The sequence below is a fragment of the Raphanus sativus genome, chromosome 2 (genome assembly GCF_000801105.2).
Source record: "Raphanus sativus cultivar WK10039 chromosome 2, ASM80110v3, whole genome shotgun sequence".
NCBI lineage: Eukaryota > Viridiplantae > Streptophyta > Magnoliopsida > Brassicales > Brassicaceae > Raphanus > Raphanus sativus.
In genome coordinates, this window is record NC_079512.1 from 15,710,065 (window position 1) to 15,782,153 (window position 72,089).

The window sequence follows — 72,089 nt, forward strand, 5'->3', positions numbered from 1 at the left end:
ATATTGCAACCGCATCCGCAATCCGCAATCGCTGGTTTCAACATGCCAGACCCTTAATCTTTAGATATAAGAACACTTCCAACAAAGGTTCTTAAATGGATTTCTCTGACATTAAAAATTAAAAATAAAAAAATAAGGAAAGAGAAATCTGAAAATTCTCAAACAAACACCTACCAAAAAACAATATGAATTAAACCCCATATGTTTATTAGTCAATGGTCAATTGTTCTTTTAAATTTTAAATTTAAATACATGATTAATTTAAATTACAAATACTAATACTTTATTAATAAGAACCTCGCATTAGAACATCTCAAAAAACAACTTTAAAACTTTAAATATTGAAATTTTGTATAATAAAACTGTATATTGAAGTTCTTTACTTTCAAGTCCTTATAAAATTACATGTTTTCAAATCATCTTTTCTAACTCTTATAGTTATCTAGTCCTTATAATTTTTTTTTTCTTTTTCGTCGTCGACTTTTACAAACTCATATAGACTATGTAAACCATGTTTGTGGCTCATCATCCATGTGCACAATAAAAGACGTTTGAGTTCTAGCTCCTCGTGCTAGTCCATCGGCCTTCCTGTTTTGTGTGCATGGTACATAAATGATCTCTGAACTGTGGAAATTTTCTTGTAAGGTCTTGATTTCTGCCAAATAATTATCAAAATCAGACAATTCTTCTGGTTCGATAGTCCTTATAATTTTTTATCTTATGCAAAATACAAATATATTAATTACATTAAAGTGAAATATTATACAAAACAATATTACAATCCGCCTTTAATAAAAAATATAAAGAGAAAATACAAAAATATAAAATTATATGTAAGCAAAATTATTACATCAACTAAATAAATTACACGATTATAACAACTTTAGCATGTAATATGCAAATCAAAATAAAAGACTCAGTTATTATTTTGAAAAGCATGTAAGATGTTATTAAAATGTATTATCTTACTAATTAATAATGTGTTTAATATTTTATTGTTAAGTAAAAGTTTTATGATTTTTATTAACTTTTATCAATAAAATATATAATTAAAATATAATATATATAATAAAACTTTAAAAATGAAATTCGAATTTTTTTTTCCTAGAGAAGAGCATTTTCTCAAACTTTAAATTTGAAGTTTTGCCAAATTTAAAAAAAATATTTTTGGAAATGCTCTAAAGAGTAAAGATCTTGGTTGGAGGTGCGGAGATAATGATGAGGTTTACGGTTCTAAAGCCTCTTCCATTATTATTTCTGGTATCTGGATATTTGACCCTTGTGATATAAATCAACTTTTGTCAACCATTTATCCTCCAGGGCCTCCACAGCTTATTATCATTTAAGAATAACAGAGAAAAACAAAACTGTTTGTCTGAAATTGCTAACTACTACAGTTTATATATTGACATAAAATCACAACGAGAATCTGAAAACAAACTTTGTTCCAAAAGAGATATTATTATTATACTCACCAAACCTAGAAACAGAAACGGAGTGACTCTACCAATACTGATACTAACAACGTGTATGTAAAAGGACTGTACCATTCATTGATATCAATCTCTAAACCAAGGAACAACCATCTTGAGGGCATATGTTATCTGCACGTTAACCAAAATCTGCTGTGCGACAAAACAGATGCATAGACATAATCCTACAAGCAATGGTGTACAAAGTTTACAAATTCAAAGCGCACCTGATGGAATACAACTAAAGAGGAAAATGCTCCATATCCATCGAAGGAAAAGCTGTTTGCGCCATTATGATCCCTCTCAGTAAGCTCTTTGCCTTTTCTTTCTCCTGTAAACAATGAATGCCAACTCGTCACCACTCAAGTGTAATAATAATAACTAATGGAGCCAAAAGAAAAAAAAAACACTTACAGGGCCATTGTCATCGAGAAGACGAATGCAATACACTTCTGCCTCGTCAAAATTCTTGTTGGTCTTCAAATGTGTAGCAAAGAAAATCAAAGCCTCATACATGTTTGGTCCTTCTAAACCCTTCAGCATCCATTCTCTCTAAATCCTTCTCGAAGTAAAACACAGCTTCTTCATTCCGTCCAAGCTTCTGGTGTAGCTTCGCCAACAAGTTAAGAGCTATTCCTTCCGTGTCACCACAGTTCACAGCTATCTTGTAACACTTGATGGCATCTTCTAGCAAGTGAATCTGTTCGCTTTGGTAACATTTAGCCATCGCTATCCACAGCCTAGAATCGTTGGGAAGAAAGAATATGGATTTGCGTAAATAGTGAAGCGCATAGAAATGCACCCCCATCATCTCATACGCTTGTCCTAAGTTCCTCACCCATACCAAGCTCGATAATCACAAGGCTTTTATATCAACAGCTCGTTATTATGCATCAACGGCAGCAGTAGTGTTCTTCATCTCAACGTATTCATGGCCCATAAGAGTCCACGCAGCTAAGTACTTCTTGTTCAGCTTCAGAGCTCTCCGGAAGTACATCACCGCTTTCTCATGCTCCCCCTTTTAAACTGAATTGCCGACGATACAGCAAGACTCAGGTCTGTAGTTATCAGTCAAGAACACCTTGTGCGCAAGGTAACTCAGTGCAGCGCATGCCTCTTTTGCATACAGAACATTTGGAATACAAGTCCATATCTTCCACACCTTGTGAAGCACGTCTGTGAAGCATGCCTCTTGCTAATTTGATCACGCAGGACATGTGAAGCACGTCTGTGCTCTCAGTAGGACTTTGCTAAAAGGGTACAGGTCGACTATCAATCACTTGGTCTTCTTCGGGTAGAGGAGTAGCTGGTGGTGGTTGGGAGAAGCCAACGGAAGGTGTAAAGTTAGATGGGTCTTGCTCTATCCCCACAAAGCTGCTCTCCTATCCTGCAGTGTTGTAAACAAAGGAACTGTCAGATATGGTGGATCTGCCTAACAGTAACACTTTCATCACCAATGAATTGCAATTTGAGTAGTAAAGATTGAAACTTTAACTCACAATTTGCAAATGAGATTGAACAAAGACAATAAGAAATAGTTTTTTTTTTTTTTTTAAGCACACATCTCCAAACAATATCAGAAGACCAAAAACCTCATGTCAAATTAGCGATAGGAGTTGAATCTGAATCAGTCAATTCTACTTAGCTGGCATTGGAATCAGATCATTACAGAGACGCAGTAGTGAGCTAAGGAATATGTAAGATTAGGGTTTTGAAGAAATGAACCATTTAGCGGCGGAGTATAGACAACGCTCGCTAAGCTGTCGAATAGCGGCACGGATCTCGCTGCAACAACTCTCTTTCGAGATCATAGTGGAAGCTGTGTCGGTTGTAAGTGTTGGAAAAAGAAACAATGGTCTTCTATGTCGTCGTTGTGGAGCCCAAATTTGAATGGGCTTTCAATTTTGAAGCCCAAATTTGAATCAATTGGGCCAGTAAATATGCGTTTTCTCTCCCATTAGGTGAAGTAAACACGAAAGTAACATACTGTAATTTTTTTAAACGTTGATTTATTATCATACTATTGATTTCCGGCGTATGTTATACTTTTACATAAATTTATAAATTATTATATGGTCTTAACAAATAAAATATGTTAAATATGAAAATAAAAATATATTAAAAATGATATTTTCTAATATTTTTTTTATAGTGATTAGTGACCGTAATGCATTACTTTGTTTGAAGTTGTTTAGTTCAAAGTGTAATAGCATAAGTGGTTGTTACTAATCAATTTAATAAATATAGAATAAAAAACCGATAGTCATAACAAAATTAATTTAGTTGGAATTTAAACATAAAACAAAATTGATGTTTTATATAGAGAACATACTTATATTATTAATTATTAAAATAACTATATATGAACTATAAAACTTTTACTAATATATTTAGTTCAAATAATAGAAAGATGAAGTACGTTTCAAATTTTATAAATTTTATAAAAAATAAGGGTGAAGTGTCAATTTTTGGTAAAATAATTGGTGAGTATCTAATATATATTTTTAAAATTACCATGTTGACTTTTAAAATATAGAGGTGCGAGTTGTATGTGTTACTTTGGTTTCAAGGTCTCTCAAAAAGATGTATCCTAAAATAAGAAACATAAATTTATTTTCTATATTAGTTTTGTTATAATGGAAGATTTTGTGTGTGCTCATAACGAAATTCTTGTTTGTCCACCCTTATTTAGAATATCAACGAATCTTAATATGAATCTAAATATGTTTTTATCTAAAAACTATAAATGGTTTCTAAACTCCTCTATTTAATTGGACAATTTCTATTTTAACCAAAATGGAACAATTTCACCAAATCTTCCTAGTAAAAAGTCAAATTGTTAATTGGTAAATGAAATATTAGCATCTATAACGATTATGAGAAATACAATTTCTAACTATCTGTGACATTCAGGTTTGCTGACTTGTTGCATTTAGTAATGGTTTTGACAATAAATGATTAGTGTGGTGCAATGCAAATGATTAATGGCGAGGGTGGTGTGTGGTTTACATCAATTTTAAATAACTTTGGCAACCAGACAACGTTTTTAAATTTCTCTCAGATTGGAAGTAATGATTCTTTTTTTTCCTAAGTTGGGTTTTTTTGCTTAATAACCAAAAAAAATAATTAGATTTTGGGAGAGAGAGTAGAAAGAGATAGGAAGAGAAAGTAGGAGAGAGGGGGTGTTTTTAGTTAGTTAGTAAATTTTGTTTTTTCTATGTGTATATTTCACCCAATTTCCCTAAGTTTTAAGAATATATTAATCATGTTCACGGTTTTTAAAATGTAAACACGGATAGCATGCATCAGGGAAGTTATTGGTTTCCTTGCACAGTGTAACATGGAAAGATACCATAGAGTTTATGTGTCAATACCAGTAGACCCAATGTTAGTCTTTTGGACTTGAATCGCCATCAATTACTAAACATTATTAGAATGGGATGAGTGGAATTTCTAGATTGATTATATGACGGTTACGTCGATTCCATTATAGAAGGAGAATCGTAGAGGCTCAATTCTCCATCGTCAACATCAAATACAAAGAAACCCTATAAACCAGTGTTTTGACACCGACCCGGATATTGAAACGGACGATTTACCGGGTCTCTCGATCATGGGGTCAACCGTGGATGAACCGCGGTTTAGTAAATGAATTAGTTTTATTATATATATAAAATAATATATTAGCTATGAAAATAAATATATAAAACTAAATTTAATATTTTAAATGTTTTCAAACATAAAGTAATAGTTTGGATATGTATCTATTTTATGTTTAATTTTTTTTGAAAATACTTAACTTTAGTTTCCATTTTTGTATTTTTATGTGACATACAAAATATTAAGAAATAGTTTAAATTATTTTAAAAAATATGTAACATAAGAGTTATGAAATCTAAAAAAAAATAAGACATAAAATTCACAATAAATTAAAATTGCAATCCAAAATTAAAACATCATTGCAATAAATTGTCAATAACATAAATAAACTAACACCTAATCACAATTAACACCAAAACACATTAAATGAAGTTGAGAAAAGATTTTAATTATTAAAATGAGAATGTCACATGGCATTTTCCCCCTCAAGGAGATAAAAAACTCAATTTTATTAGTATATGAAAATAAATATATAAAACTAAAGTTAATATTTTAAATGTTTTCAAACATAAAGTAATAGTTTGGATATGTATCTATTTTATGTTTAAAATAATTTTAAAATACTTAACTTTACTTTCCATTTTTTATTTTTATGTGACATACAAAATATTAATAAATAGTTTAAAGTATTTAAAAAAATATGTAACATAAGAGTTATGAAATCTAAAGGAATCAAGACATAAAATTCATAATAAATTAAAATTCCAATCCAAAATTAAAACATCATTGCAATAAATTGTCAGTAACAAAAATAAACTAACACTTAATCACAATTAAATGAGGGAAAATGGAAAGATTTTAATTAAATGAAGTTGAGAAAAAATTTTAATTATTAAAATGAGAATGCCACATGACATTCCCCCCCCCCCAAGGAGATAAAAAACTCAACTTTATTAGTATAGATTACAATTATGATATGAAAAAGATTACATAGACGATTCGACAACCGGAAATACTAACTGTCTTATAAGATTTACGCCTAACTGCATTACTTGAGCCGTCCTATGAAGATCCACGCCTGACCATATTAACTTGCACCATGTTGTAAATTCTTTGTAAGTCTTTCTTCTGTAATCTGCATAATTGTGTAATAAACCGTTCTCTCCGGGAAACCTAAATTTATCTGTAAGAAATTGCATAGCATGGGGTTCGAACACCAGACTTGGGTGTAAAAGCCTTTAAAAATAATTTATTGACATAGTTAATTGTTCAGTATATCTATATGTTTAATTAATTGATATCCACCACACCACATCTTTGTCAATATTACATTAGTTTTACTTTGGTAACACTGCATTATTGGAAAAGTGTTAAAAATAAATGTACAAATATTAAACAAGAAAAGCTCAACTTAGCTAATGAACAATAATTTATTTTGGGAGGTAGTCACTAGAACTAAGGCGCAGGGAGGCCTAGGAATAAAGGATTTACTAACTTGGAATCGAGCATTTTGCCTAAAGCTCATCTGGTTACTCTTTTTCCAATCGGGTTCGTATGGGTTGCTTGGTATAAGAGTGAGATACAAGAGGTAACTTGAGTAACTTTTGGACTGCTAAGGTGAACCCTAGGAACTCTTGGCTAGCAAACAAATTAATAGAGATGAGAGATGAAGTTTTTACCTGGATTAAAATGCGGGTGGGTAATGGTCAGACGTGTCGGTTTTGGACAGAAAATTGGTCGCCATATGGTTCCTTGGAGACCTTCTTACTTGGAAACTCTCAGTCAAGACTAGGAATCGCCAGAGATGCAACTCTTGCAGACCTTAATTTGGAGGGGAATTGGATGCTACCGCCTGCCAGAACTCAAGAGCAACTACAAGTTCAGATTTATTTAACAACTGTCCTTCTCACCGAAGACAATGACTGCTATGAATGGTTACTAGAAGATCAGCCTACTCAGAGGTACAACACAAGTGCTGTCTATAGTTTCCTTGTCTGGCTCTTCACTCTTAATAGATGCCCTACTCGTGACCGCTTGTTAGGATGGGGACTGCAAACTGACGCGACTTGTCTTCTCTGCAATTCTGCTGATGAGTCTAGAGATCACCTTCTATTTCAGTGTTCCTACTCTTGGGATCTTTGGTCTGTAGTTGCATCAAAATGTGAGTTACAACCACAGAGACAATGGGATGCTACTTTATTGCAATTGCAGAATCTAACTGGAAGTAGGAACATGAAGCAACTAACGTTATTGGGATGTCAAGCGGTGGTCTACTGGATTTGAACGGAGAGAAATAACCGACTTCATCGCCATCAATTCCGATCCCCTGATGCTCTCTTTCGGTTGCTTGATAGACATATAAATGATAAGATACTGGGTCTTAGATTCACTACGCCGGCCACTTCTTCAAGACTCATGAAACTTTGGGTGTGATCATCTTTCTGGTCGTCGATTCCAAGCTACTGAACGCTCTCTACTTTCCTCTCTTCTGTCAATTGGGTTTCTACATCGTTGGTTCCATCAAAGTTTTATATTTGGGCTTTTGGTTCACTTGATCTTTAATTAGGGGGTTCTATGGGTTGAGTTGTATTAAAAATGGCTTTGGACCGACAGACTATAACTCTATAGGGCTTGTAACTCTTTTTTTTTCTTTTGCATTTTAATATGAAAGCCTTAAGTAAAAAAAAAACAATTTATTTGTCTTTACTTTAGACATTTTTAGAGTAATGGTAATACTATAATTAATCTAAGACCGTGAGTATGCAAATAGTGAAAACTATATGATCCTACCATATTAAGAGAATTTGATCCCAGTTACTGTCTATAATAAATTGCCAATAAAAAATCTTAGAAAAATCAATACCATTAAAAGAGGATCATTCCCATATTATACCTTAATGAAATATTTAATTTTTCCCAAAATATCCTTAATTTTATGAATAATCAATAAAAATCATTAATGATATTTTAGTCTTTTGGTTTTGGGCCTGCAGATATATAGTTAAATGGATCAATAAATAATGAGTTTACACATACTTATAAATCTGCTACTTTTATTTAATATAAATATTTTATCTTTAAATATTAGACATATTTATTCTGAAACTAAATTAATCAAAAAACATAATGACATCAATATTATTATTTTCGTAAATCTATGTATCATAAAATTAAAAATTTCGATCTAAAAAAAATAAAAATAAATTTGTAATAGGTTATTAATAACAAAATAAATTAATGCTGTCATATTAATATATTTTTTAAATTATCATTTTTATTTGGATGACATAATAAAAATATCATCAAAGTTTAAAGATCACAAGTTTATATAATATTAAAAATTATATGATTAATTTAATAAAGAAATTTAAAAATACTATCAGATATTTTTGATGTTTACCGGATCATTGGAATCTGATCACGGGTTAATAAAGAGTTTTCATATTTTTACCGGGTTCTATCAGATTTTTAGTTAACAAATTTTTTATTAAATCTGAATCGGATTATATACAAGGTATGAGTTTACTGGTTCAGCGGATCTAGGTCATTTATGAAAACACTTCTTGAAATTCATCAATATTATTTTCAAAAAACTTCTAAATTGTATGTTCTCTGATAAAAACTTATAAATTCATTCAAATCACTTTTGACCAAATATTTGTTTTATTTTTTTTTATTTTGAAAATAAAAAAATAATAAAGACATAAAAACTCAATTGTTATGATCTGAAATAAAAATAATGATAATTTTTAAATCAATTTTGGATCGATAAATGAAACCAACCCCGCGCTTTTTAAGCGCATATCAAAATATAGTCTGCATTTAAATCGACTGAATACAATAAAATCACTAGTCTCTTCAACCATTTCTTGTATATGATCAAATGTATATTTTTCGGAACTTAAATTTACGTAAAAGCTTAACCGAAAATAATGGTTAAGAAGATTTCGAAACCGAGAAACCAATAAAAGTCGGTAGTTCCGACCAGAACCGACGACAGGACCGTGTGTGTGCGCGCGCACGTGTGAAGGAGGAGCCTGAAAAAAAATAAAAAGAGGAGAGAATTCAAATTGGCGCTCAAGATTTTAAGTTTTAACGTATGTTCCCCCCAAAAATTTCGAATCCAATTATCTTAAATCCCTCCCAAAAATCATCAAACCATCGACTCGACTCTTGTCTGAAAAACAAAATGTCAGATCTGCCGCCGGAAAAACCGAACATGGAGCTCTCATCATCGTGTTCCATGCCGGGATCTTCTTCCTCCTCTCTACACCATTCCTACAGTCGGAAGCAGAAATCTCTGGGCCTTCTTTGTACCAAGTCAGTTTCCTTTTTACCCCTCTAATCCCATTTTCTCTTCTTTCATTATCTATCAATCTCTCCTTCTTCCTTTTTACAGTTTCTTAGCTCTGTACAATCGGCATGGAATCGAAACGATTGGACTCGATGACGCCTCCTCAAAATTAGGTTTTTCCCTCCTCCCCATTCTATTGTGATTTTTTTGTTTTCGTTTCCGTTTGGATCTGAATTGGATTGGAGTTTTGTCTGCAGGAGTTGAGAGACGGAGAATCTATGATATCGTTAATGTTCTCGAGAGTGTTGGGGTGAGTTCTGTTTTCTTTTAATATCTCATCTCTTTATGTTTTAATTGAGGAGTCTGAGATGAGTTTTTTTTTTTTAATTAGGTTTTAACAAGAAGAGCCAAGAATCAGTATACATGGAAAGGGTTTTCCGCTATTCCAGCAGCGTTAAAGGAGCTCCAAGTGAGTCTTCTTTTCCTTCTTCTTCTTAATAATAATTCAACATGTACCGATTGGATTCTCATAGATAGATTGTTCCTTGTTGATTGCAGGAAGAAGGTGCCAAAGACACTTTTCACCGTTTTTATACCAATGAGAATGTCAAAGTAGGTTAAATTTGGATTCTTTTTTTTTTTTGGGTTTGTTTTGTTCTCTTCTTTATGAATATTGGTCTGCTGAATTTCAGGGATCTGATGATGAGGATGACGAAGAAGAGTCGTCTTCTCAGCCTCTTTCTAGTAGTCAGACTGATACCTCAAAACCTGCCTCCTCTCCTCTTCCCGATTCCTCCAAAATAGGTACTTTTTTGTGTTTGGAGTTTTACTTCTTGTTCCATTGCAAAGTAGATTCAGTGATGCATGTACCAAAGTTCTAAGTTAGACCGACCTTTAATGCCAAATAACAGATAGGATTCATCATGATATAATGTTGACCTTTTTCCCTTGGTTATGCATGTGTGACAGATAATCGTCGAGAGAAATCTTTAGGACTTCTTACTCAGAACTTCATCAAGCTCTTTATTTGCTCTCAAGTAAGTGACAAAGCTAAGCTAGAGATTTGCGTTTTTATGAACTAAGATTTTTCCATTAAGTTTATTTTTGAATGTCTAGGCTACGATCATCTCCCTGGATGAGGCTGCAAAATTACTGCTTGGAGATGCCCACAATACATCTATAATGAGAAGTAACGATCTTAGTTTTTTATGGCTTTTAGAATACTTTTTCGTTTATGTTTTGCATACTCACTTGAGATATTGATTACTCTCTTCTGTAGCCAAAGTGAGGCGGCTTTATGACATTGCAAATGTCTTGTCATCAATGAATCTCATTGAGAAGGTATGACCATATCAATGATCTGTACTGCTTGTAAAAGTTACCCTTATCATCTGTTTCTTTTGGCGACAGACTCACACCTTAGATTCCAGAAAACCAGCTTTCAAATGGTTAGGATACAATGGTGAGCCTACTTTCACTCTCAGCAGCGATTTGATGATGCAAGCCGAATCAAAGAAAAGAGTTTTCGGTACTGATCTTTCTAACGTCAGTGTCAAGAGAAGCAAAACCCATGACAGTGCTACAGAGAGGAGTCTGAAGATGAAACAACACGCAATAGCAGAGAGCTCTTATAACAGAATCTTTGATGCTCTGGGATCAAGAGGTTATGAGTTTGGTCCTTTTGCACCAGCCACTGGTACATATCCAACTGCTCCTCTGGAGGATAACTCCAAGAGAGCTTTTGATGTTCAGAATCTGGTTTCGGATTACCGGCCCTCTTACCAAAACCAAGGTTAGCATAGCATATTCATTCACATCCATTTTGATAGTTTGACAAATATTAAATTAACTAAATTTTCTGAACAAAAACTTCAGTTTTGAAAGACCTCTTTGGACATTACATGGACGCTTGGAAGTCATGGTACACCGAAGTCACCCAGAAGAATCCATTACCAGATACCTCACAACACCATTAGAGCATCTTCTTTTACCTGTCAACATTTTATTTTGGTTAAAATGTTTTGTCTATTTTAATTTAATATAGAAGAAATTACGTCTCACATCTTCATTGGGACACTTGTTATTTTCTTTTTCAATTCCAATATAAACGCTCACATCCCTTATACAGTCAATAACCCTAATTCCAAAAGATCCCAAGGTGCGGCTCTCATCTCTCTTTGCTTGCTGTTTACTCAAAGATGTCTTCCCGGGAAGAGAATATATACATGGCCAAATTAGCCGACGAGGCTGAGAATTATGATGACATGGTTGAATTCACGGACAAAGTTGCAGAGACAGTGGACACTGCTGCTGAGCTTACTCTTGAAGAGAGGAACCTCTTGTCTATTGCCTACAAGAATCTGATTGCTGGTAGGAGGGCTTCGTTGAAGCGCATCCGCTTCGTTGAGAAGAAGAAACGAAAAACGGAAACACTGACCACGTCTCTGTTATCAAGGATCAGAGTCAAGATTGAGAGTGAGATCACCATGATTTGTGATCAAATTATCAACCTTATTGACTCTCCTTCTTCCTAATGCATCAACGGCTGACTCCAAAGTATTCTACCTCAAAATGAAGGGAGACTATCACTGTTACCTCTCTGATTCCAAGACTGGAGCTGAAAAGATAAAAGCTGTCAAGCGCACTCTTGAGGTGTACAAGTCAGCTCAGGTTAACTTCCTTGCTCTTAACTTAGCTTGTAGAGTGATTAAGAGAACATCTTGTCTGACTTATGCTTAGTTCTTTGTTATGTTAGGCTATTGCTCTTAATGATCTGCCTTCCACTAACGTACCGAGACTGGGGCTTGCTTTTAACTTATCACTTTTCTACTATGAAACTCTCATATCAATTAAGACTGCGCATAAGATTGCAAAGGCGGTATGTGTTGCTTTCTCTCAACTGCTCTGTTTCATAAAACTTACCACATAAGAGGTTCTTTTTTTTTGTTGTTCTGACAATATTTATCTAGTAATGGTTTGAAGATTGCTTATCATTTTGGAAGATAGATATTGTAGTTGATTATGATGATGATGTGCATAATTTTGAAAGTAGAGCCTACAATCGTTCCCTTAGACTAATAAAATTATATATATATATATATATAGAGAGAGAGAGAGAGATGATTTGTAATTTTGAGTTTTTAAAATATGATGATGATGGTAGGCTTTCGAAGCGGCAATAACAGAAATGCACGCACTGAGAGAGGAATCATACGAGGAAACTACATTGATCATGAATCTTATCTTTGAGCGTATCACCCTCTGGACTGATGAACTCAAATGGTCCTGAAACTCTCTTTTGCTTCTCCTTTTTTTTGGTTGATTCGTTGGCGGTTCTTTTTTTGTTGTTCTGGAAATATGTACTGTGCATTGTATTCATAGTGGCACAAACGTGTAATGGTTTGAAGATTGCTTATCATCGTGTTTGGAAGATAGATATTGTAGTTGATTATGATGATAATGTGCATAATTTGGAAAGTAGAGCCTACAGTTGTTCCCTTACACTAATGGAATTATATATATATGATTTCTGATTTGTAGTTGTGATTTTTAAAAATATGATGATGATAGGCTTTTGAAGCGGCAATAACTGAAACACACGCAGTGAGAGAGGAATCACATACGAGGAAACTGCATTGATCATGAATCTTACCCTCGACCGTATCACTCTCTGGACTGATGAATTCAAATGGTCCTGAAACTCTATTTTGCTTTCCTCTTATTTTGTTGGTTGATTCACTATATGATAAATATAAGGACTTTATTCTACATTACCCTACTATCTATAACAAAAATTCTATTTTTCTCCACTTTCAAAATGAATTTATTTTCTATTTTCTTTTAATTCGAAAATGTAGCTAAACTCTTTTGGCCTTAATGAATTAAAGTATCTACAAACCCAACCTAAATCTATCCAACCCGCCCAGATCAACTGGGTCTAACCCGCTTATCTATCTCCCTCCTAAACAACGCGTCTCTCTCTCTCTCTCTCTCTCTCTCTCTCTCTCCTCTCTCTCTCTCCTCTCTCTCTCTCTCTCTCTCTCTCTCTCTCTCTCTCTGTTGAGTTTTGGAAACCATGGCGGACACAGAGAAAAACATCAATGATAGCTTGCTGTTAACAGTAGACAGAGTCGAGAAAGGGACATGGCCAGTTCTGCGCTTCGGATCATACACCGAAGAGCTCAAAACGGATCATCTTCGTCGATTCTCCCACGGCGGTTGTGGTCACAGATCAATTCACTTTATAGAATTGAAGATTTGATGTGTAACACCAATTAAAACCCATAAACGCTAAGGTTCTTTGAAGAAAATTCATGGTGGCCGCAGAAAAAAAATTGTAGAATCGGCAAAACCCTTAAAAATGAAGAGATAATTACAAAACTGTCATTCATTATAAAACAAAAAAACAAAATGACACAGGTTGAGCATCGAACCCAGGCTGGTTTGTTTAGAAACGAGGACTATACCACTAGAGCAAATGTTTCTTTGGTATAGGTCATATAAACTATAATTAATACTACTATGCTATTTAATATAAAATACGCAAAACTATCAATACTAAGATTCGAACCGCGGCTCTCTTACTTGATCAAAGAATATACGACCAAACCAAGTGCGTCCCACATTTAAATTTATATGCTACATTAAATAAACATTTAATTTTAAAAAGACATAAAAGCCTGAATTAGGTAATATAATATATAATTCAATTTTTTGAAACATTTAATAATTAATTCAATATTTTTTTATTTTAATAAAATATACTTAAAATAAACTTGAAATATGACTAAATCTATAATTATGCAGAGCATAAATATGACTAAATCTATAATTATGCAGAGCATAAAAAATAAACAAATTCACTTCTCAAATAATAGTATTTATAGATTGTTTTATATCTTATTTTAACTTTTATAATAAACAATTATTTTAAGATAACAACACAATATATAAAAATTATCTTATTTAAAAATTAATAGTATTAAAATAAATTCCTTTTTCACTATATAATAAATTCACAAATAATAATATAGATATAGATAAATTTTTATATCTTTTTAAAAAAATATAACAGAAAAAATTATTTTAAGATAACAACACAATATATAACAATTATCATTTTTATTTAAACAAACATGTTTGAATATTAAAGTGATATTTATCTTACTCTTAGTAGTACTCAATGTAGTAGTAATACTTCACTCTTCATAGTAATATTTTTGCAAATTATAACATTTTTTAGTAATACAACGTCATTAAACTAAATTAATTAGTAATACCAATATATTTAGACAGTTTTAGACTGTATATTACACATTGGAAGAAAAAAATTTCAGAAAATATGTGTTTTCTGAAATTCATCTCATGATGGTCTTCCCATCAAGACTGTAACTAGGAAGTATAAGAGTGTTTTCTATTGAAATGAGAAATTTTCTACCAACTTGAGATTTTAAGAGTATTTTATGTCTATTTTGACAAATAAACACATGCATGGACATATAATCACGTAATATACGAGATTCATCTTTTAAAAATAAATAATAAGAAGAAAATTAAGGTTCTTAGAAACATGCATAAGAAATAGTAATACGGAGTAGTTTTTTGGTAGTTTAGGGTAGTACAAAATAGTTCCTAGTTGTTCATATTACACATAGTAGTTCTAGCAGTACTAGTAGTTCACATTACACATAGTATATCTTTATCAGTATCCTCTCCATTAGAAATACCAACATAGCTATCATCAGTTTCATCATCAGTTCCATCATCGTCTCCTGAAAGCAGCAGACCACCATATGTAGCCTCCATGGTGGTCTGATGCTTTCAGGATAACCCAAAACGTCTTCATCAGTCCTAATATATGATGGTATGCTCGAATACAACACAATTGGAAAGTAACTAATATTCAGCATCCCATCTCCATTTGCTTTAATCTTTCTGCATATACTATCAACCAATTCAGAATATGTAACCTCTTACACAGATGTTTTCATCACTAGAATGTGAATTTGATCTTCTCCTGAAATCCACTTTATCTCAGCCCCATCCTTGATATAACTTCCTCCATAGTCAAAACATATGATTGTAATAGGAGAAGCCATATAATTCTCTGAAAAAAATAAAATTATGATTAGTTAACCATTTAAAGAATCTTAGTTGTCCAAGATATTTGGCACATAATCGTTCCAGTAATACAAGTAATACACATTTCACTTAGTAGTACCAGTAGTTCTAGTAGTTCTTATAAATTTTTACTTTTGTTGATTTAACACTTTTAACTGACCAAAAGGGTGTTATACAACCCAAAATATCGTCTACCACTACTTTAATGCATTACTTTGCTTTAAAACAGTGGAAAATAGGAAGAAATATAGAAAATCACCCTTAAACATCCATTTTCATAACAATATACCTAAAACTTCCATTTTTACCTAAACCTTTAGTTTTTCATCGGTTAAAGTCTTTTTAATCAACTAACAACGTCTTAAACAACCCAGATTATCGTCCCCAGCAATTTTCATGTTTTTTCCTTTCAAAATCGTGTTAAAAATAGAGGAAAATACATAATCTTTTTCAAACATTATTTTCATTTTTCTTTGAAAACTCTCACGAATTTTACATAAATACATTCATATTTTTCGTTACTCATAATGCATATAACATAAGTAGTATATTATTATGAAAATTTCGTGAAAAAGAAGTATGAATTTACCTAAAAAAAGCCTCCCAAATCGCCAAACTCAAGCTGTAGGAAGAGGAAGTGGTTCGATGATGGTTGGGGAAAAGGAAGCAAGATGAAAAAAAGGAGACAGGAGGGACGGGTGTAGGAAGGAGATAGGTGGAGAGAGGTGGGGTCGGCTGTTAGGTTTTGGACTTTATGGTCCGACTTTATGAGGGGAAAGCAGATCTGTTTTTTTTTTTTGTCGGGTTTATTATGCTATTAGAAACAACGAGAAACATTACATAGACGATATTACAGCTGACCATTCTACCTGCCTTATGAGAATCCATGTCTGACTGCATCACCCTGAGCCGCCCTATGAGATCCATTCCTGACGGTATTCCTTGCGCCATGCTGAAGATCCCTTGTAAAACTTGTCTCCAATATTCTGCATAATTCGCCTTCTCCGGGAATTGAAACCCAGACCTCTTGGTGTAGAAATTGCGTCGCCTGGGATTCGAACCCCAGACTTGGATGTAGAAGCCTTTAAACCTTGACCACTAGACCACGGTGCTTCCACAAAGATCTGGGGGGACCATCTGTTTTTAATATTTAAGAAAAAAAAGAGAAACGTGGGGGGACTGCAACATATTTTTAATGTTTTAAAAATAGGAAAGAGAAACGTGGGGAGGACCACAACAATATCATAATAATATAATAGTGAGGGTAAAAAAAAGAAGAGTAAAATGAGAAAAAAGTGTGGCAATTAGAATTTTGGTGTGGCAAAGAGTAGTATTTTTTAAGGTGTGGCAATGTAGAATACTTTCCTAAATATAAGGGGTTATTTGTGAAATAACCAAAAAAAAAAGGTTAGGATAATTGTAAGGAGGATAACTATTCATAATCTGCTCAACTCCTACACCAATGGAGTATGATTTTATATGTAAATAAATAAAACTAAATTTCAAATATACTTCAATCTTCACAAAATCAAACAATTCACACCATTAATCATAAAAAAAGATTACACGAACCCAAAGCAATGATAATGTGACAAAAAGAGATGAATATCAGTTCTTGTTGTTGGTGGTTTTGTAATACTTGCCTTTGACCCAATTGAGACCCAACGAGGTTCTTGTCTTGACTTTCTTCAACCCGGAACTCGCCACCGCTTTCGTCTTCCCCAATCCAGCCTCCACCTTCTCATTCTATTTTCTCGACGTGCCACCGCCGCTTTTACCGTCGTCTGTCGTATTCCCCGAAGCTTGATTGCTGCTGTCCCATTGATCGGCCCATGAATTTGTCTCCATGTTGTTGTCTGGTACGACAGAGATAGAGATTTGATTTTACTTGATTAGGTGTGAAAATGTACTTTTTTATTTAATTAAATTGTGACTACGTTTTTAATTGTTATATATATATATATATATATATTTACTTTATTTATCACCAATTTTTACTATACAAACAAAATAAAATAGATCTATGTATGTTTTTTCTTTGTCATTTTCTTCTTAAGTTCTCAACCATTTTTTGTGAAATAAAATTTGTTCCCTTTGTTTTTTTCTCTTGAAAAATTCAACCAATTATTATCTCTATTATTATATTTATCTTTTGATATATGTCAAAGCTATATTTTAATGGTAGTGTTAAAAGTCATGTACATAACAATATCGTTAGCGGAGATCGATTGAAGCTTCAACCATGGTGTCTTTGTCTCCTCCTTTCCGTGCTCAGATCCTTCGTCCAAGATACCGTCGACGTGAGGTCTCGTCCACCGTTGGTCATTGCTCTTCGTCGACAACATCGGCTATGTCACATCTCAAGCCCACGACCTCTCTATCTCCAAATCATGTTCTCAGTCTTCACCGTCGTGTCTGTGCTCCATTGTAGCCGGTTCTCCGTTGTCGTCAACAAGATCTTGTGAGAAGTGTGATTTGCAACATCAATGGAGGAGTATCACCTTTTTACACTTTTGGTCTTCTAGTTTCATGTTTCTTTCACAATATGCCTCCAACTTCCATTATGATCAATTGCTTCACAAATTTAAGCCAATACTTCTAGTGTTGTAATATGGCATTTCCGGGTATTTTCAGAAATGGTCCGTCGGCTTTTAATTCTTTTCATTTGGGCCCCATAGTATTAAATGTGCATAAAAACATGAGATATCATATATGTACACATGAGTAGTTTTTGTTAGTACACATCGGTGTACATGTAGATATTTTGGTATCTAATATATATGTACACATAAATAGTTTATTTATATATGTATGTTTTATACACTGATGTACATGTGAGGCAACACACACGAATATGGATAACATACTAACATACACTAGTGTACATGTGAGTCATTATACATGTAACGAGATTTTGTGTTTACATTCAGATACTATTCAAATGTAAATTAAAAATTATAAACGTATGTTATATATTTAAGTGTAGTGGCTAATGCATTGAAATACTTTTACTTAGCTGATTTATGGGAGCATGTTAAAAGTCATTGTGCTTTGTGATATATGTTAGATGTCCAACATGTAGACATATGTTTGAGATACATGTTAGATGTCCAACATGTTGTAAAGTTGTGTACATTTGTTAGTGTACATATATACATTAAATGTTGGTGACGTACATGTGTACAACAAATATGGTAGTGTACAAGTGTAGAAAACTGGAAGTTATATATATATATAGTGGTAGATTTTGTTTTTGTTTAATATTGTATACATACACCATCATGTAACAATGTACACGAAAAACATAAACATATCCGTTCGTGTAATTATGGATGGTATGATCTGCACAATTAAAAAATTTGAAATCAATTTAAAAGGGTATATTTGCAAATCAAAAACCTTTGAATCAGAAATGAATATATTCAAATTTCTAGGGACCAAATGTGCAATAAAGCTTGCCTATCAAGCTTTTGCAACAAATTCGACGAGAAAGAGGCAGCTATAAGTAGGAGGCAAAGAGGAGACATAGACGAGATAGAGGCAGAGGTTTCAGTTGACAGAGGCGAAGATAAAGGCGGAGACTTTGGTTTGAGTTGAAGAAATCTTTCTATAGCGGTTCCAAATTCTTTTGCCTCTTATCCATATTGATTTTTTGGATTTGTAGATATGCAAAAAAAAAAAAACCAGTGATACATAAAATAAAAGAGAAGATAAAATTATGATGGTAAAAGTAATGATTTGCATAAAAGAATGTGGGTTACATGAAAAAAAGAAGTCGACCATATTTTTCAAAAGGAAGAAGGAGAGAAAAGAGAGATAATGCAAGTTTTTAAATGTGGGACCATCTTGGTTACTTATTTAGCAATTGTTTGGCTGCACGGAAGCTTCAACGGACGTCCGCTTCCCACTTTGGAACCAGAATCGGAGTCGGAACTTTGTGGAAGCTTGCGGAATCTCGCTTCCAAAACGTTTCTAAAATATTCTCTTTAAACACAAGTTGGAAGCTTAATATTCTGTTTTCGAATCATGTTTCCGTTTTTAAGACAAAATGTTATAAATCAATAAAAAATCATAGTTTTTAATTTATATAAAATCAAAAATTTAATAGTAATGAAATAGAGAGAATAAAAATATACAAATATTAAAACTAATAATATAAATTATCTCTATGTATTGAGGTTTTTATTAAAGATATAGAATATATTCAACTATATTGTGTCAATTATTTATGAAGTACTAAAAATAGTTAATATAATAATTTATTCTAACTTATTTTATGTGTATTTTCACAATTTTAATATGAAATCATTTCAAAATTATTATAAATGAATTAATGATTTATTTTAAATTTAAATCATATAATTTTTAGTCCTAGATTTTATAAAATTATGTTATACTTTATATATGTATATATATATACGGATATACGCTTCCAACGCGTACCGGCTTCCTAATTTTTTTCTAAAATATCGCTTCTACACTTCCATACGCTTCTGTTTCCACGTACCCGTTTCCGTTTCCATGTAATATAGTTAAGTTACAAGAAAATACCTCAGTAGCTTAAACTGCTTTTTGTTGTAATAAAGACATCAAAACTGCCTTTGAGTGTTATATATATAGTTGGTGGGGCAGAGGTAAGATTACTTCTCTTTCTTATTTGGTGAAATGAAGATTACTTTTTTCTATTAGTTGACAAAAATTCTGGTTGACGTTTCGGTTGTGAATCAAATAATAACTAGACTTTGCGCTTTGAAATCGCCAAATATCTTATGATTCAAAATTTCATTAACAATATTGCAAATCTCTTGTTAATTTGTAACTTATCTATTTAAATCATTTCTGTATCTACATTAATTTTTTTAAACTTGATCAGATTCAGGATCGAATCAGTAAATCTGAAAATTCAATATGTAATTTAGTTTTGGTTTTAAGAACTATCTATCATTTAATAACCATTAAATAACCTGCAAAAATCTCTGAATATCACTAACACCCGATGCTACTGATTATGGGTGATTGATATGTAATCCAATTGATTAATTTGTTATTTTAAATTTAATTTGAATATTCTCAGTAAATATTTAAATACTGTATTTTTATTATATACCATAACTTAACCTTATTACAAAAATGGTTAAGATATTAGGATATTAACAAGGGTATTAATTCTCATATATGAACCAAATTTATAAGAGAAATAAATTTACACAATTTCTTATATATTTCGTAAAAAATGCATCCTATAATTATAGAAAATATTATTTTATGATTTTCTAAATTTAAGATAGATTAGGAATATATCTTATATCTAATTGTGGACTATACCATTGTTATCAGAAGAAACCAATAAATAATATTAACTTTTAAGATATGATCAATATACAGAGAAATACTATATAAGATCATATATCATTTTGGTAGAATTTAATAAAATTTTATATAATAAGAAACTATAAAAAGTAAAATATGTTTAAATCAATGTTTTTAACCCGATTAGAGCGGTGAACCTGATTATTTTTTGGACATTGGGTTATGGGGTCCCTAACGATATTAACAAGGCTAAAAGTAGCTAGAGCATCCACAGCGGTTTCAAATTTACTTCTTATAGATGACAGTCTATTTTTTTTTTGTAAAGCACAAAATGAGAATTCAGATAATTGTACACATTTTAAAGACCTATAAAAAAATTATCGCAACAAATAAACTTTTGCAAAATCGTCTATACAGTTTGGGCATAAGATTGATCTTACAATTACCACGAAATTAAAGATATTTTATGGATTCAAAACATTAGAGGGATGGGGTCATGTTTAGGATTCCAAAGAGCTTGAGAGGATCAAAGTAGCAAATCTTTGGGTTTTTGTAGGAGCGAATGCATAGATAATTTTAATTCATTATTTTTAGGATAATGTTATTATATAATTTTTTTTTTTGACATTGAAAAGCTTTTCTTTACTCAAGTTAGAGGTGGTTTGGGTAACTAGACCGAAATAGAACAACCAATAAAATAGAGTTCCCTATGGAAAGACCGTGCCGTCCTAGCTAAAGAGTCTGAAGTCCGATTTTGCGCTCATGGAATACAAGTAATCTTGAAGTCCGGGAAGCATATCTTCAGAGTCTCAATCATCTCTGATTCTTTTGAAACTTGGTCATGCATGAGGTTCCTTAAACATGGCGATCAAATCCTTGCAGTACGTTCCAAAGTTCTGACATGTCGAGAGCTGCAACATATTCTCCATTGCCCATTTCAGTGCTTCCATTTCCGAATGCAGGGCAGACTCTCGCCTAATGTAGTTTCGTGTACCCATAAGCTGAATCTTTCCCAAACTGTCATTCCAAACCCAACCATACCCGCTAAATTGTGCTGTAGAGGTCCATGACCCGTCTATCATGAAATGTATGTACATACTTTCTCAATTTCATTTGTTTGTTTGATCCATTTAATACGGATAATCCGAATTCGATGGAAACGTCTTGATATTTCGAAAGGGGGTTATCCCATGAATGGGTAACGGTATAAACTCTGATATAAAAAAATAAAATGAGTCAATAAAACAAAACATAAATCCAATTTCTAAAAAAAAAAGAAATCTTAAAAAAAAATTGTCGGCAGGTCTAGAAAACTAAAACAATTGATACAGGTTGATAAAGTTTAATTATTATCGAAATTATGAGTATTTCTAGAGTCCACATCTTCCCCACACTACGAGAGATAGGGAAAATGTAAAAAACTACCATTGAACCAGTCCATGCGAGACTTACTATATCCATGTGAATTTTGTCCCCTATTTCTATGAATACGAAGAAACTTTTCCATTATTTCACTAATAGTAGTGAAATCACTAGTGTAGAGTCAAAAAAAGAGAGAGATATTTGGTCACTATTGATGAACTACTTTAAAAAATCCACTTATCTTATAATGAGTTATTCTTAATTATAGAATTTCTAGTAGAATCAACAAGATGTAAATACAAGTAAACATATACTTTTCGAAGTATCCAAGGAATCTGACTCATATGTAAAAAGAATAGCCTTTTTTCTTTCTTCTATCGTTTTTTATTTTTATTTTGAAGTAAAACGAAAGACAATTCTTCATCGAGGTACCTCAATAGTATGGTTTTGTGGCGTTGGTAGCACCATCTCGTTTGCACTGAACTAGGCCTGGCATTCACTTTCTGCATAACAGACTGGCTCCAAAGAATCTTTGTCTATTCCCCTAAATTTTTTATCATTCCTAGCCTTCCAAATGTACCAAATTATCCACAGATAAAGATCCATATCTGAATCTGGCTCTACAATATTGTTCTTTCGCCAGAAGAGATAATCCATATTAGTATAAATGCTCGAAACATGAAAGATACTGAGACTCGTTGGCGTCGCTGATAAGACCCAAACTTGTAGGGCTGGTGGACATGAGTAACATATTCTTCTGGTTCTCGACATCTTGGAAAATAGTTACCACATCTCATGTTACGCCTTATCACGTTCTTTGTGACTGTTACATGACCTGTTATCAATTACCATATAAGATGGCATATTTTCTATGGAACTTTTATCTTCCAAACATAGGCTTGAAACTTTTGTTATGATGGGTTCTAGTACCTCAATCTCTTAATCGTCCTTCAATGGATTGGGTGCCACCCAATATCTTGATTTAACTGTGTAGTGGCCATTCCTAGTATAACTCCAACAAAATGTGTCGTGGCGATGAGCTGAGATTATGGCCAAATTCTAAATGAGAGGTATATCTTCAGGGGATACATAATTCTCCAATAACTCAATATCCCATTCCTTTGATTCTTGGTTAATAAAGTCACTGAATCTCATATTCGGATGTAAAGCTGAGGCTAAGGTGGTAGCCGGCCTAGCTGGTATCGTAGGGATCCAGGGATCCTTTCATACCTTGATATCATATCCTTAATGTATCTTTTGTCTGATTTCCAATAGCAATAGCTTCCTGGCTTATGAAATATTGGTCCATACATACGAAAGACTGCTCACATTGATTGTCTGTAAAAGCGAATTCATTCAGTAGTATCTTCCCCTCAAAACTTAGTAACCAACGAATCAGGATGTTGAACTAGTCTTCATAATTGTTTTACTAATAAAACCAAGTTAAACTCAGGGATCATACGGAAACCAATTCCGTCCTTCTCTCGTGGTAGACAGACCTTTTTCCACTTTGCCCAATAGATTCCTCTCTTTTGTGGGTTTGAACTCCACTAAAACTGGACAATGGCACTTGTAAGGTTTTCACATATCTCCAACGGGAGCAAAAAGGTGGACATAACATATGTTGGAGAGGTAGCAAGATGGATTTGATCATCACTTTCTTTCCTCCTTTCGAAAGTCACCTACCCGTCCATCTATTTACCCTATGCATTAGCTTGTCCTTCAAAATAGCGAAGTTTTGCATTTGGATCCAATAATATCCTCTGGAATCCCTAGATAAATTCTCATCCCTCTTTCATTCTGGATTCCAAGGGTATCTTTGATATGTTGTCTAAGATTTACATCGATCCTCTTACCAAAGAGTAAAGAAGATTTGTCAAAGTTGATGCATTTTTCTGATGTTTGTCCATATTTCCTGACTACTTTACTTCTTCGTATTCACAGAGCTTTACCTTACAGAAAAAAGGACTATCCAGCAAAAGAAGGTGGGATACCGAGGAACATGCGCGTATAACACGCATCTCCGTTATCTTTCCTTCTTTCTATGTATGATTAAGAATGTTAACGAGCGTTTTCGTGCATAGAATAAAGATGAAATGCGACAAAAGATTTTCTTGACGTAGACCTCTCTCTGGAACAATATAACCCATGGGTTGACCATTCATAAGCACCTTGTATTTTACATCTCATTATCCAGGTAATCCAGATTTCTGAAAATCCAATCTTACGCATAACTGCTTTAATGAACAACCATTTCATCGTGTCATACGCGTTATTTATATTCTCTTATGCAATCATAATATTATCATAAATATGTTTTTCAGCAACAAAATTGATTGGATTTCTGAAATTATATCTGATAGAATTTTTTTTAATTTTTGGCACAAAACCTTAGAAATTATCTTTTAACTAACGTTGTATATATATATATACACACATATAATTTTACTCTTTGTGGTGAACATATTACACATAATTATCAATAACCAGCCGTTTTGATCCACCAATGCTCACAATACTTTACCTTTTCTTTCGAAATTTAATTCTCTTAGACCTGAGCCAAAGTGCCTACGTAATGAATTGATTTCAATGGTCATGCTAATTATATATATTAACCATCTAAACTTTTTTTTCATGCTTGCTATGTATTTCTGCTCAGAGCATCACAATATATTTGTGTGGATATATATGTTGGAGTACGTAGGATCAAAAAAATAAAAAATAGAAACTGTACATTCGCTTTGTTGCTAAGACAAAAGCGGATAAAAAAATTAGATTGGACCAATAAATAAATACGGACTCGAGAATATTCTTGCAATTGCTTATACATTTTAGATAGTCTCCAAAAATATGAATCGAGAAAACTATATGTAAATGCATATATGTACGTCCACATTTCTTCGTCAGACCACCATCATAACTTTCTTTGCCAGTACGTACAAAGCCACACAATCATTTGTATATACAAAGAATGATCTACCATTTAGTTTAAAAAAAAAAAAGAATGATCTACCATATAGTCATATAGATCTATATATCATTCATATGTAGACAATAAGAAACATAGTTCATGTTCTAAAGTTCATGATAAATTATCACATCATTCGTTGACAAACAAACTCAACATATTTACACGATGAATCACACACACGCGCATATATATATGTATATATATACACACAATAAATCACAGCTTTCAAATCGTTGTTTGTATAATATGGCCTATTATAAATTATTACCTTCCATTAAAAGAACTTTTAACCTTGTGCTATATTTCATTGATCCAAACAGATTGTTTACATGGAATTATTGGTAAGTGTTCACAATATGCTAACAACCATCATGTGTATGGAATTTAATTTCATGAGTAGAATTTGAAGGACATAGTGATACACATAGATTTATAAAATTTAAATAAGCCAAACGAAAACACCAATCGGAAAAGAGAGAAATCTAGAAGAGAGCAAATAGAAGAACAAAGGTAGTCTTAACATAAACAGAAAAAAAACAAAAGGAATTCAAAAGAAAACACACATAAGGAGAAGAAATAGGTAACAAAGACACACTTGATTTTATGGATTTTTGAGTGAGATCGCTTTGAAGAAGCGAAGGATCGGACCGAGACGCTTGATTCCCCTTTCGGATCTCGTACGCACACGTGAATGATGATACAAACATATGAGATGATGATGGTCAAGAATCGATCTAAATGAAAAAGTAGAGAGAGATTAGGTAAACCCTAATCTTGAAATCTTGATGACGATGATAATCAACAACTTTTTCTTTTTCTTGGGATTCTTGATCTTGGAGTTCTGTGATTATGTCTTCCTCTTGGGTACTGAGACTTTGGAGTTGAAGAGAAAAAAGAAGTAGAAGAAGACGAAGAAGATGATGATGATGAAGATTAGTCATCATCACTATCATCATGATGTTGGGATTAAAAGTGGAGGTACAGAGAGAAAGAAAGAAGTGAGGTTGTAATGATGATGAGGGATGAATGGAAGTCAGAGGTAGGGGAGGAAACTTATCATTACTACTTTGAACAAAATGTTTTCTAGCTTCCCTTTTTTTTCCTTTTTTTGGACTTTCAAGAAATATTCTAACCCTATTTTATTATGTCCTTGTATCTTTCTCTCTTTTGATATACCAATAGATAGAGATGGAGAGACAGAAATGCCTTCGTGACAGCATTAAGGGGTAAAACTTAATTTAATTGCCAAAAAGCATCTCTAAAAAACCATCAAACCTTTAAATTTTGAAGCTTTTTGCTATCTAAAAAACTTTCAAATCTTCAAATTTTAAGATTTTAGATTATGAAACTTCAAATTTAATTTTCATTATTCAAAACCTCAAAATACTAATTACTTTCTAGTTTAATCATTATAATTTTGTAACTTATATATATACTAATATTAATTTTCTTATCACTTTAATTTTATAACTATATTTCACCTAAATTCAAATATATCTTATGTATATTATTAATATGTGAAATATTTATATATGTTAAAATAAAAATAAAACTAATATAAAATAATTTTATTTAATATATAATTATTATTTCGCACAATAATTACATAACATCAAACAATATTTTACAAACTAAAGATTAAAATTACATATATATATATAAATCATACAATAAATATCACACACATAACTATATCATCACATTATTTCAGCAACAAAAAAAACATATCAGAAAGATGTTGAACAAACTCTTAAAATTCTACAATCTACTTTTTTATCATAGCGGAATTACCACGTTATTGAAAAAAAAATCTTGCACAATATAATGATTGTGCATTATAATGCATAAGATACTAAATTAAAATGAACATGGTATCATCACACCGATTAGAAATACAAGACCGGTACCACAAGAAACAAGCAACCATTGAAATAAGCGTAAATGAAATATTCAATAACAAAAGTTATTAACTCGTAATCTTCGTAATCTTCAGATAAAAAATCAAGAGACTTATTTTTACTTCGATATGTGTTGGTTGATCATAAATGAAAAACTATGTAAATAACAATACTGAATAATTTGTATTTATATATTTATGAATTAATGTGTGTTTTAAATTATTATTTACGTATTTATGTGTTATGATAAATTGTATTTATAAATATTTTGTTTAATATTTTAATTTTTATGTATTTATCTATATAAGTTTAATGAGTTTAATTAATTTATATTAAAAATAAGACTAAAATGAAAATTATACAATAATTTTGAAGATTTTCTACTCTTAAAATAAGATTTATTCTTGGAACTGTACTAAAAAGAATTTATTTTTGCATATATTTTTCTGAATCTTTAGTTTATTTTTTTAGGATCCTGTACATACATCCATGCATAAAACCCAAAATAATTCGATAAATAGTCTCTTCAAATGTCATAATTTTTAACTTTACCAGTTTTATGAAAACATATAATTTTATTTACTAGATTAATATATATTTGATGATATTTTGCTTATAATAAATATTTACTATTTTTATTCTCATATATTGTTACAAAACTACTATGTTATTTTAAAATAAATAAATAGTTATTTATATGCTTGGGTGCTTTATACTGAACCCGAAGTTCACACCCTAAACCGAACCAAACTTTTGGTTTCGGATCGGTAACGGATCCATTAAAAAACCGAATGGGTTTTAAGATCCAAAGATTTCGACGATGGGCCTGGTCGGTTTATAACCGATGTCCAAATAAGATAACCGATTAAACCGAGCATTTATAACCTGCACCATGTATATACATACATTCATTTACGCATATATTAATAATCTCTTCAGTTCTTGGATTTGTTTACGGGGTGGCGAAAAAGAAATGAACCCACCCTAGTTACAAAAAAGTTTCCTCTATTGTTGATTGTTATCACTAAGAAACTCAAGCTGGCCACTATAAATTACCTAGGCTCTCCGTCTCCTGCTTCACCTGGTCATTCGAGAATCCAATCACATGTATTGTCTCTCCCTTTCTTAGACTCTTGTTCTTCTTTGTTCCGAGTCGAGTCAAACCAGTTTTTGACTAGACATATCTTACCGTTTGCATGTGTACTAAGTGGACTATGAGTAGAGTTGAATTAGTGTTTAACATACACTTTTGTTTCTGGAACTGACTTTGTTTGAATCTAGGATCTTTATGAATTGTTATAACAGATTTTAGAACTGGAACTGATTTTGTGTGTTTGGTTTCTTCCTTTTGCAGATGGACTCAACATCATCTCTTGAACAAGAAACCCATTACAAATATGATGAATGAGACATTCAAACACCGAATAGTGGCGGCAAGAGGAAAAAAACTCCGCCAACTAGTAGAGCAACCAACCTCTCAACCGAGCAAAGTGAACCGTATTGTCCCTACAAGATCAGAAGTTTGGGATCATTACACAATAACTAAAGAAGATCGAGAAATATGTCCATGCAACTAGTGCCATAAAAAATTTCCATGTCTCACAATCCCCGGGACCTCAAATCTGAGGAACCATCTTGCTTGGTCAGCTGGAAAAAAAAGATAAGCAGCCCGTTATTGAAGATGATGAGAAACTTAAGAAGGTAAAATTGACTGAAGGTCAGTTTAGAAGAACCACAAATCAGATGCTTGTGTTAGGGTAATTTCTTATATCATTTGTTGAAAGTGTAGTATGGAAACATTTCTGCGACAAGTAAATTCTCTACTTCTCTTCTATGTATATTTTTGCCTTTATCATTTGTTATAGCTAGTTTTATGTTTTCTGTTTGTAGACAACCGTGTTCACTCCTAATTCAAGAAAAACCTCGACTAAATACATTGTTACGACATATGTGGAAAATAAAGATGCACTTAAGAAATGGTTCTTGTGTAACAAACAACAAGTATCTCTGACAATAGATATTTGGGTTTTTCAAAATCCAGGTTCTTTATAATCCTTTATTAATTAAACATCATTTGATTCTTATATACATATCATTTGATCATATGATTCTTATTGTTCATTTTATACAGGTGCAAGTTATATGGTCATAAATGTTAATATATAACTAATTTCTTTATTTGAAATATGATTACTGATGTAACTAGCTAGCTTTAAATACTAATGTTAGCATATATACCATTACTTTATTAGTTTTTTTTAATTGGAACCGATGAACTAAACCATAAAATAAAATTTTAAACAAAATATTTATAAATATTTGAATGGTTATTATACTTTAGATACAAAATACGAATCCAAATATAAATAAGATACAATATTTAAAATATATTATGATAAATCAAAGTAAACAATAGTATTTTTATGGTGTTATGCTTAACAGTTTTGCTATTTAATGTTTATAAATAATTTTATTGTTTCATTTTCAAAAAAATCTATATTTAAGAAATTTTAATTTAAAGCATATTTACCATACAAATATATTATTTATACTATTTAGCTATTATATATATTCAAAAACAAATAGTATTTTATTAATTAAATAATTATTCAATACTGTAAATATATATTATTATTAATCAACCATTATCGTACATGGTGTTTTAGTTAAAACCGTAATTGTATCATATCATACTTTAACTTTATACTATATTCATTATAATTTTCTTGCGCCATTTGGATCCAAATTTTTTAAAAGAAGAACCGTATATACTTTGTTTATGTGACGATCTTCTAAACTTTAATAGGACTGTTCGTTGGTTGCCGCAGGTTCCGGCGTCTGCGGCTACGTCTATTTATTTGGTTATTGTTCGTTTCGTAGACGTAGACACAGTCGCAGCCACAGACGCAGTCTCAGCCGCAGACGCAACTTATTGTTAGTTTTGAAGATGTATGACGTTGACACTGATGCAGACGCATGAAATAGATTTAATGCTGTTCGTTTGCTAGACGCTGCGGCCATTTTTATTTACTTTATAGGAATATAATGGTTGATCAGAATCTCTTTGGTCCACAAGTTTAAAACCTGCAAAAAAGACACAGTGACAATGCTTTAACGATTGGCAAGGACTAGCATTCTCAAAACACACACAAGAACCAAGTCCATGGACAGAGAGCAGCAATTTGCAAACAGTTCCACAAGAACAAAGTTCGTAGACTATCAATTTGCAAACAGCTAAATCATAATCTTTTAAAACAACTGTACAAGAGCAGAATCAACCATAGTTTCAACCCCATCTAATCTATTTCATATCCTAAATGATCAAAGGAACTGAGAGTCTGAGACCACAAAAACACACATATACAAACTGATACACAAAGCTGAAGATCAATAAACCATCCCCATCAGACACAAACCCATCTAACACATTCTATATCCTAAATGCTTTAGAACAGAGACCATCACTATCAGCTTCTTCTTGTCTTAGTTATGAACTAAAGCATCAGTAAACCATTCCCATCAGAACAAATTCTCTTATCTTGGATCCAAAACCCATTCTCAGAAACTCATATGAAACACAAAAACCGAGAGAAGAGACAATTACCTCAACGATGCTTGAAACCCAAATCGGAGGGGAAGAGAAACAAGTAAAAAGTTACTAAAAATCACAAGAACAACAAAGATAAAAAAAAGATACAAACACTACAATTGTATCCTAATTCAGTGAAACCGGGTAGAGTCAATAACCAGAACACAGAAACCCATCAGCTCATGATGGAGAGACTCGAGAGTGAGAAGAGCTGCATCAATGGAGAAGATGATACGAGAGAGATGGAGAGAGGCCGAGACGAGAGAGATGGATGGAGATCGCTCTGTGAGAGAGAGAGAGAGAGAGAGAGAGAGAGAGAGAGAGACAGAGAGAGAGAGAGAGAGAGAGAGAGAGAGAGAGAGAGAGAGAGAGAGAGAGAGAGAGAGAGAGAGAGAGAAGAGAGAGAGAGAGAGAGAGAGAGAGAGAGAGAGAGAGAGAGAGAGAGAGAGAGGAGAGAGAAGAGAGAGAGAGAGAGAGAGAGAGAGAGAGAGAGAGAGAGAGAGAGAGAGAGAGAGAGAGAGAGAGAGAGAGAGAGAGAGGAGAGAGAGAGAGAGAGAGAGAGAGAGAGAGAGAGAGAGAGAGAGAGAGAGAGAGAGAGAGAGAGAGAGAGAGAGAGAGAGAGAGAACTGGGTTCGAAATCGAGAGAGAGAGAGAACTGGGTTCGAAATCGATCGAGAGAGAGAGATGGAGAAGAGAAGACAACTGCGTCAATGGAGAAGAGAAGCTGCGTCTGCGTTAAATATATTAGTTTTTTTTTTGTAATTAGTGAATTATATTAAGAGTTAAATAGTAAATAGTTTAAGTAGACGCGAAATATTAGTCGCGACCGCGAAATTTTTTCGGCGTCTGACGCAAGTACCAGCGTTCGGACGCTGACGCAGACGCTGGTATCGGCGTCGATAAAACGAACAAACTTATGCAGAAATCATTGCCGCATACGCAGACGCCAGACCTGCGGCAACCAAACGAACTTCACTAAATTTTGTACTAACACTTAAGTCCTCATCATCCTATATATTCTGGCAAAAGGTATTATATATACCTACTTTGGTAATTAAAAAGTTATATTCTTACAAAAATCTCCACACAACTCAAGACATGGTTTTTTCTTCCAAACTGGTGTTCCTTTTTTTAAAAAAACTTAACTGATTCTCGTTCATATAAGTTCAGTCCCCCAACTATGTGTGTTATTTTAAGTTCACCTAGGTAATAATTCGTTCTAGCACGGAATAATATTTTATGAAATATTTTTATTTTATTTTTAGAAATTGCATGTTCTTATACTCTTAAATATGTTTAAATATAATAAATTGAAAAACAGATATATTTTTCTATTTATCTAACTAATAATGTTTTAACGAACTCAAAGCATTCATATTTTGAAACAAAATTTTATTTTAAAATGTTTATCTTTTGGATTTTTATATTTATTATAAAATTATTGTTTTTTAAAATAATAGCAAAAGATATGTAAAATATTTAATGGTTTAATCAAATTAAATTATAAAATACATTGTTTTTATTAATTTAAGTATGCTAGATATTTCTAAAATGTCGAAATTAAAATAATTATACATTTTATGTGGTATATATTTGAATTTAACTAATACTAAGATAAATTTTTATTTTCAATCTGAATATATATTAAATGAAATTTCCTATTCATATGTTCTTATGAACATTTGTATCTTTAAACAAAGGTTTTAAACTCTTGATCAAAATTATTTTAATGTGAGAAATTTAACAATTTGGTAATTTATAGCTGTTTTAAAATTTTCAGAAGCATATATAAAATCTATAATTATATATCTTTAATATGATTTTTAATTTATTTAAATACTATTAAAGTGAACAAAAATGGCAGAGAAGACACAAATTGTTATCAAATATTTACTATTCATAATCTTTAATATTCTACACATTTTTAATCAAATTGGGTATTTTTATTAAAGAATGAAAGAATAATAGTTTCTGTAGATTACTAACTAATTTTATGGTTAATTTGTGATAAGTATGAATAGGTGATCGACACCTATTTTCTAAAAATTATAAAATTCATTCTAGTGATAGTATTTTGTATAGCTCACATATATTAGTGTTTTTCAATTAATATATAAGATACTTTAGTTTTAAAGTAAATAACAAAAGTTAAGGATGGATCAAACTTTTTGATTCATCATGCTTTTTCTAAAAGGACATGGATATTCTTTACATATGTAAAATATCATGTCAAATCCGTTAATTTACCCTTTTCAGTTCAATCTCAATGTTATTTCATACTCTAAACTGATTTATATCCCATAACATTATATGTTAAAGTTTTTTTCTTTTATAACAGTGAAGAACCTCAAGGATTTTTAGATCCAAAGATTTCCAAAGACTAATGTCAAGAGGCCTTGTATCCGGGTAAGCATGGATGTTTAAATCTATTTAAAACATGGCTACATATCTTTCCATCAAACTTTAATTTACATGTTATGAGATTTCTAAGTTGTGGTTAAATAGATTGGACCTACACTCTTCACTGGCTAAATTACTGTTTGAGTTAAATTGCTTCCAGATCAAAATAATGGCTGGTAATACTTTTTGACAAAAAGGCTGGTAATAAGAAAATACCATAACCTTTTCAAAAAAAAGAAAATACCATAACCATTATTTAAATCGAGTTTTATAATTTTGCGCGTGTTGCGATTGGTTGATCACTTACAAAAAATATCTCACTGCTAGTTTCAACAATATTATTCTCGTATGGAGAAAATATATAGTAATTATTTGTAGAATGCAAAACTAGTTTTATAAATTTTATTAGGTTAGTTATATCATCAATATTTAACTTACGGAAGAATCGTGCCCACAAAAAAAAACTTAAGGAAGATTTACAATAGATACAATCAGGGGCGGAGCTATAGAGGTTGGACCGTTGGAGGGGGGTTAGCCGAGGTCACCTAAATTCTAAGAATATAAGTTGTTCTTTAGAAAGAAAAATATTAGTTCACAAAATTTTATAGGACCCCACTAAAATCAAACAATGTAAACATAAATTTACTTTATCTTATAGTTTTTTTTTTTGCTAACAACTTTATTTTATTTTATAGTTTGACCCCGCGAAAAAAAAAATGAAAACATGCATTTACTTTAGTTCGATACTTTATCAGGGTTGTTTTGGCCACACTACGGATACTCTAAGCTATTGCAACATTAAAATGGCATGCAGAGAAGATTTGAAATGTTACATTCGGTGATTTATAAAACTAAACCACTCTACTGATCGTTCCACACTTCCCTACTCTGACAATGTATTTTTTATTCTTTTCATCAATTTCTGTTGGTAATAAATTGTCTTTCTAGTCCGATGAATTTACTGACGAAAGGAAAAGGCTGTTTGTGACCGCATCTGAAGATTAAATAGATTACTAAAGTAGTGCTAATACATGAGCTTTATTGGGTTTAGTTAAACAAGAATAATCTTGGCAGTCCATGTCTTGTATGCTATCTATATTAATACTTTTGAACAAATTTATGTTTTACTAAATTTTGTGAAGTGATGACAGTCAGAGGTCAGTAAAAAAAGTAAAGACAGAGGAATCAAAATAATGAATCTCGGGAAAGGCAGTGCCTTGAGACAAGAGGGTAGGGAATGTGCCTTTGTCCCTGAAAAAAATTCCTGAAAAAGCAAAACCTCAAATGCATTTAGCTTTCTGCCATATTTTTATAGTTATATTAACACAGTTATAGGGAAAATATATTAACACCTAGTAATAAATCAATGAGTTTCTTGAATTTCGGAATCCCCCCTCTCAAAGTGATAAAATGTCAGCATTATTGGCTTAATCAAGGTTTAAGATTACTGTAAACCTGTAGTATATAAATAACTAAATAGTAGTGTGATGTTGATGTATGCGCATGATACACTTTTTTTTTTAAAGAACCTTTTTTGGGTAAAACATGATACACTTTATTGATGCCAAATATTGGACATATCTACATGATTTATTACTAGATTTGATCCTGAATAAAAAAAAATTGATCCTGTATCCCAGTTATATGTCAGAATAAACTTTATATATATAATTTATTAATTTATAATTTTTGTGGAAATGGATATTTACATTGAATTTTTAAAAAATATTATTTCTTGACATTTTACCAAAAAAAAAAGTTATACGTCAGAATATATTTTGAAAGGAAAAAGACTTGCAATTTATTTCCTACTTCATATCATAGTATTGAGTAATGTATTTGATAAGAAGAGACTCAGCTGATGAAAAAGAGAGAGACTCACATATGGAATAAAAAGTTGATCAGTGAACCATCAACCTCCAGCCCTCAAATTTATTTAGTTAATATTATAAAATGTTAATATAGTTATCTCTTTCCCTACCAGAGACTCCACTCACCATCATGATGAGAGTTAGAGACCATTGTCCAAGTATGGTGCTCTAGTGGGCCAAGACTAAAGAAAATAGATAAATAAATAATACCTAAAGATTCAATGAGGCAAGGCAACTCATAAACGGGCCAAACGTTGCATGTTTTATCAATTGCAGCAAGAACGTGCGGCAAGAACGTGCAGCATGTAATCAATTGCACAAACTACAATTCAAATTTTGTTCCCTTTTCTTAAATACATCTACCTATATCAATAAATTATGATGTTCTCTTCTAGGCTGCATGGGCTTTCGGGTCTTTGAATCGGATTCATATCGTATCCTAGACATCCATATTATTAAAGCTGAAGTACACATTGGAGATGTTTAGAAACAAGTATAGTAGAATAAATGAGATATGTTTAGCAACATGGATAGTAAAGAGATGTGTACTTTCTTTTATTTACACATTTAGCCATTGTATTTTCAACAAATTAATAACAAATGATAATTACTTAGAAACATAAATAACATATTTAATACTTCTTTTTATTTAAACATTTAGCCATTGTTTTTATAATAAATTAAACAACATTCTTTCTATATTTCTTTTTATTTACAATTCTGGCACTATATTTACAATTCTTTTTATTTATAATTCTTTAGGTTGAAAATAAAAACACAAACTGAAATATAAATAGTATATTATATAAAACAATTTTTAAAAACAATGTTATTACCTTATTTAGTTTACTCAAATATAAAAATTTCAAGAGTTCAATTTTCAAAATAAATATCATAAAATTAATAATAATTCATAGAAAACTAATGCAAAAAATTAAAACTTTGAAACATGGATAAAAGTATGTCAAGAAGAAAAAAATAATGGCTTATGTTATTAATAAAAATTGGAAATCCATTATATCAGTTTTAAAATATACAAATGGACTAATCTAATTACCTAAAAACATTGTTTTGTCTAAAATAATCATAAAATAAAATTTTAAATTTTATATACATATTTCAAATCAAAATAATAATTTAAAATTGATTTATATCAAAAATTGATTTAAAATATGCATATATTCAAAATTTTATTTTTACTAAAACATTTTCGAATAACCATTTTCTAAAAAATGTTTTCAATATATATAAGAAAAATACAACAAAAAGATTAATTTTATATACCAACTTAAATTATGCTTTTTATATTTCACATTAAACTTTAAGAATATAATATATATGATTATTCATAAGATGGTACATATAAAATACTATTACTTATATGATTATTTATATGATGGACCAATTTTTTTGTTTTGACGTCGAAAGACTATTCTATTATTTATATGATGGACCAATACAATTAATTATATGATGGCATATATACGATACATAATAGTGACTAGGGCTGGACGTTTAGATATCCATTCTGGTTTGTTTCAGATCTGTTTGAGTTTCGGGTTTTCAGGGTCAAAGATTTCGGCCCCATTTATATATTTCTAAATTTCAATTCGAAGTATGACTAGGGCTGGGCGTTCAGGTATCTATTCGGGTTCGTTTCAGATCTGCTTGGGTTTTGGGGTTCCGAGGTCAAATATTTCAGCTCCATTCAGATATTTCTAAATTTCAGTTCGAATTATACTCAGATCTTTGCGGGGTCATTTCGGGTTCGGATAATCCATTTAAATTATTTTTTTAAAATTCATTATATATTTTGAATTTCTTAAAATCTATAATTAGAATAATATTTTATATAAATCTGAATAACATATGTCAGAATACCTAAACTTAACATATAAATTGGTTTGGTTTAAATTTTCGATCAAAAATCAATAATTATTTTAAATATTTTTGGTGTTAGTGTACTTCTACTATGTTAGATATTTATATTTGACTATTTTATATATTTTCAAATATTTTAAACCAACCAAAAAGTATCATATATATTCTGGGTGTTTTTATATACATTAAATTAAAAATAATTAATATATATAAGTATATAAATCTTTTCGGATACATTTTGATATCCAAAATACTTTGGTTCGAATCGGTTATGGTTTCGGTTGCCTAAATATCAAAATTTTGAATAATTTGGATATTTAATCAATTTCTTTTCGGGTTTAGTATTACTCTTTCGGATCGTGATCAGTTCGGTTCTTCAGATTTAAATTTTTTATCCAGCTTTGATATTGACATGAAAAATAAATAGCAATATATTTTTGAAATATACATCCGCACGGGCGTGAGGATCAAAATTTAGTTTAAATTACACTGTAAATATTTAATTAATATAGAAATATGACACATTGTTTAAACAAAATATTAATGTAAAAGTATTGTACAGTTGCGTTCTAAAACCATTTATTTTAACAACAAGTCAAATAAATATATTGATTGGACAGAGAATAAAACAAAGCTAAAGAAGTACATAGTTTACCAGAGACACTCTATGTGTCGAATTTATTATAAAAAAAGTTTCACTAAGATAAATACATTCAATAACTACATACAAATAATATATTTCATAAAAGTGAAAAATAATATCCGCGCTTTCAAAGCGCGGATCAAAATCTAGTTTAAACTTAATTAAGTATTTGAAAATTTTCTGTTAATATTTGGATCAGTTCATTTCAAATTTAGATCGGTTGAGTCTATAACTAAAATACATATAAAAAGAATGTAATTTTCGAATCTAGATTAGGTCCACGAATTTAAGACTGGAAAGATTCAAAGTATCCAAACTTCATCAAAATTTAACAAAAATCATCATATTTATCTAAATTTATGCAAAATAACAAAAATAAAGTATTAATGATTGAAATTAAACACTAACTCTAATTTTGAAATTTAAAAATTTATATTACTCTAAAATTTTACAAACAACAATAAAGATTGCAAACAAAATGATATTATAACTAAATCATAGATTTAAATATATAAATTAGAACATACAAAGTCATATTTTTGAGTATTTATGTATTTTGGTCAGAAATAAATTGGTTCTTACCGGACCGAATTTATTTGGGTCGATTCTTTTCGAGTCATGGTCTATTCAGGTCGATTCTTTTGATTCCGGGTATATTCGGGCCAGTTCTTTCCGATTCTCTTTTTAGGATAAAAAGATTTTTGACATAACTAGATATTTCTAAAATTTAAGTTTGATTTTGGGGAGATTTGCCAAATATGACTCAAGACTTTTAAATGCAAAACTATATCCAAACTTGAATCAATGCAAAACTAACATAAAAGCTTTGTGACCAAACAAAAAACCAAAACTTATTTTTATGAATATAGCTCCGGAAAATCTTCTGATTCTTCTGAGATACCGTAAGTCGTTCTGATGACTTTCATGGAATTCGTCTGGTATAGTTGATATTAAACATAATTTATAAATTTTGTAAAAAAAAATATTGTGATAAGTGAAAAATTAAAATCATGTAATTATAAACAATTTTAAGTGATATAAATTAGATATAAAAATTGAATTGTTTTCAACATAGATGAGTGAAAGTAGTGAATCATGATATTCTTTGGTTTAGGGTTTGACAAACATATGTTGTAGTATTGTATGTATTCTTAGAGTTAGATTTTGTAAAGCTTAAATGTTAAAAAAAATATTTTTGTTACCTATATATGTTTATTTCTGTGTATATTAAACACTTTTTAAGTTTAATTTGATTTTATGAAGTGTGTAGTTAATTAAATTAGTTTAGGGGTGATGTTTGGGGTCTAAACGACTTACACGGAACTCATCTAGAAGACTTCTCTAAAATTCTTCTAACTCCTGCTAAAAATGTTTTAGTTTCCCGTTAAAAATATTGATGTCTTCTGGACGACTTACAAGGAAGTCTTCTATTAGAAGACTTACTTGAAAGTCGTCTGAATCGAAAATATTTAACCTAATTGAATTTTTTTCTTTCTATATAAAGAAAATTTACACATTCTCTCTCCTCCTCTCAAATGGTTGCAACAAAAATGTAATGTTCCTCATTCTAAAACTCTCCAACCTCTCTCTAATCTCTTTGAACTTATAAATACCAAATTTTATATCAATTTATTGTTTTTTGTCTCATGTCTTTCTCACTAATTTATACTATAACTTGACCCGAACGTTCGTACGGGTATTTATTTTCACTTTTATATGCAAAATATATTTATTAGTTAATATTTTAAATATTTATCATATTAAACGATTATGAACAAAATAGGTAAATAGTTTACTTGCATATTATAAAAATATTAACCCGTGTGCCATACGCCTTTGACAAATATTGAACCATTGATATGTTTGAGTAATATTTTTTAACACAAAATCGTTTCAAAAACGTAATGATACTTAAAAAATTTTGGTTAGGTATAGGTCATAAGGCGAGATTTAGATATATCAAAAAAGAAATATTAAATTATAAACACTGAATATTATTTTACAAATAATTCAATGATATTTAAGTCTTAGTATATATTGATTTACTGTTGAAATAATTATTAGTAACTTAAATGGTTAAAATATATTTTAGTAATATATATATAATAGGCGATATTTAGAGAGATTAAAAATAAATATTCGGTTATCTAAAATCCTTATTTTTCTACAAGTAATTCAAAAATATTTAAACCATAGCATTGACAGATTTTATTGTTAAAAATAATTAATGGTAACAGTTATTCTTAAGCATAGATTTGTAATATTTAAAATACTTATGTTGAACACAAAAATTACATAATATTATTAAAAGTCATTTTTTAAATTTGAAGTTTCCTAAAATATTGCTAAATCATTTTAGGAAATATGTTGAACACAAAAAATTAGCTAAACTTGATTTAGGAAATGATTTAATAAAATAGGAAAAGACATGGATTACTTAAATGTAGGGTTATTAGATATTTCAGTGTTATAAATTTGTAAATAAGTAGCAAATCTTAGATTTATTTTATATTTGTACTTCTATTTTAATAATATAGAAGATTGTTTTTGTAAGTCTTTCATCACATGGTTCTCATCTTCCAACGGTATATTTATTAATTTTAGATATGTATTTTTGTGTGTGTTCTATAAATGTAGATATATATAATCTTCCACTCATTTTCTCTGTTTTTAAGTCATTTGAATGTTTTTGGATATGCAAATTTTTAGATATAGATTTGGATATGCAGGTTTTTTCAGATCTGGAAGACTTCTCGGAAGTTTTCTGACGGAGTCTGATACACTAAAAATAAATCTTTGCTACTGCCAAGTTAACAGCTGCAATTGTAGTATTTAAGATTCAAATCCAGAGGACCAATCTACACTCTAGTTCTATGAGTTCCTAGATCAAGCTAAGAAGAAGATAATGGTTTGGTTTAAAAAGTGACGTAGAGAACAAGTAAAAAGCACAAGTGATGAATTCAAGATAAAAGGAGTTAATCTAGGATGAATGCGAGTGATCTCAATCACGACCGATCAACTATTCAGGTTCGATGCAGTTCTATCTAGAACTCGGAAAACATGCTAGAGAAACACACTGTCGTGTAGTTGATCCTTTCACCGATCAGACCCAGCTCCTAAGATGTCGCTTGGTCTGAGATCTGATGGTGAACTTTAATGATTGACTCCGATTTGTTCACAATGCACCTTAGCATCTACTTTCGTGTGGCTAAGGATGCAGTGCTCATTCATACAAGATCTAGCAACCTATTACACTTTTGATGCATAGATTTACTTAGGATCAAATGCTAGATGATGAGTTTAACGCAGACATGAAACAATGAATGAATGAAGATTTACTAAATGATAACCTATCTTTGCTCAGTCGCGAATGCACTCTATCACCCTAGATCAACAGTCAACTACTCGATCATGATGCAGTGAAGAACAACAGATGAAACTGAAATACTCATGATCAGATTAAGAAGAATAAAACTAGGGTTCAGGTTGTTCTTCAAATGAAGAGGTGAGCCGCCGCCCTTACAAAAAGCTTGAATCCAAAAGTATGAAACTTGTCTTGCAAAAACTAGCGTAAGAAAATAATAAAATGATAGATGGCGTTTTATATGGAGGCACCAATCAGAAGAAAAGAGATTAGGGCAACAAGGCTTTAATTTCCGAAATAGGAGTTTCCATATTCGTCGGGAGCAATCTCCGGATCACTCCGTCTGCTTGTTCCGCTTGAGAGAGAATAGTCTCGGGACTGTTCTACTTGAGTGTTCTCCGCAGAATTGCTCCAAAAGAACATCTTTTCATCATGCACCTTCTCTTCTACTAACTCCAGACCTGTAAAAGGCCAAAAAGGACTAGACTGACACGAATTAGTGACTTGAAACAAATGAAAACATATATACAATGATGTGAAAAACACCATATATCAATTCCCCCAGACTTAGATCCTTGTTTGTCCTCGAACAAGACAAGTACCAAGAACAGCGAGAAAGGTTTGAAAGCGTGGGAACTCGCTTATTCTCAGCAACCATACTCTTACCACAAATCTCTGAACCATACAAGCTGTAGATTAGGACCGCACACACTTACTGAGAACCCCCTGATCGCTGTTCAAAGATCGGCTCCTTACTCTACATCTCAACTTGAAAAGGCAGCATTTTCGAGACAAAACTCCTTATGTTCAATTAAGATCAGCGTGAGCTTCTTGTCACAGGCTCTACTCAGAGAGAACGGGCTAGGTATAGAACATGCTAACTTTTATGGTGGAGTTCAAGAGTGTTTAGGGTTTACCAAGAGCGGATGCAGGATATCGCACAAAATGGTCGTGAGAGGACGGCTCCATTGAGGTCCACAGTCCTTACTCATCTCTGCTGATCGGACTGCTCTCCGATAGATCGATCATAGGACTGCTCTGCGCGATTCAACTTCCCCTTCAGAACACTTCACTGAAACCACCATCACTTTCTCAACTTCCCCAGTGGCATGCATCATGGATTCTTCCCCTTCTCGTCACCAGTAAATCAAAGCAAAAACAAAAACTTTTTCTTTCCTTTTTTTTTATATATATATATATATATATATACTGAAATACAAAATGCTGGGGTGACGAGTAAGGAGGTAACAAGTGATGTACATGATGCCACTGGTAATTCATCCTGGTTCGTTCTAGCCACTTACTTCCTTCGTTGTTCTCTCTAGTACCGGAATAGGCACTCTGGTTGTTCTCTTGTCTGCACTGATTGTTCCGCCTTCTTCCACTGTGTGAGCATTGATGAGTAAGAACTGCGTCGATCCTTTCCTCTCCGACCTTTTTGCACATATCTGCACATGAAGTACTAGAAAAGCAAATGCATGAGGGTAGAACAAAAGGTCAGGGTTCAAGGTGGGAACTAGCTAAAGATGAGCTAGCCACTCATGAACAGCAAGAGGGATAAAATCAGATAAGAAGTCCTGAGTGTAGTTCTCATTCTACCCTGATTTAGTGCCCATGACAAGAAGAATTAAAGTCCATATTAGGTTCAGATAAAGTGGAGTTAAGTCTGCCCAGTGTAACCTGATCGGTATAGAACTTCTGGAGTGTCAAATGAGATAAGTCAGGGTGTTCCAGGTCCATGTGTGGGTCTTTCATCACTGCTAAGGTCACTGAATAAGAAGGTTAAAGCACGAGGTGGTTAAAGAGCATCACAAAATAAGGTCCTGATTCCCACAATAGTTTTGACTGACTCGGTCCTAAAAACTGACTCGATAAAAACATTAAAATGACACAAGGACTGACTCAAAATAAATCAAAGGAAGCGGAAACACAGCAAACAGAAGCAAATAACATGAAAAATAAATAGTTCAGATGGATAAGACAAAGGGATAGAAATAGTCCTTTCAGACTCAGTCTGAATCGCCGCTACCGGAGTGACCAGCTGTCCTCCTGTCCCTCGGCAGTCTCTCTGCTCCAGTGGATGTTCCGGCTTGCTCCTTGCCTGGGCGCCTTGTTCTTTGCGGTGTACGCTCCTCCTGGGCTCCAATGCAGCCACCTGTGATCGCCCTGAGTATCCTCTTCATGAGGCTGTTGTTCTTCTTCTGGGACTCAACTATCCAGCGTCTGTAGGTGTGGTCATCAGTCACATCGGTGAAGTCCTCTAGGTCATACTCACCATCAGCCGGTGGAGTCACATGCTCCACATCATCCATGTCATCATCATCATTCTGTACCGGCGCTCGCGGATCATCGTAGAGGTGCTCTTCATCGAGTGAGAACACAATGTTCTCCAGAGACAAGAAGTCTGTGAACCCAGGCATAGGGAGCTTGCAGTACAGAGGGTTCCCTTCCTTGTCTTGGAACTTGTAAGTGTTCTTGTCGCGCAAGATGTGGCACGCGATCAGGTAAGGAATGTCAATGTACTCATTCTCAGAGACAACCGTGTAGGAGCTGAGGTTGATGTTGAAGTGCTGGAACAAGGGAGTGAGCAGACTGCCGGAACGATCCTTCTTGTCATCAGTCCGAATCAAGGTGTCCTTGCGCTCAGTGAACATGGAGATGAGATGGAATCCTGGGTTGGTCTTGACTTCTTGGATCGGGGTGATCTTCTCTCTGCGCATCTCGTCCTCAAGTCCCGTGTAGAGAACCTGGAGCTCTCCATTCGTGATCTTGGAGGTGTACTCCTTCGCGAACAGGACGTTGGACACGATCTTGGCGATGATCCGGATAGCAGGGTTCCGGATCTGCGACTGGTTGGCCTTGCGAGAGGTGAACTTGCCGACTGCAATGAGATCCCAAAAGATGTCTGCCGGCTTGAACTTCTTCTCCACTGAAACTCCCTTCGGCGTGTCTGTAATCTCGAGTAGCTCGTTCAGATCGTTGAGAGAGATTGAGCAGAACTTGCCATCAGCCATGAAGGAGAAGAAGCAGTTCTCGTATGTAGGCTCATTGGGGTTCTGATAAGTGATCTGGCACATCGCGAGCACTTGCCTGACCAAATCCGGGTAGAGAACTTGGGCTTGGAAACAGAGAGGCATGAGTTCCATTGCCTGCATCGTGTCAAACACCTCAGTGTCAAGGCCGAGATCGGCTAAGGTCTCCTGGTGCGCGAACCGCGTGGGCAAGATCTCCGCTAGAACGAGCCGATTGTATCTCGCCGTTGACTCCTTGTCCCATCCCTCAACATTGTAGTCAAGGAGCATCGAATCATTGAGGTCGATGGGCTCGCCCTCAGTCTTGTTCGGCCATGGGTAACCAGGTGGAGCTCTCACGGCTGGAGAAGCTGTGCTCTTGGCGGCCCTTGCGTTTCTCATCTTTGGAGGCATCTTTAAAACAAAAACAATATCTCAATATCAGCACAGTTCGTCGGTTGTTATAGTAACGATGGAACACTCCAATCTTCTTGTTTTACCCAAGTCCATCGATTGCTAGACAATCTACACAAACCTCAATCTCTACAGCATAAATCGCAAAGACCAAGAATCACAATGAACAAATCGGTTCCTCTTCCATTCAAAATCAATCATCAATTCAATCCTAGTAGCAAGTATACTATCAAGAGCTACAATCTAGGATGAAATCACAAGGCATAAAGGGAAAATAGGATCCAATAAATCACTCCCAATCGCGAATTGCATGCGCAAAGAGGGGGAGGATTCTTGAGTGATTACCTTGATTGGAAAGGTGATTCCTGCAAAACAAACCAATCTCTAGAGAACCCAAGAGGTGAGAACCAAAAATCGATGGAGAGAAAGAGAGGTGAGTGATTTGCGATTTAGGGTTCTAAAGGGGGTGTGTGCGGCGAGAGAGATGAAGTGGGGGAGTGGAGTGTTTGGGCTTTAAAAAGGCCAACCAAAACCGCTTCCCCTTCCTTTTTTTTTGTTTTTTTTTGTTCGAGTACTTACTTGGGAACAATCGGCGGAACAACCGCCGGAGTGTTCTCCTGGAATGATCTCGAATTTTCTTGATTTTTCAACCTGCAAGTTATTTCCTAGAATGATAAAGACAAAAAGAAAACAATATTTGCACTCACCAGTGGGTTGCCTCCCACCAAGCGCTTGTTTTCTGTCACTAGCTTGACTTCAATGAGCCGATTAGGCTTGAGGTGGATCACTTAAGGGTATCTCTACACCTTCAGCGATTGTTGTGTCAGCAAGATATGGCTTGAGACGCTGACCATTAACAACAAATTCTCCACCTCTTGTGTCAAGCAACACAACAGCTCCATAGGGGCGAACCTCCTTGATGGTGAAAGGTCCAGACCATCTGGACTTAAGCTTTCCAGGGAACAGCTTAACCCTGGAGTTGAAGAGTAAGACCCGATCATTCGGAGCAAAGCTTCTGCTGATGATCCGTTTGTCATGGAACGCCTTAGTCTTCTCCTTGTAGATCTTAGAACTCTCATAGGCCAGATGCCTGATCTCTTCCAACTCGTGGATCTGAATGGTTTGCCTTTCCTTGGCTGGTTTGATGTCGAAGTTGAGTAGTTTGACAGCCCAAGAAGCCTTGTACTCTAGCTCAACAGGTAGGTGGCACGCCTTGCCATATACCATATGATAGGGAGTGGTCCCTAACGGTGTCTTGTAGGCTGTTCTGTACGCCCAGAGAGCATCGTCAAGCTTAAGGGACCAGTCCTTGCGGGTGGTGTTGACAGTCTTCTGCAGGATGCTCTTGATTTCTCTGTTAGAAACTTCCACTTGATCACTTGTTTGGGGATGATAGGCGGTTGCAACCTTGTGTTTCACACCGTTTTTGCTCAGCAATCCTTGGAACAACTTATTGATGAAGTGAGTTCCACCATCGCTTATAACCACTCTAGGCACTCCAAATCTTGGGAAGATGATGGAGGTGAACATCTTGGTTACAACTCGCGTATCATTGGTTGGACTAGCAATCGCTTCTACCCACTTGGAGACATAGTCCACAACAACTAAGATGTACTCCTTCTTGTGAGAGACTGGGAATGGTCCCATGAAATCGATCCCCCAGCAGTCGAACACTTCAACTTCCAAGATGTAGTTCTGAGGCATCTCGTTTCTCTTGCTTATACTCCCCATCCTTTGGCATGAATTGCATCGTGATATGAAAGCGTGAGCATCTCTGAACATAGTGGGCCACCAGAAACCGGCTTGGAGGATCTTGGAAACTGTCTTGAAGGTGGCAAAGTGACCAGCATAAGAAGAACCGTGACAGTGGTGAAGGATCCCTGGAATATCAGCCTCTGGAACACACCTTCTGAAGATCCCATCCTTACCTTGCCGATATAGATACAGCTCATCCTAGAAGTAGTGCCTTGCTTCCCTTAGAAATTTCCTCTTCTCACTCCCAGTGAACCTCAAAGGCTCTTTCTCAGCTGCCAAGAAGTTGCTAATCTCAGCAAACCATGGAAGGTTCGGGTACTGCTTCTGGATCACTGCAACGAATGCTCCTTCTACGCGAGAACAGTCCTTGATGACAGGTGACGACTGTTCCAAGTTGCACTGACCAATCGTGTCGACGTATTCCATCGGTTATTCCTCGTCAAGAACTGTCTCATCTGACACTTTCATCCTAGAGAGATGATCTGCCACTCCATTATCAACCCCCTTCTTGTCTCTTATCTCAAGATCAAATTCTTGAAGCAAGAGGATCCATCTTAAAAGTCGCGGTATAGCATCCTTCTTCGTGAGTAGGTACTTGAGAGCCGCGTGGTCTGTGTGCACAATAACCTTTGATCCAACCAGATAGGATCTGAACTTCTCAAAAGCGAACACGATGGCAAGGAGCTCCTTCTCTGTGGTTGTGTATCGGCACTGAGCTTCATCCAAGGTCCTGCTTGCATAGTATATCACGTGAATCTTCTTGTTTTTACGCTGTCCGAGGACTGCTCCCACTGCAAAATCACTTGCATCTGTCATGATCTCAAAAGGAAGATCTCAGTCTGAAGGTTGGACCACTGATGCACTGACTAGAGCTCCCTTGATCGTGTGGAATGCGGCTAGGCAGTCGCTGTCAAAGGCAAACTGAGCTTCTTTGCAGAGCAACCGAGTGAGTGGTCTCGCGATCTTAGAGAAGTCCTGGATGAACCTCCTATAGAAACCAGTGTGTCCCAAGAAACTCCTGATTCCCTTCACTGAAGTCTGTGGTTGCAGACTCATCATGACTTCGATCTTTGCCTTGTCCACCTCAATGCCTTTCTCTGATATCTTGTGTCCCAGAACAATCCCATCTCTGACGATGAAGTGGCATTTCTCCCAGTTCAGCACCAAATGCTTCTCCTCGCATCGCTTCAGCACCCTGCACAAATTTGACAAACATACATGAAAGGAGCTTCCATAGACGCTGAAATCGTCCATGAAAACCTCCATTATGTCTTCGATCAGATCAGTAAAAATCGACATCATGCAGCACTGGAAGGTCGCTGGAGCATTGCACAAACCGAAGGGCATCCTCCTGTATGCATATGTTAAGGGCATGTGAACGTCGTCTTCTCCTGATCGTCTGGGTGGATGAGAATCTGAAAGAAACCTGAATAACCATCTAAAAAGCAATAGTAAGGGTGGTTAGCCAATCTCTCAAGCATTTGATCAATAAAAGGAAGTGGGAAGTGATCCTTACGAGTCGCAGCATTAAGCTTACGAAAATCAATGCACATGCGATGACCAGTAACTGTTCTAGTAGGGATCAATTCATTCTTTTCATTGGTTACCTTAGTGATCCCACCCTTCTTAGGTACTACATGCACAGGACTAACCCACTTACTATCAGAGATCGCATAGATCACACCTGCTTCTAGAAGTTTCATTATCTCTTTCTTTACAACATCTTTTAGATTTGGGTTTAACCTCCTCTGATGTTCTACAGAAGTCATCGATTCATCTTCAAGGTGTATTCTATGCATGCACAGATCAGGTGAAATGCCAGGTATGTCAGCTAGAGAATAACCCAATGCCTTACGATTATTTCTCAGTTCACACAAAAGCAGAGCAGTCTCGGCATTGTTCAGGTCAGCATTCACAATGACAGGATATGTAGAGTTCGGTCCAAGAAATGTATACCTGAGTCCCTTGGGAAGGGATTTGAGCTCTACCTTTGGAGCTTTCAGCTCGCTCCATGATTCATCGACCTGAGCTGCCGGAACAGACGGGTACTGAGGCGTGGTTGTTCCAGTCGATTTGCTGGACTCGCTGTTTTCCCCCAGACTTAGATTTGCCACCATTCTTTCAATACTCCTGGTTGAATCCAGGAATTTGGCATAGGCATCAGCATCAACACTCTCTAAATTTTGCTCGGCTTCAGCTCTGACTAAGGCGAGTTCAAGTGGATCCTCGGTGAGAATCTCCTCGATCATTCCCTCATGCGGCTCTAGCGGATCACCATCTTCTTGGACAGTGAAGGTTTGTCCATCCAGCATCGGCTTCTTGAGCATCTGATTCATCTCAAACTTCATCACAATATCTCCAAGGTGGAGATCAATCTTCCCTTGTCGGACATCAATGATAGCTCCAACAGTGCAGAGGAATGGTCTGCCTAGGATCAGGGGATCATTTGAATCTTCCTCGACTTCCAGAACAACGAAATCGGCAGGAACAAGTGTGTTCCTAACCAGAACTTGAAAATCTTCGAGGATTCCAACTGGAGACTTCACAGATCGATCAGCAAACACTAGGGACATCCTGGTAGGCTTGAAGTCCGTGTATCCAAGGCGCTTAGCCACAGAATAGGGCATGAGGTTTATGCTTGACCCTAGATCGACCCGTGAGCATGAGAAGACTGTTCTCCCAATCTGAACCAAGAGGACAAACTTTCCCGGATCACCCAGTTTCTTGATCCTTTTATTCTGGAGCACTGCACTGCACTCCTTAGAGACAATCATGAACTCGCTGTCATCAAATATCTTCCTTGAGATCAGTCCCTTCACAAAGCTACGCATGGATGGTATCATCTGGATCGCACTCATCAGAGGGAGCTTGACAGTTAGGTCTTCCAGCATCTTCCTGCACTTCATCTCTTCCTTATCCTTGCGAGTTACCTTAGCTGGAACAAGATAGGGTACTTTTGGTACATACTGACGAGCAGGAGAAGGTGCTGCAGTCGCTGGAACAACCCCAGCGGGTCGCTCTGCTTCAGTCGGAACAGTCTCAGTAGGTTGTTCTGCCTCTTCTGCATCTGTAGGTACAGCTTCAGGCGGTTGATCTGACTCCTTCTGCTTCCCTTTCTCAGCCGATGTGAATTTTCTGGGGTCCAGATCAGGCAGTTGCTTTCCACTTCTTAGACCCACTGCATTGCACTCCTTAGGGTTTTTATCTGTTTTTCCAGGGAGAGTTCATTGCTGTCTCTTCACACTCTCAGCAGTCTGAGCAATCTGAATATCCATCAGTCTCATATGGCTTGAGACATTGTCATACTTGGCACTCAGGTCATTGAACATATGATTCATCCTGGTGTTGATGTCGTTGGTGACCTGGTTCAGTGCTTTTCCCTGGATCTGCTGACCTTGGAGCAGTTGACTCATCATATTTGCGAGGCTCTTCATGTCATCATGCGGAGCAGTCTGAGCCGGTTGTGCAGCCTGCTGATTAACCGACTGTTTCTGGAAGTGGAACTGGGCATTCTGAGTTGGGTAGAGGACAAAGGTTCTTCCCTGATTACCATAAGGCCTTTGGTATCCACAGTTCTGACCCTGATTGCTTTGAGCCTTATCGTCTGGTTTAGGGGCATTGAACAGGTGGGGATTGTTCCTCACGTTAGGGTTCGGGTGATAGTTCTTGAACTGCCATCCTTGCCCATTCACATAGCTCACTTCATGCTGATCCTCAGTCGACTGATCTTCCTCTGATGTGCCTTCCGAGGTTGCTTTATCCTGAGGAGATTCTTCCATGATGAAGACCTGGTTCTGGTTGCTCTTAATCAGCTGATCGACCTTGGCAGAGAGCTCATCAATCTTGCTGTTTTCAACGCTGTTCATCTTTTTAGTGCGGTCCGTGTGATAACCCACCCTTAGGGGTAAAATGGTCGAGATCGACAAATTCGGAGTTTGGAGCCAAGCTTTTGGGAATCAAAGTATGAGGAGGAATGTTGAGTTTTGATCATTTCAAACTCAACATGGTTCAGAGAAAATAGAAGATTGGTCGAGCATCAACTTGATGGTCGAATCGCGGGCGACAACAATGGATCGAGAAGTTTCAAAGTACGAGATGGTCGAAGAATTGATCGTGAGTGAACCAGGAGTCAGATAAGCTGCTCTACCATTATTAGAAGTGTCTTAGATTGATCAGACGGTCGTTTTGGAAGCATCACATTTTTGGAAGCACGACGGTTTAGAAGCTCGACGTTTTTGAAGACCGATGTTTCTTCATCACGAAGTTTTCTCGGAAAATCTTCGTATGAGTAAAATATTATTCTGGAGACATTATAAGTCGGAAGCAGGACGGGAAGTAAGCAGGACGGGAAGCAAGCATGACGGGAAGCAAGCACGACGGGAAAACCCGAAGTTGGCCGAAAACCCTAATTTCGGTATTGTGGATTTCTCGGGGAAGCCGGAGACTCGGGAAATATTTTTATTCAAGATCAGGATTCCTATGGAGTTTATTAAAAGTATTCAGAGCATCAGAACGGGAGCGGAAAAATATTCAAGATTGATCGCGGGTCGAAAATTCACCAGAAGGACCGAAACCGCACAAATAAGCCGGGAAGCTCGAGGTGGCTTGATCTGAGAGGTCAGGACGTGATGTTTATCCATTAAGCAGCTGAGTGTCTACACAAGCTCGAGGTGTCGCCGTGCATGAAGCCAGAACATGCAGCTTGACACACAGAAGCACGAGGTGCCGCGCAACCTGCGATCGAAGCATGCATATCGACATGTGTGCGCTGTGGTGTCAAACTGGATTAGGTCAGGCCGTGGATCAGACACATGGAAGGCGTGGTGTCACCTAGCATGACATCCTGGTCATGCAGCCAGCCATGTGGAGCACGAGGTGCCGCGACGCATGCGTCCGGAGCCATGCGAAGCGACACACGCGCTGCCACCAACTTCGATCTGATTCGCTGATGATATCTATAAATACCCACGACCCCCTGCCCATTTCATTCATCCATAACACACCAAAATCACTCCCAAACGTGCCTAGAAAGAGAGAGAGAGAAAGTAGAAAAAGAAAGCAAGAGGTTCCGATCTTTTTCGAGCATTTTAGAGAGTTTTCGAGATCAGATTCTCTACTGATTTCGAGTGAGTGTCTAGGGGAGGCTCTGTCCAAACCAATTCGTCCAAGCAAGTCATATTCTCTGGTGATCAAGTGGAGGTGCTGTCCATGGTCAGTTCAGATCCATGGGTTCAGTTCAGTCGAAGATCTGAAGCTCGATACTCTGCCGAAAGTCCGAAGAAATCGTCCAGCAGCTAGGGGAGGTTCTGCTCGAGTTGAGTTCTGTCCATACCAGTATCAAGGGAGGTTCTGTCCAAGTCAAGATCAGTCCAGTCCAGTCCATTCAAGATGTCGAGGTTGGGTTTTGGCTAAGTCCTCTCCGATCAACCAGCTGCTTATCGGCAAAGAACACTGTGAGTTGGTTTGTTTGAATTCCACTTGGAATTTAGGGTAGTTTTATTTATTGATTGAGTTCCACTTGGAACTTAGGTTAGATCGAGTCTGCATATAGCTTATAGATTAGATTAGATCACACTATTGCATGGTAGAGTCCTTAGGGGTTTATTTATGAACCGGACTCAGCTTGGCACAGGTTAAGTTGAGATGAACGGAATTAAGACTGAGTTAATAACCTGACTAGGACTAGGACTAGGGTGCATCATGTTTTCTATTCTTGCTTGGTTATTTGGTTGAGTGCAGGTTCCCGTTATCTTTAAAGATAGTTTCATAGCAGGAGGCTTAACTATCTGGGTAACGGTTTGACTGAGTTGATTGCTTGATAGATTAATTAAATGCTTGCTTGTTGATTTAATCTTGTTGATTGAGGTTAGTCAGCTCTTGGTAAGGGAGTGACTAACCGGTTGAGTTGTTTATTGTTGATGTTGTTGTTTAGTATTTTTAGATGATGGTATTAGTAGTCTTAGGCCATATAGGCCGGATTACTGGTACTAGTTGTTAGTGTCTAGAGTCTAGGATAGGATTTTGTGTGTGCCGACAGTATGTGCGTAACCCGCACATACTAGGCTTGTTTAGGGTTGATTAGTGTTTCCTCGCTGCCTCGTATTTAGCGGGTTTAAGGAAACCCCTTATTCGCTGGATCCGGAAGACTCAGAGAGACGGGATCATGGCCTATGGCTGAGTGATTACACGACGGTGTAATGTGACAGTGACCCGAAGGACTGTGGGCTGTCGAGCGGTGACCCGAAGGACTGTGGACCGCGGGCGGTTGAAAGTTCCTCTCTTCTGGCCTTTGTGGTAGGAAGTTAGGATGTTGCCGATTTTGGGGATGAACACGAAATCACCATTTCCCGGGTTAGAGTATTGGTTAGAGTATTGGTTAGAGTGTTGTGTTTTATTAGAGTGTCGTAGAGGGTTGTGGAACCCTCGAGTTAGTGTAGCATCGATATACGGTGTTACGTATTAGATCGAGTCGTAGTATAGTATCTTGTTATTGTGCTTGTGGTTTATTGATTTGCTTGCAGGTTCCTGTTACTTGAAGTTAGATCATGGCAGGAGGCCAAGTCTAACTTAGTAACTGGTTTATCAGATAGTAGTTGTGATTGTTGATTGGTGTTGATTGGTTAGTGTAGGCCTGATGTTGGCATGTATGTGTCTGAAGGATTGCTTGTGAAGGGTGGTGGATATTAAAGCTATGTGGTATCATTGGTTGGCCGATCATGTTCTTGTCTGATTGTTGGTCGACCGATAGATGATACTTGTATAGTCTAGGTGTCTAACACTACACGAGTATTGAACTCATGCATATATATGGTTAACTAGGGGATTGGTTGTTGACTTGTTTTTCATGCAGGGTCCTGTTACTCGAAGTTAGGCAATGGCAGGAGGCCATGTCTAACTCAGTAACAGTTTGTGTAGCCTTAGTTTAGATTTCTTGCTAAGGCTATATTGATTGTTATTTTGGGTTGTCTGGGTTAGATTTAGGTTGGGGTAGAGGTAGCCAGCTCACTGAGTAACATTAGGTTACTCATCCATCTCCGTTGTCCTTTTTGCAGGTTTCTTTAGTAGGACGATCGGATAGCTTGGTGCTGGACGTTAGGACCACCGGTGTAGATTTGCTTGCCTTTTGTTAAAACGGTATTTTTGATTTGCGTTTAGTTGACTCGATTTTGGCGTTAGGCCGGGACCGGTCTCGAATTATTCAATGTATGAATATTTCTTTGAATCAATAAAGTAATTGTTTTATATGCGCTTCATGAGTACTCTGATATTTGACTAGTCCGGTCTAACACAACGTTAGGTCGTTGTACGGGTTGAAAAGCCTTAGGCCTCGATCTAACGGAAAACGTTAACTCTTGATACGGGTTGCAAAGCCTTATGTCCTGAGTTAGCGGGACGAGTTAGTGGATGAACTGGTCTAAGTCGTGGAGTAAATTTTGTGACTCTGACCGGATCGTCCCTAGCCCGTCACGTAGCGCTTCCGGACCATGGTGTTGGGTTGGACGGTCAGTCATGTTCTTGTTTGATTGTTGGCTGGCCGGTTGGCCTTTCATCTCCAACCCTTGGCGTTGGTCGCTCCGTCGGTCATGTTCTTGTTTGATTGTTGGCCGGTGGTTCGACCTATGTCTAGGACGGTTCGGGGGTGTTACAGTGGTGGTATCAGAGCATGGTTACGTCCATGCTTCCGGAACTCATGATTTAATCGGTTTTCAAATATTTTATCGAGTCAAATGAGTCACAAAAGGCATTAGGAAACCGGTCACGTCCAGCGATAGGATTTATTGTTTTAGGAATTAGGATTAGATAGTGGAGTTTAGAATTGCTAGGTTGCTTGCTAGCATTGCGGTTAGGTTGTGGTTAGTTTTTGTTGGGTTAGTTGTTGACTAACTTGCGTGTGAGTGTTCTTTTAGTTGCAGCTTGTAAGTGTGTTCGTTGATCGGCACTTTAATGGTGAAAACCTTAAAGTGAAAGGCGTTCAAGGCCAAAAACCCAAAGCCGAAGAGATAGAGTGAAGATGGTTCAGAGGACTGGACAGTGGTATGGACTGGACAGATGGAAAGAAGCGAGACTTCATTTGGAAAGGAATTTAGCAGTATCTGGGTAAAGGAAGATCGAGAAAAGAATTGAGTAATCAGGAGCAAGTATGATCTATCTGAAGGAAAGGATAGTATCATGGGAAATCAGTGCTATGGCAGAGGCAAGCAAGATGACGATTCAGTGATCATTCAACTAAGGAGATATGAAGACGATTGTGAAGGACACCAAAGAAAGAAGCATCAAGATCGAGCAAGTTCAGAACCAGAAGTCTGGGTGGAAACCAAAGAAACCGAAAGGGAGATTCCAAGGGTGAATCGACAAAGAAGCACATCAAGTGATCAAGACCGCGAGATGAAGTGATCCAAGGAGAGATAGTCATTCAGGGAGAGCATGTCGTGAAGCTGAGCAGTTGCACACTTATGAATTCGAGGACGAATTTTATTAAGGGGGGGAGAATGTGATAACCCACCCTTAGGGGTAAAATGGTCGAGATCGACAAACTCGGAGTTTGGAGCCAAGCTTTTGGGAATCAAAGTATGAGGAGGAATGTTGAGTTTTGATCATTTCAAACTCAACATGGTTCAGAGAAAATAGAAGATTGGTCGAGCATCAACTTGATGGTCGAATCGCGGGCGACAACAATGGATCGAGAAGTTTCAAAGTACGAGATGGTCGAAGAATTGATCGTGAGTGAACCAGGAGTCAGATAAGCTGCTCTACCATTATTAGAAGTGTCTTAGATTGATCAGACGGTCGTTTTGGAAGCATCACATTTTTGGAAGCACGACGTTTTTGAAGACCGATGTTTCTTCATCACGAAGTTTTCTCGGAAAATCTTCGTATGAGTAAAATATTATTCTGGAGACATTATAAGTCGGAAGCAGGACGGGAAGCAAGCATGACGGGAAGCAAGCATGACGGGAAGCAAGCACGACGGGAAAACCCGAAGTTGGCCGAAAACCCTAATTTCGGTATTGTGGATTTCTCGGGAAAGCCGGAGACTCGGGAAATATTTTTATTCAAGATCAGGATTCCTATGGAGTTTATTAAAAGTATTCAGAGCATCAGAACGGGAGCGGAAAAATATTCAAGATTGATCGCGGGTCGAAAATTCACCAGAAGGACCGAAACCGCACAAATAAACCGGGAAGCTCGAGGTGGCTTGATCTGAGAGGTCAGGACGTGATGTTTATCCATTAAGCAGCTGAGTTTCTACACAAGCTCGAGTTGTCGCCGTGCATGAAGCCAGAACATGCAGCTTGACACACAGAAGCACGAGGTGCCGCGCAACCTGCGATCGAAGCATGCATATCGACATGTGTGCGCTGTGGTGTCAAACTGGATTAGGTCAGGACGTGGATCAGACACATGGAAGGCGTGGTGTCACCTAGCATGACATCCTGGTCATGCAGCCAGCCATGTGGAGCACGAGGTGCCGCGACGCATGCGTCCGGAGCCATGCGAAACGACACACGCGCTGCCACCAACTTCGATCTGATTCGCTGATGATATCTATAAATACCCACGACCCCCTGCCCATTTCATTCATCTATCACACACCAAAATCACTCCCAAACGTGCCTAGAGAGAGTGAGAGAGAGAGAAAGTAGAAAAAGAAAGCAAGAGGTTCCGATCTTTTTCGAGCATTTTAGAGAGTTTTCGAGATCAGATTCTCTACTGATTTCGAGTGAGTGTCTAGGGGAGGCTCTGTCCAAACCAATTCGTCCAAGCAAGTCATATTCTCTGGTGATCAAGTGGAGGTGCTGTCCATGGTCAGTTCAGATCCATGGGTTCAGTTCAGTCGAAGATCTGAAGCTCGATACTCTGCCGAAAGTCCGAAGAAATCGTCCAGCAGCTAGGGGAGGTTCTGCTCGAGTTGAGTTCTGTCCATACCAGTATCAAGGGAGGTTCTGTCCAAGTCAAGATCAGTCCAGTCCAGTCCATTCAAGATGTCGAGGTTGGGTTTTGGCTAAGTCCTCTCCGATCAACCAGCTGCTTATCGGCAAAGAACACTGTGAGTTGGTTTGTTTGAATTCCACTTGGAATTTAGGGTAGTTTTATTTATTGATTGAGTTCCACTTGGAACTTAGGTTAGATCGAATCTGCATATAGCTTATAGATTAGATTAGATCACACTATTGCATGGTAGAGTCCTTAGGGGTTTATTTATGAACCGGACTCAGCTTGGCACGGGTTAAGTTGAGATGAACGGAATTAAGACTGAGTTAATAACCTGACTAGGACTAGGACTAGGGTGCATCATGTTTTCTATTCTTGCTTGGTTATTTGGTTGAGTGCAGGTTCCCGTTATCTTTAAAGATAGTTTCATAGCAGGAGGCTTAACTATCTGGGTAACGGTTTGATTGAGTTGATTGCTTGATAGATTAATTAAATGCTTGCTTGTTGATTTAATCTTGTTGATTGAGGTTAGTCAGCTCTTGGTAAGGGAGTGACTAACCGGTTGAGTTGTGTTATTGTTGATGTTGTTGTTTAGTATTTTTAGATGATGGTATTAGTAGTCTTAGGCCATATAGGCCGGATTACTGGTACTAGTTGTTAGTGTCTAGAGTCTAGGATAGGATTTTGTGTGTGCCGACAGTATGTGCGTAACCCGCACATACTAGGCTTGTTTAGGGTTGATTAGTGTTTCCTCGCTGCCTCGTATTTAGCGGGTTTAAGGAAACCCCTTATTCGCTGGATCGGGAAGACTCAGAGAGACGGGATCATGGCCTATGGCTGAGTGATTACACGACGGTGTAATGTGACAGTGACCCGAAGGACTGTGGGCTGTCGAGCGGTGACCCGAAGGACTGTGGGCCGCGGTCGGTTGAAAGTTCCTCTCTTCTGGCCTTTGTGGTAGGAAGTTAGGATGTTGCCGATTTTGGGGATGAACACGAAATCACCATTTCCCGGGTTAGAGTATTGGTTAGAGTATTGGTTAGAGTGTTGTGTTTTATTAGAGTGTCGTAGAGGGTTGTGGAACCCTCGAGTTAGTGTAGCATCGATATACGGTGTTACGTATTAGATCGAGTCGTAGTATAGTATCTTGTTATTGTGCTTGTGGTTTATTGATTTGCTTGCAGGTTCCTGTTACTTGAAGTTAGATCATGGCAGGAGGCCAAGTCTAACTTAGTAACTGGTTTATCAGATAGTAGTTGTGATTGTTGATTGGTGTTGATTGGTTAGTGTAGGCCTGATGTTGGCATGTATGTGTCTGAAGGATTGCTTGTGAAGGGTGGTGGATATTAAAGCTATGTGGTATCATTGGTTGGCCGATCATGTTCTTGTCTGATTGTTGGTCGACCGATTGATGATACTTGTATAGTCTAGGTGTCTAACACTACACGAGTATTGAACTCATGCATATATATGGTTAACTAGGGGATTGGTTGTTGACTTGTTTTTCATGCAGGGTCCTGTTACTAGAAGTTAGGCAATGGCAGGAGGCCATGTCTAACTCAGTAACAGTTTGTGTAGCCTTAGTTTAGATTTCTTGCTAAGGCTATATTGATTGTTATTTTGGGTTGTCTAGGTTAGATTTAGGTTGGGGTAGAGGTAGCCAGCTCACTGAGTAACATTAGGTTACTCATCCATCTCCGTTGTTCTTTTTGCAGGTTTCTTTAGTAGGACGATCGGATAGCTTGGTGCTGGACGTTAGGACCACCGGTGTAGATTTGCTTGCCTTTTGTTAAAACGGTATTTTTGATTTGCGTTTAGTTGACTCGATTTTGGCGTTAGGCCGGGACCGGTCTCGAATTATTCAATGTATGAATATTTCTTTGAATCAATAAAGTAATTGTTTTATATGCGCTTCATGAGTACTCTGATATTTGACTAGTCCGGTCTAACACAACGTTAGGTCGTTGTACGGGTTGAAAAGCCTTAGGCCTCGATCTAACGGAAAACGTTAACTCTTGATACGGGTTGCAAAGCCTTATGTCCTGACTTAGCGGGACGAGTTAGTGGATGAACTGGTCTAAGTCGTGGAGTAAATTTTGTGACTCTGACCGGATCGTCCCTAGCCCGTCACGTAGCGCTTCCGGACCATGGTGTTGGGTTGGACGGTCAGTCATGTTCTTGTTTGATTGTTGGCTGGCCGGTTGGCCTTTCATCTCCAACCCTTGGCGTTGGTCGCTCCGTCGGTCATGTTCTTGTTTGATTGTTGGCCGGTGGTTCGACCTATGTCTAGGACGGTTCGGGGGTGTTACAGTCCATCTCGCGGTTGTTATCAGCTGAGCTTGAAGCCATGTTCTTAATCAATGCGAAGGCACCTTGAGTGGACTGGGTCATGAAATCTCCATTACTGGCTGAGTTCAAAGCGTTCATGTACTCCCAGCCAACTCCATCGTAGAACACTCCCAGCAGATAGTCTTCCTCAAAACCGTGATGCGGGCACTCTCTGCGGTAGACGTTGAATCGTTCCCATGCATCGCAGAACGGCTCGTCCACCAACTGTTTGAAGGTCACAATCTTCTGTCTCAGAGCTGCCGTCTTCGATTTAGTGTAGAAGTGGCTTAAGAAGGCATATCGGACTTGTTCCCAAGTGGTGAGTGATCCCGTGGGTAGGGAATCTAGCCAGCGAGCAGCTTTCCCATCAAGAGAGAAAGGGAACAGAGTACACTTGATGTAATCGGGTGGTACTCCATTCGGTTTAGTGAAACCACACATCTTCTCAAAGTGCTCAATGTGGTCCATCAGTATCTCAGCAGGAAGTCCATTGAAGATCTTCCTTTGCACCAGACTTATTAAGGCTCGCTTGATCTCAAAGTCTTGCCTAGTGCACGGTGGAGGGTTGATAGCAGATCGCGTAGCAGGCAGATTACGCAGTAGGTTTCTCTGGCCGATCTGGACAACTTCCTCCGGTTGGTTCTGCTGATTCGTAGCATTAAGAGCAGCTTGCTCGACAGCAGCTTGCTGCGCTTGGATCGTTTGCTGCATCTGCTGTTGCATGAGTGCAAACGCAGCAGTGAGATCATCCTGGTGATCACCCATGTTGGTGTCCGTAGATCTCGGCTGTTGACGGTTCTGTCATTCCAATCTCGCTAGTTCTTCGTTGGTAAGCTGATGCAATGGTCCTTGTGCGTTGCTCCGAGTATGTCTACTGGTCATGCACCCATCAGCTGAAACAAAGAAATAAAACCGAGTTAGATATCTTAGACTAGATATGCAACCGAAAATAAGAGGTAAAAAATCTGGTCCCAGTCGCAACGGCGCCAAAACTTGATACACTAAAAATGAATCTTTGCTACTGCCAAGTTAACAGCTGCAGTTGTAGTATTTGAGATTCAAATCCAGAGGACCAATCTACACTCTAGTTCTATGAGTTCCTAGATCAAGCTAAGAAGAAGATAATGGTTTGGTTTAAAAAGTGACGTAGAGAACAAGTAAAAAGCACAAGTGATGAATTCAAGATAAAAAGAGTTAATCTAGGATGAATACGAGTGATCTCAATCATGACTGAGCAACTATTCAGGTTCGATGCAGTTCTATCTAGAACTCAGAGAACAGGCTAGAGCAACACACTGTCGTGTAGTTGATCCTTTCACCGATCAGACCCAGCTCCTAAGATGTCGCTTGGTCTGAGATCTGATGGTGAACTTTAATGATTGACTCCGATTTGTTCACAATGCACCTTAACATCTACTTTCGTGTGGCTAAGGATGCAGTGCTCATTCATACAAGATCTAGCAACCTATTACACTTTTGATGCACAAATTTACTTGGGATCAAACGTTAGATGATCAGTTTAACGCAGGCATGAAACAATGAATGAATGAAGATTTACTAAATGATAACCTATCTATGCTCAGTCGCAAATGCACTATATCACCCTATATCAACAGTCAACTACTCGATCATGATGCAGTGAAGAACAACAGATGAAACTGAAATACTCATGATCTGATTAAGAAGAATAAAACTAGGGTTCAGGTTGTTCTTCAAATGAAGAGGTGAGCCATCGCCGTTACGAAAAGCTTGAATCCAAAAGTATGAAACTTGTCTTGCAAAAACTAGCGTAAGAAAATAATAAAATGATAGATGGCGTTTTTATATGGAGGCGCCAATCAGAAGAAAAGAGATTAGGACAACATGGCTTTAATTCCCGAAATAGGAGTTTCCATATTCGTCGGGAGCAATCTCCGGATCACTCCGTCTGCTTGTTCCGCTTGAGAGAGAACAGTCTCGGGACTATTCTACTTGAGTGTTCTCCGCAGAATTACTCCAAAATGACATCTTTTCATCATGCACCTTCTCTTCTCTCTTCTACTAACTCCAGACCTGTAAAAGGCCAAAAAGGACTAGACTGACACGAATTAGTGACTTGAAACAAATGAAAACATATATACAATGATGTGAAAAACACCATATATCAGAGTCTCTCATGTCTCCCTATCAAAACAGATTTGAGCGTTTTGGTAAGTTTTTATGTCTGATTTTTCTTCATTTGGTAACCTCCTGTTGGATAAATTTCATACATTTTTCCCAAACTAAAACTCTTCAGACCCACTCTAATCTCTTTGACTTGAAAACACCAAACTTTATATGAATTTTTATTTTTTTCTCATGTCTTTCTCATTAATATATCTTTTTGTTGCAGGTTTTTAATTAGATGATTCTCATCTTCCACTTGGATATGTACGTTGTGCATTCTATAAAAGTAATTCTATAAAAGTATATATATATATCTAATCTTCCACTCATTTTCTCTATTTTAAGTCATTTGAACGTTTTCTGATATGCAGGTTTTTCATATCTGAATTTGGATAAGCAGGTTTTCAGATTTGGAAGACTTCCCATAAGTTTTCTCGGAAGTCCTCTACAATATAATGCGCTAGATGACTTTCGGGAAGTCTTTTGACAGAGTCTTCTTCTATATCAAATGGAATCCAAGCTTGACTTTGTAGATGAATGATCTATAATAGTTTTGTCTATGGCCTGTTTTGTGATTTGCATGTGTACTTCTTTACTTGTGATTTTTTTTTTTTGTAAATTGGAAGAAATATTAATAAAAAATTGATAAATATATTCATTTTCCACAATATTATCTTGCCAAAATTACTTGACATAATTGAACATGAGCGTAAGGCTTTTGTTGAGATGATTATTAAACTTGATGTGTGGGATGTAGATACAACTTGATGTTGAGAGGTTTAAGAAGTGAAACAAGTGATAATTTAACTTTGTTTATGGTCAAATGGTTTTGTCTGATTGTAACAAGACTCATTTGGTATAAAAGTTAGATCTTTTAATTTTCATTACCAAATTCATCTGTCTAAAGATATTATTTGTTTTTATTCGAACACATCAAAAATCTATACTCATACCAAAAAATATTTCACCACTCTATCCAATCAAGAAGACGTTATTTGTTTTGAGTCAACACATAAAAAATCTATACTCATACCAGAAACATTTTCATCACTCTATTCAATCAAGAAAACTTAGTGAAATTCCCAAAAGATCAAATATAACACAAATTTAAAAACTAACATAGAAGACATTGTATCAAAAAACTTGATACTCTTGAAGTTACTTAACATTTTAAAAAGTTTTAAAAAGACATATTTTGATATTTACTACTCTAGAAATACAAATTTTACAATAACTAATGTAGAAAACTTCTCGGAAAGTCTTGAAGACGACTTCGTATGAAGTCTTCTATCATTAGCTAGAAACTTTAATAAACATGAATGTTGGTAATCTCATAATTATCACCAATTAACTTATGAATTTTATTCAGTAGCCCCAATATTAACTAATATACATGAATTAAGAAGAAAATATTAAAAAAAAACTTTAGTTTGAGAAAAAATGAAAGTTTATTAAACATTGACGTAGACGACTTCCATAGAAATCGTCATGTACACGAATTCCGTGGAAGTCATCCAAAGGTCATTTTTGCAATTGACTTTTAAATGTATTTTCTAGAGACGACGTATCTGAAAATCGTCCAACTTTCTTTGTAAACAAAAAATCTCAAAAAATACTTGAGACAACTTCCCTGTAAGTTGTCTAGGGTAAACGGGTTAGTTTTGCATTTGACCGGACTGTGTCAGAAATTTAACTTTTCCTAGACGACTTACACATAAGTCGTCTAGTAGAAATTTTAAAAATCAATTTTTTTTTGTTATACCTAGACGACTTCCATGTAAGTCGTCTCAGGTTAGTTTTGCAATTGAAAAATAAAATTTTATTTTTTTCTAGATGACTTACACGGAAGTCGTCCTTCCGAAGACTTATATGAAAGTTGTCCAAGATAAGTAAGGTTTGACCAGAATCTCGAAATAAAATCATGGACGACTTTCGTGTAAGTCGTATAGAAAAAAAAATTTATTTTTATTTTTCAATTGCAAAACTATCCTGAGAAGACTTACATGGAAGTCGTCTAGGTATAACAAAATATTGATTTTTTATTTTTCTACTGGAAAACTTACAAGTAAATCGTCCAAAAAAAATCAAATTTCTGAAACAATCCGGTTAAATGCAAAATTAACCTGTCTATCCTAGACGACTTACATGGAAGTTGTCTCGAATTTTTTTTAACAAACAAAGATGGACGACTTCCATGTAAGTCTTCTGTAAAAACACATTTAAAAGTCAGTTGATAAACTAACCTCTGCATTGACCAGAAGACTTCCATGTAAGTCGTCTATTGTCAGACGACTTACCCGAAAGTCGTCTGGGCAAACAGATCTGGTAAAAAAAACTGATTTCATAGTTTGAACCAGTCAAATAAGTTGTTTAGCACACATAAGTTATCTCCAAGCACCCAGAATCTCAAACAAAAGTGATCCACCAAGAATCGTAAGCTTCAATGGCTCTATGAACCATAAAATTTTTAGAATCAATATCTTGAGTTTTTTTGGATGGATATGAAGAGAAAGTGAAAGAGATGTTGATTTTAGTTCATAAGAATTGAAAAAGAAGGAGTGTAAATCGATTTGAGGTGCATTATTAGCTTCAAATTGGTTGTTCATGGTGGTGTGTGTATTGATGGCAATAGTAATCTTATAAATATTTGAACATGATGAGGTTGAGAAAGTAAAAAAGCCATTAAAAAAAAAGAAACTAATGTCATTTTCGTGAATAATATGAACTTGTGGGGATGAATAGGGCAAAGGAAAAATCCAAAAAAACATGTGTTAGCTTTAGGGTTGACTTTGAGTTTTGAGTCAATTTTGCAAATAGCCTTTGATTTTGAGTCGATATTTTTGGATCAGTTCCAATATGGGTTATTAGTTTAGGTAAAATGCAAGCCTATTTTCTTTTATGGGACTGCCAATGTCATTTTTCTAACTTTTCCATGTCATTTCATGTAGTCTGAGCAATTCCAGCAGTCACGTATGGACAAAGATGAGATGGATGATCCAGATGATGCTTTACTTGGGGAGGACCTTAAAGAAATGGAAGTGACTCATCATATAGCATCATCTTCTAGTGCAAAGGCTAAAAGTACTAAGGCAAGCTCGTCAAGTAGAGGTTCTTCCCGTCATGGTATTCCACGTGGAATGCCAATTAGAAAAGTTGAGTTCCTTCGTCGGAGTTCTCCAAGGAGCCGATCTATTTATGTTGGTTTACTTTCTTTGGGGGAAACCGAGATTCGTAGGTATGTCCGGCACAGCAGCTCAAAGAAAAGCAACAAAAGTTCTCGCAGGGTTAATGAGTCGGAGGGGTCCAAAAAACCCCAAAAACTTATCCATGAAGACGCTCAGTTGGAACTGTCGAGGGATAGGGAATGACCTCAGAGTTCAACGTCTTACGGAAAAATGTCAGAAACATCATCCAAGACTTGTGTTCCTTTCTGAAACGAAGAATAGGAGGCTGCTGTTGCAGAACATTCAGGCCGACTTAGGATTTGATCATTTGTTTACCGTTGAGCCACTTGGTCTCAGCGGAGGTTTAACTTTTTTTTTCTATGGATGAATTTCAAGTTAAATATTTTATTTCAAATAAAATAATGATTGACACTGAAGAAGTCATTGATGGAATAAATGTCTTTATGACATTTGTTTATGATGACCTTGTATTAGAGCGTAGAGAACAAGTTTGGTAACGTCTTACGCGTTTCTCAACAACTAGAATTGGGCCATGGTTTATGATAGAAGATTTTAATGAAATCACTGGTCATAATAAAAAAGAGGGAGGGAGATAACGCTCAGATAGCTCGTTCATACATTTTAAACAGATGCTTAACGATTGTGGAATGCTGGAATTTCTATTTACTGGAAATATGCTATCATGGGTAGGAAAGAGAGCAGGACGTACAACTGTTAGATGTCGACTAGACAGAGCTGTTGGAAGTGAGGATTGTCATGAAAAATTCTCTCACTCAGTTACAAAGTATGAGATTATGGGGATCGGACCATCGTCCGATTCTTTCAGATATTCACACAAAGCCATTAAGAAAATTAAAAAGAATTCAAATTTGATAAGAGATTGATAGAGAATGAGGAATTGAGGCAGATTATTCTTGAGGGATGGAAATCTCCAAATCTTCCCTCAGATGCGAATATCATGAATCATATTTCCAGTTGTCGCAAGGCTCTGAGCCAATGGAGGAGACATCACAATTTTAATTCGGATTTGTTTGTCGAGGAGCTAAAAGAAAAGGTCGATGGACTGTACTCGAATGATAATTCGACGACCGAGGAAATAGCGTAAGCCTTGAAAGAACTTTCTGCTGCTCTTAAGGCAGAAGAGATATTCTGGAAGCAAAAAAAGTCGAGTATTCTGGTTAAGAGAGGGAGATAGGAACACAAAACTTTTCCACGCGCTGACAAAGCAAAGGAAAGGGAGAAATAAAATTACACAGCTATTAGATGTAAATGGGAATGCTGTTGAGGATGAAGAAGGACTGGTGGTCATTGCTACCAGTTATTTTTGACAAATATTTGAGTCGTCAAAGCCAAAAGATATAGCTGATGCGCTATCAGAGGTTTCCACAACAATTTCGGAGTCAATAAATAATGATCTTACGGCTCCGGTTAGAATGGGAAGTAAAATTAGCACTCTTTGCCATGCACCCACAGAAATCCCCTGGACCAGATGGAATGCCAACTTTATTTTATCAAAAATTCTGAGATATTGTTAAGGATGACTTAACTCTTATGGTTAATCACAATTCTTTTTCGAGGAGGTAGTGGCAAGTGGATTGAATGATACCAATATATGCCTTACTACAAAGAAGAATTGGCCCAATGAGATGTCACAATTCCGGCCAATCATCATGTGCAATGTCAGCTACAAGATAATCTCTAAGGTCTTATGCCAAAGATTAAAGAAAGTTCTACCAAATAGAATTTCAGAAACCCAATCAGCCTTTGTTTCTGGAAGACAGATCTCGATAATATCATGGTAGCTCAAGAATTGTTTCATGTCCTGAGAACTAAACCAAGCGGAAGCAATAAAAGAATAGCCATAAAGACGGATATGAGTAAAGCGTATGATAGGATGGAGTGGTCGTTTATTGAAGCTGTCATGAGAAATATGGGGGTTCTCAGAGATCTGGATTACTTGGATTATGCGTTGTATCACTTCGGTTAAATATAAAGTGTTCATGAATGGACAACCCAAAGGAAATATTGTACCGGAGAGAGGCCTGCGTCAAGAAGATATCGGGAAGATATCGGAAGCACTCGTTAGCCTTTTTAATCATGCTGAGAACCAAGGGAAGATATCGGGAATGCGTGTTACACACGCGTGTCCCTCGGTATTCCACCTTCTTTTTGCTGATGATAGCATTTTCTTCTGTAAGATGGAGCCCCATGAATGTGTAGTCAGAAAATATGGAAAAGCATCAGGACAACATATTAGCTTTGAGAAATCCTCTCTAGTCTTCGGTAAAAGGATCAACGCGTCTAGTAGACAACAAATTAAAATACACTTGGAATCCAGAATAAAGGAGGAATTGGTACATATGTAGGAATTCCAGAAGATATAAGCGGATCTAAATGCCAACTCTTTGCTTTTCTCAAGGAAAAGTTAATGCGTCGAGTGAATGGATGGACGGGTAGATGGCTATCAAAAGGATTGAAAGTGGTTTTGATAAAATCGTTATTTCTAGCCCTCCCAACATACGTTATGTCTACTTTCCTGCTTCCATCAGGGATATGCGAAAACCTCGCAAGTGCCATTTCACAATTTTGGTGGAGTTCGAATCCCCCAAAGCGAGGAATTCATTGGGCAAAATGAGAAAATATTTGCTTACTAAGGGAGGAGGGTAGGAATTGGATTTCGTATGATCCATGAGTTTAACCTTGCCTTACTAGCAAAACAACTATGGAGATTGGTTCAATACCCTTAATCTTTGGTCGCTCGGGTTTTGCGGAGAAGATACTATAGATTGAGTTCGCCCTTACGAACAATCTCAACAAGCAACGCATCCTATGTATGGACCAGCATTTCTACGGCACGAAAACTATTGCTATTGGGGATTAGACAGAAAGTACATTCAGGATATGAGATCAAGGTGTGGGAGGATCCTTGGATCCCTACATCACCATCTAGGCCAGCTCAACCTATAGGCCCATCTCTGAACCCAAACATGAGAGTTAGCAACCTCATTAATGGAGAATCAAAAGAGTGGGATGTTGGGTTACTGGAGACTTATATTGCCCCTGCTGATATACCTCTCATAAGGAGTGACAATAAGCACATCACATCGTCGGGATACCTTCTACTAGAACTATACCAAGAATGGACAGTATACTGTTAAATTAGGATATTGGGTAGCCCATAATTGAAGGAGAACGAAGAAAAGGAAGTACTGGAACCCATTATAATTAAACTTCAAGCCTTTACTTGGAAGATAAAGGCGTCTCAAAAATATTACCATCTTATATGGCAACTGATAACTAGCCATGTGGCTGTAACGAGGAATCTCATTTGACGAAACATGAGATGCGATAATTACTGCCCACGATGTGGGGGAACTAGAAGAATCTATCACACAAGCAATCTTTGACTGCCCGCCAGCTCTACAAGCTTGGTCCTTATCAGCAACTCCAACAAGCCCATGAATCTTCCCAGTTCCGTGCCTTTATGCGAATATGGATTATCTTTTCTGGAGAAAGAATAACATTGTTAACAACGTTGAACCTGAACTAGACAGAGACCCTTATACCTGGATAATCTGGTACATCTGGAAGGCTACAAATGATAAGCTCTTTAGAGGGATTGACCGAAACTCATTGGAGTTAGTTCGTTACGCTGAGAGCGAGTGTCAAGCCTGGTTCAACGCAAATGAGATGGTACCATCGAATCTATAAGAACATAATATGGTGGAACCTCAAGTCTTAAGCTTGAGTTATATTTGCATGATAGATGGGTCATGGAAACCCACATCGCGGTTTAGCGGGTATGGATGGGTATGGATGGACAGCTTGGGGAAGGTACAACACATGGGGATACGGAATTACATACGGCGAGAGTCTGCTTTGCACTCAGAAATGGAAGCACTGCAATGGACGATGGATAACATGCTTCAGCACTCGACATGTCAGAGCTTTGGAACAGACTGTAAGGATTTAATTGCCATGATTAAAGAGCCTCAAGCTTGTCCAAACTTTGCAACAGAACTCAAGAGGATAGAGACTCTAAAGATATGTTTTCCAGAATTCAAGATCACTCATATTCCACGAGTGCATAATCAGATTGCAGACTCCTTAGCTAGGACAGCGAGATCTTTTCATAGGGATCTTTATTTTATTGGTTGTTCTATTATGGTTGGGTTATCCAGACAACTTTTAGTTTGAGTAATAGAATAGCTGTTTGATGTCAAGATAAAAAAGTGCGCAAGCCTATTTTCTTTTATGGTGCTACCAATGTCATTTTTTAAAAAAGTTTTCCACGTCATTTCATGTTGGTTCCTAATTTTGAACTTTATGCTTCAGCTTAACTTTGTTGTTGGACTAAAGGTGAATCTTGAGAATGATTTATGTCAAATCAATTAATTTGGGTTAGGAAAAAGGCCTGATTAGTAAAACATGTTGTCACACTACATGTTACTGCTAGACTACACGGGTGCTGCGAAACCCCCAACTCTATACTTCCCTTCACACTGCAACACCGAAGTCAGAGTTCAATTTAACGCTCCCCTTCATCAATCATTCTTCACTGTTCAACACCTTGAGAGACGAGATTCAGTTCAGCGCACCTCTGGATCTGTGCAGCTCATTTAAGGTACTTTTTCCTATTTACACACACACTACATAAGGAAATCAACCAGAGTAAGAAAAGTCAAAACCAGAGCTTGGTTCTTGGCTCATACTTGGAGGCAGAGGACATAGGATCATAAGAACAGAGCCGTCCTTGCCATAAGGCCAGTGAGACAATAGCTTTAGGCCACAAAATTAGTTACAATTTTTGAGGCCACAATTTTCTGAAAACAATCAATGGTTAAGTGGTTAAAATCATTATTTTCACATTTGTTTGAGTTGGAATCTTGCATCTTCAGCTTTATGGTTTATGTTAAGACTTGTATTTTTTTGAATAATTTTAATTTTACCACAAGTTTAATAGCAATGTTTAAATTTATTTTAAAATGATAAATTATTTTCATAAATACAATAAATTTGTGATAAAATTATAAAATCATTTGTAAAAATAAATAATCATATATAGAAGTTTATAAACCCAATCATATCCCATAAATACTAAAGTACAAACAATAATCATTAAATCATAAATTCAAATGCCTAACTGATGAATGTATTTTGAAAATTTGATAACTAGCTTAGTGTATTTTAATCAATTTTTTTTGGCATGCGTGTTCCTCTTTTAGTTTGAATAATTTATTTGTTATTTTTTCTTTGGGTTACTTAAGATTCCAAATAAAAATAATTCAAATAAACTAGTGTCTTCTTTATTTTATTAAAATATCTGCTATATTATTTTATATTTCAAATAGAAAACATAATATGTATTTTTGTATGAATATATTTTAAAATGAAATATATGTTATTGTATATAAATATGCCCACCAGATTTATTGGGACGGCACTGCATAGGAATAATTATATACAAGGAAAACTGACAAAATTCAAGATTTTGACTGTGTGCTAACCTCCAAATCGAAACCGACTTAAACGTGTTAGTTGATCTCTTGCATTACATGCATGTAGCCCCTATTTATTCTCTTGAATTTTTTGTAACACCCGTGTCATCCTCCCTCTAGAACAGTTTATAATTTATAATAAAAATATCAAACTAAACCATAAATTATTTAAATATTTAATAAATAAAAGTGGTACAGATCATTTTTAAATTTAGTAGCCGAAATATACAGTATTGAGAAGTCATATAAAAATTAGTTACTGAAATTCATACAATTATCTAAAAACACCAAACCGTTCAGAGATATTCGGCTACTCTTCATATTCGCCTGCAAAGAAAAAAAAAAGGGTGAATAACAAGAGAATTATGCAGTAAGATATGAAATACTAAACCGCAAACTACTGACTCAGTACATAGCACTACAACTATGTATGTGTAGCTCTAACATGTTTATATAGCTACCATACAATAACAATCAAAGCGATAATAGTATATAGCTACTCTTTACACCTCGTATTTTCCCATATGGATATACATATATAATTTATCTTCGCTAGTACATTAGTCTATAATGTACCTCGGCAATCACTAAGGCATCACTAGTACAAACATCTTTGTACCCCCGCAATATCCACAAAAAAACTCCCTAACATAGACATCTATGTGCCCCCGCAATCTCCACAAAAGACATTGCTAGTATAGACGTCTTTGTTCCCCTGCAATCTCCACACAAGGACTTGTATATATATATATATATAATTTATTTATATCAATCATTTCATTCAATCGTTGAATCATATATTATCATATTTCCAGTTTAACAATCAATAACAATAAACAAGTAAGACTCTCATGCATACTCGATTCACACAGACAAAACATGTTTCACTACTAGACTTTCCTTAATAGTAGTACGAAACTAGCACATGAATAAACGGAATATTCCTCACCTAAGCCAATATCGAAGAGCCAGAAACAGATCACAAACAAATTATCGGAGACTCCTTGAACCAACAAACTTTTCTTCCATCATGATCATTTCGATATCATGTTTCTTACAAAAAGAAGAACATTTAACCGTAATGAAGTCCCATCCATCATCTCTAAGCTTTTGTAGTTGTCCTTTAGTTGATTCAACAAATAGAACATCATTCCGAATGTCTTGATCTTTTTCTTGCAAAGCCATGGATAAATTTTCTGTTAGTTCCAAAAATAAACAACATCAATTGCATATAGAAGACGAAATAAAAAGTACAAAAGTACTTAAGAAGACCATATGCTTGTCGTTTCTTTGAATCATCATAGCCTTCGTTCTGATATACTCAAGCACCTCAATAACAATTGAAAAAAACTCGACCAAACACACCAATCTCTTATGATGAGAACCCCAACGAGTATTTGTTGGCCTTGGTAGAGAACGCTCTTGATTCTTGCCTTTTCATGTGCTAATTTCACCACTACTAATTCCCTTTTTAATATACTCACAATATTTTTATCTAAGCACATATTCAGGCCAATTACCATTATGATCAACCAAGCGGGACTAAATCTTTCCAATGATTTTCCAATCATCTTTTTGGAAAATTGTGACCACACGGTTTACAAGGACCTCTAGCTAAGTATTTTCGTCTTACCTCATCTCTTCGATTTGAATGGTATGTTGTAATTTTGTTTTAGCAGGATCCCATGGCAAATCATCCTAATTGTCTCCAAGTGTTGGTACTAATGGTCTTTTAAGAAATTTTTCCATCGATTTTCTAAAAAGAATGTTTCATGTTTGTAGTTAGATCAAACTTAAATAAAAAAAGAAAAGAAAAAGAATAACAAATACTTACAAAAGTGACGAGATTCATGACACACTAATTGCTGGATACAAGTGAATTTTGTATGACAGAAGAGTTTGATAACTGGAAAACCAAAAGATGTACGTAAAGTGAGAGGGAGATTAGAGCACTTAGACTTTTAATTTTAGGCTTTTTAATTAGTGGGCTTTAAACTATAATTCACAAAAATATTAAGGGGGATGTATTCAATTTAACATTTGATGTGATTTGATTTTTAATGGAGTTTTAGATGATTTTAATAAGTTGTAGAAATTTAGGTGATTTTTGTTAAATTACTCTAGAATATCACCTAAAACAATGAGATTTGAGTTTTAATTTTTTTAACTAAGAAACTCCACCCAAACACCCTAAAATCACCTCAAAACTTTAAAACTCCACAACTTAAAATATTTTCAATAACAGTGGATTTCAGAGTACTTTACGAAATGTCAAGTTCAATAACAGTGGATTTTAAATGAGTTTTTTAAAATTCATGATTGAATAACAGTAGATTTGTCATTTTAATACAAATCACTTGAAACTCTCGGTTGAATACACCCCCCTAAGTGGACTTAAATATAAGAAAAAATTACTAGAATGTTACAGAAAAGTTGGTTTATTACTAGAGTGTTATATATATTTTTTTTAAATTACTAGAATGTTTGCATACCCCTAGTCAATGACAATAAGGGCATTTGGTTAGTTTTTTAATTGAAATTATTTTAAACATTTAATCCACATAATTAATTTATTACCCACATCATTAATTTCAATTAATCACTAAATCCACATCACTAAGGTAATCAACCGTCCTCAGTTACATAACCGTTAAAAAAACACAACAACACAAACCGTGAGAATCGTCGAAGAAGTAAGAGAACTGTCCTCAACATCCCCATTATAGTCGTCGACATTGTGTTTACGAAATCGGCTTCTCCCTCTACGTCGAACCAACTCTCGTCGAACCAACACTCTCTATTGTCTTTGCCGAAATCATCTTCTCCCTCTTCGTCGAACCAACTCTCTCTGTTGTCTTCTCCAATCCATATCTACGAAATCGTCTTTTCCGGTATGTTGTGGCTCAGTTATATATTATATTTCATCTTAGTTATATATTTTGTTGCGGCTGTGATATGATTTTGTTGTGTTTGAGTTAGGGTTTTGTTGCGATTGAGTTAGGGTTATGTTATGACCGAGTTATTGTTATGTTGTGGCTGAGTTAT

At 35.6% G+C, this 72,089-nt stretch overlaps 3 protein-coding genes, 1 long non-coding RNA gene and 3 pseudogenes across 4 annotated transcripts; 4 read left to right on the forward strand and 3 right to left on the reverse strand.

The window, feature by feature from the left end:
* Positions 1-1,529: 1,529 nt before the first annotated feature.
* On the reverse strand, positions 1,530-3,323 carry LOC108821311 (anaphase-promoting complex subunit 8-like; annotated as a pseudogene).
* A 3,438-nt stretch (positions 3,324-6,761) lies between these two features.
* Positions 6,762-7,355, forward strand: LOC108835456 (uncharacterized). Its single transcript, XM_018608707.1, has one exon. The coding sequence runs from the start codon at positions 6,762-6,764 to the stop codon at positions 7,353-7,355; it is 594 nt and encodes a 197-aa protein (XP_018464209.1).
* A 1,844-nt stretch (positions 7,356-9,199) lies between these two features.
* LOC108829676 (E2F transcription factor-like E2FE) lies at positions 9,200-11,493 on the forward strand. The gene is made up of 11 exons (XM_018603289.2): positions 9,200-9,392; positions 9,472-9,539; positions 9,624-9,676; positions 9,758-9,835; positions 9,925-9,978; positions 10,059-10,170; positions 10,336-10,403; positions 10,483-10,555; positions 10,646-10,707; positions 10,777-11,158; positions 11,242-11,493. Exons 1-11 carry the CDS (start codon positions 9,262-9,264, stop codon positions 11,340-11,342), a joined length of 1,182 nt encoding a protein of 393 aa, XP_018458791.1. The 5' UTR covers positions 9,200-9,261; the 3' UTR covers positions 11,343-11,493.
* A 71-nt stretch (positions 11,494-11,564) lies between these two features.
* On the forward strand, positions 11,565-13,136 carry LOC108829683 (14-3-3-like protein GF14 nu; annotated as a pseudogene).
* A 3,958-nt stretch (positions 13,137-17,094) lies between these two features.
* LOC108835466 (uncharacterized) lies at positions 17,095-17,334 on the reverse strand (annotated as a pseudogene).
* An 8,169-nt stretch (positions 17,335-25,503) lies between these two features.
* Positions 25,504-26,235, reverse strand: LOC108839936 (uncharacterized). Its single transcript, XM_018612723.2, is given in 2 exon segments — positions 25,504-25,749; positions 25,752-26,235. Coding segments are annotated over 2 exon segments (189 nt in total). The 5' UTR covers positions 25,837-26,235; the 3' UTR covers positions 25,504-25,645.
* Positions 26,236-27,955: 1,720 nt separating this feature from the next.
* On the forward strand, positions 27,956-29,004 carry LOC130500923 (uncharacterized). The gene is made up of 2 exons (XR_008939419.1): positions 27,956-28,134; positions 28,382-29,004. It is a non-coding gene; the product is annotated as an uncharacterized LOC130500923 (long non-coding RNA).
* The last annotated feature ends 43,085 nt before the right edge of the window (positions 29,005-72,089 follow it).

Bases quoted from the DNA above. Each gene is read 5' to 3' on its own strand.
- LOC108829676 (XM_018603289.2), top strand. From the start codon at position 9,262: ATGTCAGATCTGCCGCCGGAAAAACCGAACATGGAGCTCTCATCATCG. The intron at 9,393-9,471 runs GTCAGTTTCCTT...TCCTTTTTACAG, and splicing joins CTGGGCCTTCTTTGTACCAA to TTTCTTAGCTCTGTACAATC. The intron at 10,708-10,776 runs GTATGACCATAT...TTTTGGCGACAG, and splicing joins CAATGAATCTCATTGAGAAG to ACTCACACCTTAGATTCCAG.
- LOC108835456 (XM_018608707.1), top strand. From the start codon at position 6,762: ATGCGGGTGGGTAATGGTCAGACGTGTCGGTTTTGGACAGAAAATTGG.